The sequence below is a fragment of the Bos taurus genome, chromosome 19 (genome assembly GCF_002263795.3).
Source record: "Bos taurus isolate L1 Dominette 01449 registration number 42190680 breed Hereford chromosome 19, ARS-UCD2.0, whole genome shotgun sequence".
Taxonomy (NCBI): domain Eukaryota; kingdom Metazoa; phylum Chordata; class Mammalia; order Artiodactyla; family Bovidae; genus Bos; species Bos taurus.
In genome coordinates, this window is record NC_037346.1 from 50,376,955 (window position 1) to 50,447,665 (window position 70,711).

Genomic DNA, 70,711 nt, shown 5'->3' on the forward strand with positions numbered 1-70,711 from the left:
GGGATGCCCCAGTCCAGGGAGCCTTTGCTGTGTCCTGTCCCTGCTGCTATGTCCAGAAGGGAGGGTCACTGGTTGCTGCTGCTGCTGCTGCTAAGTTGCTTCAGTCGTGTCCGACTCTGTGCGACCCCATAGACGACAGCCCACCAGGCTCCCCCATCCCTGGGATTTTCCAGGCAAGAACACTGGAGTAGGATGCCTTTTCCGTCTCCAATGCATGAAAGTGAAAATGAAAGTGAGTCGCTCAGTCATCTCAGACTCTGTGTGACCCCATGGACTGCAGCCCACCAGCCTCCTCCATCCATGGGATTTTCCAGGCAATATTAGTGGGCTGGGTTGTCATTGCCTTCTCTGGAGGGATCCCTACTGGGCAGTAATAAGTTCCTCCAGGCCTGGGGGCTGAGTCTGTAAACCATTGCTGCTCTCACGGGCCATCAGTACCTGCCAGCCCATCAGCTGGGCTACTTCTCACTCTCTTTCACAAGGCACTTCTTCTGAGAATCCTCCCCTCCTTGCACCTGCTGGTTGCACCCTCCGGGGATGGGTGGGGGCCTGTACCTCCCCACCACCTTCACTATTTAGTCCCAGGGGATGAGGGCCTCCCAGGGGCTCTGGCTCCCCAGGCACTGGGAGTGGAAATTGGCTTTCAAATTGCAGATCATTCACCAGTAGTGGGAGGTGAATTGAATTTAGATTGCTGCTGCAGCTTAACCAAAAATGAAAGGAGAGCATAGAACGAGTCAGTGGAGTGCCCCTCTCCAGGTTTCCTCTGTTTTAATGAGTGTTTGTGAGTGAATGGGCTGAGTGTGCATGTGTGCCCCTTGTCAGTGCACACAAGTGTGTATGTGCATGAAAGTGAGTGTGTGTGCACAAGTATGACAGTCGCAGTGTTGGCCTGGACCTGAAAGTGTTTCACGCCAGATGTGGTCAGGGACAGCAGGTGTCCCGGTGTTCCCAGGTTTGGTCTGGGACGCAGGTTTTGTGCGGATGGGTGGAGATGCTGGAGCTCAAGACGCCAACTTTCTGCCCCTCCCAACAACGGCAGAGTCAAGCCTAGAGCTGTCCCTCAGAGACGCAGTTCCCCACCAGGTCAGGAAGCCTTTGTCTTTTTCCCTCCTTCAGCGGAGAGGCAGAGCGCAGAGCCTGGGAGCTCAGCGCTCCATCTGCATCAACCCAGCCCCTATTTGAGTGCGATCCTACACCAGGAGCCCCGGCCACCACCCCTCCAGCTCTCACCTGCGACCTGGTAACCGGCTCCTCCACGCCGGCAGCTGCAGCCTGTCTGTGCGCAGGTCTGAGCGGCTGCATTCAAACCGAATGATGATTCCAGGGCGGAGCCAGGAAAGGAGGAGGCAGGAAGGATTCAGAATCAATGCACCTCAGGTCTGATACCCAGGTCCTGTATTCAAAAAGGAAACCTCAAGTTATGGGAAGTCACTCCAGTTTCCCATAAAAGCAGAGACATTACTTTGTCAAGAAAGTTCTGACCAGTCAACGCTATGGTTTTTCCAGTAGTCATGTATGGATGGGAGAGTTGGACTATAAAGAAAGCTGAGTGCAGAAGAATTGATACTTTTGAACTGTGGTGTTGGAGAACACTCTTGAAAGTTCCTTGGACGTCAAGGAGATCCAACCAGTCCATCCTAAAGGAGACCAGTCCTGGGTGTTCATTGGAGGGACTGATGTTGAAGCTGAAACTCCAATACTTTGGCCACCTGATGTGGAGAGCTGACTCATTTGAAAAGACCCTGATACTGGGAAAGATTGAAGGCAGGAGGAAAAGGGGACGACAGAGGATGAGATGCTTGGATGGCATCACCGACACAGTGGACATGGGTTTGGGTGGACTCGGGACTTGGAGATGGACAGGGAGGCCTGGCAAATGCGGTTCATGGGGTCGCAAAGAGTCAGACACGACTGAGTGACTGAACTGAACTGAACTGAACTTGAATTTCAGGAACTGCCCTGAGTTCAGGGGAAAAGATGAGTTTCTTGACAGTGCATTCCTTATTATATTTTTATTAGGCTCAGGGCATTAGATGGTCATTCTAAAGAAAACGGTAGGTGGCAGTTTTCCAGGAGACCAAGTTCCTGAGTTCTCCCCTTTCAAGCTCTGTCTGAACAGATCCTCCTTTGGGGAGCTGGTTGTGTCCACCCCGCTGCGTGGATCTGGGGACCTGCCTGTCCCCTGCTGTGTACATCACCCCCACACACAGACAATGGGCCGAGCCCTGCCCATTGAGAAACCTCAGAGCCTGATTCCAGCTTTCAGAAATGCAAGTTGGGTCCACCTAGATAGAAGTCATGCTGGGGACACAGGCAGGGATAAGGAGCGAGAGTGAGTAGGAGCAAGTGGTAAAGAGTTTAAACTATAAATTGTCCTTCATTAGGCCTTGAGCAGAAGGAGCCCCTCTTCCCGGCTCCCTCCCCACGGAGAGTCCTAGCAGGGGGATATAGAGACACTCTGTGGCCAAAACAGGTGTCCCTGGGGCATACCTGAGTGCCCTCATTCCCAGAGGGTGGAGTCCAATAGGTGCTGACCTCACAGAAGTGCTGGAAGCCAGGAGTTTCCTTGCAGGGATGTGTACGTCTCTCATGTAGAAAAGGTTTCGGTGCTTATAAAAATCACTAAGATAGAAGTCTCTCTTTGAGACTCTGAAAGTGGGGAATAAGGGCAATGTGTGAGAGTCACAAGGGCGGGGAAGGACAGAGGTGTTTCGATTCTTTGTTCTTTGTTTGACTCCAGGCTCCGTTTTTTTCTAATTGCTGTAGGCAAAGAGGTATCTGTGGACACTAGGGGAGAGGTCCCATAGACTGTGGACCCAGGCTGGGCAAATCCTCCGTAGGTGGGCAGAGACAGTGCTGGTGTGGGTGGGATCCTCGTGGACCAGCCCTCACCCATCCTATGCTGACATGTGTAGACTTGTATTCTCTCTTTCTGGTTGAGCAGCTTCCCCGAGGCATGTGGCCACATTCATGAACACATGTCTGCTGGCATCTCAGACACTCGGCACCCCCACTGAAGGGCAGGTCTCGGAGTGCAGACCCTCCAAGGGCTCATGGGCCTAAGGGTGTGTTTAAACAGGGCTTTGTGTTTGTGAGCTTTGAGGCTGGGTTCACAGCCCCAGAATCCTGGCTTCTCGTTTCCTCAATATTTCGAAAGCCCTGGTCCAGTGTCGCCTTATTTCCAGAGCAGCTGAGGAAGAATCCGCTTGTGCTCATTCCTACGTACATCATCCTTGTGGGGAAGATTTAAACTTTTCCTCTTGTCTCTGGTTAGGAGTGCTGTGCTGGGCTCAGTTGCTGAGTCGTGTCTGGTGTTTTGCGACCCCGTGGACTGCAGCCCACCAGGCTCTTCTATCCATGGGATTCTCCAGGCAGGAATACTGGAGTGGGTTGCCATGTCCTCGGCCAGCGGATCGTCCTGACCCAGGCATTGAGCCCATGCCTCCTGCATCTCCTGCTTTGTCAGGCAGCTTCTCTACCACTGAGCCACCTGGGAAGCCCTTGGTTAGGGGAGGGGAGTGTTTTACTTACTTCCTCACCCTAGTGCCTATATCCCCCTTCCAACCAAAATCTTGCATTTCCTTTTCTTCTTTTTTCTAAACTCCAAGAAATGCACATCCTTCCTCTTCCTTTTGAGTGATCTCCCTAGGGCTCCTGCAGTCCAGATGTCAGCGTTCATGTCACAGTCTTTTCAGTCTCAGGTCCAGAATGTTTTCAGCTAAGCTGGCCGTGCCACGTGGCTTGTGGGATCTCAATTCCTCAACTAGGGATTGGACCCAGGCCACGGCAGGGAAAGTGCCAAATCCTTTTCACTAGAGACCAGGGAACTTTCTTGTTTTAGACATTTCTAAGTTTTAAAATGTAAGACTAAAATTCTTGACCCGTTAGTATTTCTCTTTCTGATGGAGTCACCCGGAAGCATGATGTTTGCTTTATGAAATGGCTGCATTCCTCCAACATCGGGTTATTTTGTCCCCAGCTGCCCCAGCCTTCAGTGCTTTTGGAATTATTTGTCTTTACACTTCATTTTTTGAAAGAATCACATTTTCAGTATTCATCCTTCCTCAACCAACAGCCAGATATGCCTTTCCCTTTATCTGAACGTTCTTTTATTTTCTTCAAAATAGTATAACATTTTACTTATGGAAGTGCTTATAACTGGGGTGCCTGTTGCTGCTTCAGGGATCATGAGGTAGGTCTGGCTCTGGCCCCGCCCCTGCTGTGCATTGAGTAACTCGGTCCTGAGGGTCTAACTCCTGCAGTGGCCCCTCAGAGTCAGGGAGGAGGTGGGCTCCGCCAGTCTGGCTGAGCCATGTGGTCCCCACAGCTCCCTCCAGGGTCCCTGATGCCTCCGGGCTGCCCAGACCCTGGCGCGCAGGCCACCGCCGACTGGACGCTCTCCTCTCCCCTCTGGGGACGAGCCCTGTCAGTGTAACTTAGGTCACCTTGCTGATGGGGCAACAGGAATGGAGATTCAGTGGCCACAGTAGCCAGGGGGAGGCAGCTCTGCCTGGAAGGGGAAGGGCTCACTAGGTGATTTAAACATTAGAGCACTGTTTCCCCCTTATCCTGACAACCTGTTCATTGCCCAGCATTTACAAAAGCTGTTGTTGTTGGGTTGCTAAGTTGTGCCTGACTGTGACACCATGGGCAACAGCATGCCAGGCTCCCTTGTCCTTCACTGCCTCCCAGAGTTTGCTCAGATTTGTGTCCATTGAGTCAGTGATGCTGTCCAACCACCCCATCCTCTGCTGCCTCCTCATTTGACTTCAATCTTTCCCAGCATCAGGGTCTTTTCCAGTGAGTCAGCTCTTCTCATCAAGTGGCCGACAGAATAGAGCTTCAGCTCAGCATTAGTCCTTCCAGTGAATATTCAGGGTTGATTTCCTTTAGGATTGGCTGGTGTGATCTCCTTGCTGTCCAAGGGACTCTCAAGAGTCTTCTCCAGCACCACCATTCAAAAGCATCAATTCTTCAGCACTCAGCTTTTTATGGTCCAACTCTCACATCTGTCCATGACTACTGAAAAAACCATAGCTTTGACTATATGGAACTTTGTCAGCAAGTGATGTCTCTGCTTTTGAACATGCTGTGTAGGTTGGGCATAGCTTTCCTTCCTTCTGAAAGAAGCAAGTGTCTTTTAATTTCATGGCTGCAGTCACCATCCACAGTGAATTTGGAGTCCAAGAACAGAAAATCTGTCATTGCTTCCATTTTTTCCCTTTCTTTGCCATGAAATGATGGGATCAGATGCTATGGTCTTAGTTTTATAAATATTGAGTTTTAAGCCAGCTTTTTCACTCTCCTCTTTCACCCTCATCAGGAGGCTCTTTGGTTTCTCTTCACTTTCTGCCATTTAGAGTGGTATCATCTATGAGGTTGTTGGTATTTCTTCCAACAGTCTTGATTCCAGCTTGTGCTTCACCCAGCCTGGCAATTCGCATGATGTACTCTGCATAGAAGTGAAATAAGAGGTAAACAGAAAGTAAGTCTCCGGGGATGGTATCCCGAGAGGGAATCCCCTGGTGTGCTCACAAGCGCTGTGGTTTATGTACAGGATGCACAGTGCCATGAGGGGGTTGGTGACCCCATCCCTTGGTGGCCCTGACTGAGACACCGCCTGCCCGCTTTCCTCAGTTAAGCACCCATCCTGCTGCTGTCCCCCTGCCTCCAAACAGGCTTACCAGCCTGAGCTTCCCCCTGGTCCCCAAAGAGCAAGTTCCCTCTTGTTCTAATGCCTCTGAGCGCAGAGTGGGTGTCCTGCCCCCGGTGGGGCCCAGTCGGGTGTTTACCTTGAAAGGCAAGTCCTGTGCAAAAGTGACGAGCTCCCTGGCATCACCCAGGGTTGTGGCAGGAAAGTCACAGGTGGGGCTGCAGGCACAGGAGCTGGGGATACCAGATGTGAGTCCCTGAGCCAACTCAGACCTTCCTGGGGGACTGGTCTGGCTAATCTGGGCCTTGGGGGAGCATCCTCGAAAACTGCCAGGGTGCTAGATGACTTGGGGTGTTCAAACCTGCTCCCCACACCATCCTCACCTGTAAGGTGAGAGGCATCCCTGGCACAGGAACTTTGTGGGGCAGGATAAGTCCATTTTTGTGTTGATTTGTTGATTTTGTGTTGTTATTTATTGATTTGTTTAAAGTACTCTGCCCTAACAATGTGAATTCTTTGCCAAATCAACTCTTGTTTATTCAACAAACATTTGTGGAGGGCTGAGTGGGAACCAATGCCAAGAAGGGTGAGGCTTATGACCCAATCCCGGGAAGTCCCTGGACCAGCAGGCCAGGGAGGGACATGCAGTTACAAAAACATACATAAAAGTTAGAGCCCTTCAAAGAGGCTTCCCTGCATCCCATTGAGCCTGAGAGTGGCCCACATGCCCCAGCCTCCGGCTCTCTCTTGCCCCAGTCACCCCATGTGATCCCCAGAGAAGGTGGTGGAGGAACCTTCACACACAGAGTCTGCTCTCTCCTTTCAACTTTCTGCCTCCATTCCCAGAATTACCCGAGAATCAGGACGCTTCTCTGGGAAGACTCTAACCCCAGACCAAAGAGAGGGCAGGCCAGGGCCCAGGATGTAGCACCTTCTGTTCCCGGGAGATGCCCTCCCTCCACGGGAGTTTCCGAGAGGCATCTCAGAAAGAGTGCTTGGGACAGAGGGAGACTCCTCAGCTGTTCCTGGGGGAGGCAGGAGCTGGGAAAGACCTTCTTCAGGGGCTGCTTGAAATGGTCGTTGAGGGGGAGGGTCCCTGGGGGTCTGTCGTGTGGCAGAGAGGGGCCCTGGCCCTGGAAGTACCGCTGAGCCTGGAGGAGCCAGTGCTCCTGGGACCACCTGAGGGTCTTCGGGGAAGCAGAGGATCTGGTTGGGGCGCTCCTGTGACCGCAGCTGCATCAGTTACAGGTTCCATACACAGCTCCTGTGTGTGGACATGTCTGGTGTGGACTGAGGGGCTGTGGTGAGGCTGGGCACGTCTGACAGTACTGTCGGGGCATCAGCAGAACCAGGCAGCCCAAACCCCCAACTGTGCAGACAGCATCATCCCAATTTCCCTTTGAATGCACACCTGCCTGCATGCTAACTCGTTTCAATGGCGTCTGACTCTTTGGGACCCACTGGCGTGCAGCCTGCCAGGCTCCTCTGTAATGGGATTTCCCAGGCATGAATTCTGAAGTGGGTTGCCATGCAATCCTCCAGGAGATCTTCCCGATCCGGGGATCGAGCCTGCATGTGCTTATAGCTCCTGAATTGGCAGGCAGGTTCTAGTGCCATCTGGGAAGCCCCTTCCTTTTGAATCCATAGAAATATATACTTCCAGAAAAGCTAGACGAACATAGAATGTCATCAGGAAGTAAGTCTGAGTCTGGGAACTAAAGGTTTTTACAGTTTCTTCAACTTTTTTTCCTGCAGAATTTCTACAACAGTCCTGTGCTCGAGTAATCAGAGAATACTGTGTTCTTTAAGAATAAACAGCAATTTTTATTAGGTTAGAGAGAGCGGGGTTGATGGGATGATAGGGACAGTAGAATGACCCCTCCTTGGCTATCTTAGGCTTCCCCAAGGCCCCGGGGCAGTGGGTGGAAGGGCTGGGGCCAGGCTGAAATGCCCACGGGCTCTAAGTGCAAAGCCCTGGACCTTTGAAGGCCATCATGTCCCCCTTCTGACCCATCCCTGGCCTTTCCCAGGGGAGGGCTGTGGGACCCTGGCACCACCATGCTGCCTTTCCTGGGTGGAAGGTTATCCCAAGACCATCTGGAGAAGAGAGAGAGCTCCCAGGGGCTCCTGGATGGTCACCAAGGCTGAGGGGCCATCCCTGAGTGACTCAGCTGAGGGCTGCAGCCTGCTGGGCTTGACCCTGCACACAAAAGAGGAGCACAGCGTGTCTTGCTCACTGTCCAGTTCTGCAAAGGTTGATCCGCTGCAGCTGGGGACTCACCGTGCACTTCTGTGCTCAGATAGGAATTAGAGACGTTAACGGACTCTGTGTATCCGGACAAGCAGCCTGTCAGATGATTAGATGCGTGACTCAGGAAGAATTTCACTGACCCCAGCTGCTTGCGTTTTCCCACACAAAGAAAAGCACCCTCACCCTTAACTTGTGATATATCTGTTCTCTGTGGCAAGCAGTAGAGTCACCTTCGCCCAGATGTATCCTTGACCATCTGTATGTGCCAAGTCATTTCAGTCGTCTCCGACTCTGTGACCCTATGGCCTGTACCCCACCAGGCTCCTCTGTCCATGGGATTCTCCAGGCAAGAATTCTGGGGTGGGTTGCCATGCCCTCCTCAGGGGATCTTGCTAACCCAGAGATCCAACCCAGGTCTCTTACGGTTCCTGCATTGGTAGGCGGGTTCTTTACCACTAGAGCACCAGGAAAGCCCACCTGTACTCCTGGCCAGAAGCCCCACGAACTGGCCTCCCCCATCTCTTGGGACGGATTCTCTCACTCCATCATAGCTCTCTCACTGTGTGGTTTTTTTTTTTTTGTTAACTGCATCCCCCCAGAACACTCCCCCAATGCCACCCTGTTCAGAGGCTCACTCAGCCTTGAGTGGGGGTGAGAAGGTTCAAGGGTCTTCCCGTCCTCCTGGCCTAAGAAGATTGGCCCTCAGCACCAGGACACTCCAGGAGCACAGATGCCCCTCCTGTCCTCCCCCTCCTCACCCCAACCCTGGGGCAGTGCTTTCTTCCTCTGCATCCTCATTTGAACTCTGACCTCCTCTCTTGATAGAGGCTTCCAGGCCCAGGGCTAGAATATACAGGCCAGAGGCCACCAGGTCTGAGATGACTGAGGGTCAAAGTTTAAAATTGGGTATTTTCCCACAAGGGGCCCCGAGGAGGGCTGTGAGCAGGTAGGGCAGGTGCCCTGGGGACAGGTCCAGAAGCCTGGGCATCAGCTGGTCAGCACACACCTGAGGGTTCAGGTCCCCACCTTCCGGAATGTGCCAGAGTCAGCCTGAGGGGGAGGTCCACAGGCTGAGAGCAGAGCCCAGCCGGCTGTTCAGGCTTCATGGGAACCCCAGGGGACTGTCCACACTGAGGCTGGGACCCTTGGGGTGGGAGGAGGGAGGGAGAGAGCGTGCAGTTCCCTTCTTCGAGGGGTCAGTAAACAGGGGTGTTTTGTTCTGACGAGGTCCCTGCTCTACCACGGGGTCAAGGTCAGCCATTCGCAACACGGTGGGTTCTCTGTGAAGGCTGCTCAACAGCCATGGGTGTCCCTGGGACAGAGGAACAAGTGTTTACAGAGCTGGCCCCCCAGCCCCTCCCCACTTTGGAGGTGGCTGCTTCTGATGTATTTGCTGAGTTGAGTCCAACTGTTTTACGATGTCATGGATGGTAGACCATCAGGCTCCTCCATCCCTGAGATTTCCCAGGCAGAATCCTGGAGTATGTTGCCATTCCCTTCTCCAGGGGTCTTCCCCACCCAGGGACCAAACTTGCCTCTCTTGCTGGGTAGACAGATTCTTCATCTCTGAGTCACCTGGGAAGCTTTTGGAGGCAGACTGCTAAATAAAGGAGGGGAGTAAGGCTTTCAGAGAGCACTGAGTCCCACCTGCTTCATAAAATATTCACACTAGTCACAAAACCCCGGTTTGTTGCCATTTGGCACAAAATCTCGGGACTTGACTGGTGGCATGTGAATGGAGTCCCCACACTCCTTCACTCTGTCGGGGTCTAGCCCCAGCAGGATCCAGGGATACCCTCAGATTGACGGCCTAGGCGATAAGGATAGCAAAGTGGAGAGCAGGGCTTGATCTTCCTTCAGATCAGATCAGATCAGATCAGATCAGTCGCTCAGTCGTGTCTGACTCTTTGCGACCCCATGAATCGACAGAACACCAGGCCTCCCTGTCCATCACCAACTCCCAGAGTTCACTCAGACTCACATCCATCGAGTCAGTGATGCCATCCAGCCATCTCATCCTCTGTCATCCCCTTCTCCTCCTGCCCCCAATCCCTCCCAGCATCAGAGTCTTTTCCAATGAGTCAACTCTTCGCATGAGGTGGCCAAAGTACTGGAGTTTCAGCTTTAGCATCATTCCCTCCAAAGAAATCCCAGGGCTGATCTCCTTCAGAATGCACTGGTTGGATCTCCTTGCAGTCCAAGGGACTCTCAAGAGTCTTCTCCAACACCACAGTTCAAAAGCATCAATTCTTCGGCTCTCAGCCTTCTTCACAGTCCAACTCTCACATCCATACATGACCACAGGAAAAACCACAGCCTTGACTAGATGAACCTTTGTTGGCAAAGTAATGTCTTTGCTTTTGAATATGCTGTCTAGGTTGGTCATAACTTTCCTTCCAAGGAGTAAGCGTCTTTTAATTTCATGGGTGCAGTCACCATCTGTAGTGATTTTGGAGCCCAGAAAAATAAAGTCTGACACTGTTTCCACATCTATTTCCCATGAAGTGGTGGGACCGGATGCCATGATCTTCGTTTTCTAAATGTTGAGCTTTAAGCCAACTTTTTCACTCTCCACTTTCACTTTCATCAAGAGGCTTTTGAGTTCCTCTTCACTTTCTGCCATAAGGGTGGTGTCATTTGCATATCTGAGGTTATTGATAATTCTCCCAGCAATCTGGATTCCAGTTTGTGTTTCTTCCAGTCCAGCGTTTCTCATGATGTACTCTGCATAGAAGTTAAATAAACAGGGTGACAATATACAGCCTTGACGAACTCCTTTTCCTATTTGGAACCAGTCTTTTGTTCCATGTCCAGTTCTAACTGTTGCTTCCTGACCTGCATACAAATTTCTCAAGAGGCAGATCAGGTGGTCTGGTATTCCCATCTCTTTCAGAATTTTCCACAGTTTATTGTGATCCACACAGTCAAAGGCTTTGGCATAGTCAATAAGCAGAAATAGATGTTTTTCTGGAACTCTCCTTGATAAACACAGAAAGCCAATAAAGCTCCTGTGTTCCAAGGAGTCATCCTGAAAGAAGAACAGAGAGAACAGGAGGGAAAAGGAAAAAAAAGAACAACATGGGGAGAGCAAGCTTCCGTGAGTGAGGCCCATAACTTTATTTTCAAAAGGAACTTTTATACCTTCACTTGTACATAAAGGGAAATGAAAGATGCAAAGTCATACAGAGTCAGCCCAAACATTACATCTGTTTTGTCTTTATCAAAACCAGGATTTTTTCTGCATAACTTTCCCATAAACAATGTTGTGTACAATATCTTCTGGCCTTGGAGGCATGTGGACATTTTATGACCCTTTTTTGATAAAGGCTGCTCAGCCAGAAAACTTATTTTCCCTTGAAGTGTTTTTTCTTTATATTTCTCCCAGCCTCAGAAAATACTAAACAGAGTTACATTCTCACGGAGCAAAGGTGCAGTGGGTCGCAACAAAGAAAGAACCAATTAGCTCAAAGGTCTGATGTGGGTAATTCCAAGGCTGCTGCTTGTTTTTCTTACATTCCAACTACGTTAACCAATCACTCCCAGGTTCACAGTGGATAAGGGATATGGGCACTCGGCAGCAAGCATTGGCCCGATAATGAAGCCCTTTACCAGTACTATCTATTCTAATAATTGTTCACCCCTTAAAGGACTCTATGCTCATTAGGACTTTTAGAATGTTTTGGCTTCCCGTGCCTTTCAAGGTTGCGGAGTTGTGAACAATCATGTGTGTTAATTGCAAGAGTATGGTAAACCTGTCAGGCAAGCTAGAACGCCAACAGAGGGGTTAAAATAGAAATATTCCTTTTGTGTCCAAGAGACTTCTTAACTAAAGCCCTAAGTTGACTTTTTCCAGAGAAAAGAGGTCGGGGATGACCTCCTGTTAATGTCAGAAGAGTTGGTGAAAGGCACAAAATAGTAAGGCAGACAGATTCTGGTTTTGGGGTAGATGCTCGAGCAGGTTCAGGGGGTCCCTTGAGGCCCGATCTGCCTTTGCCTGTCAGGTCTCTTCCGCATGACCTTTGTCATGGGTGGGGTCTCCCGTGGAGGCTCCCGGCATCACTCCATCGTTGTTGCGCATGGAGTATCGGCCACCCAGTTGTCATTTCCTTGTTGGATTTTCACTGGCTCAGCTGATAAAGGGTTCAAAAAAGCATTCAGAGGCTGAAAGAATGTGGAGATTGTTTGCTACTAAAGGAGCAGATGGGATTCCCTGGTGGCTCAGATGGTAAAGAATCTGCCTGCAATGTAGGAGACTCAGTTTCCCTCCCTGGGTCGGGAAGAACCCCTGGAAGAGGGAATGGCAACCCACTCCAGTATTCTTGCCTGGAGAAGTCTGTGGGCAGAGAAGCCTGGCAGGCGACAGTCCATGGGGTCACTAAGAGTTGGACAGGACTGAGCGACACACACACAAAGAGGAACACGTGGACCCGGAACCAATGACGTGGCCTTGGGCCTGAAATAGTCATCCCTCCTGCACGTCTCTGGCTTGCACTCTGCTAGGGGGAGGGGAGGTGGGTGGGAAGGCACTTGTTGGGAGCAGGAGGTCATCTTGTCTCAGAAACCAGACTAGGGACAAGACAGGGGCCTTGACAGAATGGCCAGCCGAGGGAGCAGCCCAGCCTCCTGCCTCCTCGTCCCCGTGAGGGCTATCCTGCCAAAAAGCTGAGATGTCTGGGAGGCAGGCAAGATCTTAGTTTTTTGTATGTCGTGTTTTAAGCCAGTTTTTCATTCTCTTTTTCAGTTTCATCAAAAGGCTCTTTAGTTCCCATTCGCTTTCTGCCATAAGGGTGGTGTCATCTGCATATCTGAGATTATTGATATTTCTCCCGGCAATCTTGATTTCGGCTTGTGCTTCAACCAGCTCAGCATTTTGCACTATGTACGCTGCGTATAAGTTAAATAAGCGGGGTGACAATATACAGCCTTGACGTACTCCTTTCCCAATTTGGAACCAGTCTGTTGTTCCATGTCTGACTCTAACTGGACAGGCCTTCTAGGCAGCTGCTCTCGGGGGTGGTCGGGGGAGGCGGAATACCATTCTGAACTGGGCCCCAAGTTGGCAGGTGTGAGTCAGCATGCCTGGGGGGCCTGGTCTGAGGGTCTGCTCAGGGTGAGGGAGACTCATATGTGGGTGATCCCCCAGGCACATATACACCTGACCAGGTCTCCTCTCAGCTGCCCGTGCCCTCTGTTGGAAGAGGGGCCTCCTGGTGATGGTCTGCGGTGGGGGATCCGTGGAAACAGGGGCCTCCAGCCCTACCCTGTGTTCCTGCCTGGAGAATCCCAGGGACAGGGGAGCCTGGAGGGCTGCCGTCTATGGGGTCGCACAGAGTCGGACACAACTTAAGTGACTTAGCAGCAGCAGCAGCAGCAGCAGACCTACCCTGGCAGCCTGTGCAGGGGGCCTGTGCCACACGGTCATTCAGGGGTCCAGGCAGCCAGAGGCCCCTCCAGCTGGTGACACTGTCGTCATCAGAATCACACTTGGGCCTGAAGGAGTCTTTTGGGCCTAGAAAAGAAAACAACAGTCTCAAAGGCCCTTGCTGAATCATTTAACTTCAGAGAAAACAAACAGAACTTTAGGTCCCGCCCTGATGCTCCAGGCCGGTTGCATCTATCTGGGACTTATCACCCCCTGTCCAGAGACCTTCCACCGCCTACACCTGCCCAGAAGACTTATCACCCCCTGCCCAACTACAAATGCCATCTCAACTAAAGAATACCCAAAACATCCCGCCTGATTAACGTTTCCCTTATCGCTTCCACAAACCTCCCTACAAATATGGAGCCTCCCTGGTCCCTCTGGCTCTCAGCCTGGTGCTTAGGCCGACTGTCGCCCCTCCTTGCCTGAATGAAGGTAACCTACTTCTGTTGAGCTCGTCTTTCCTCTCTCTGCCTCGGCCTGAACTATACCTTACGTTCTTGGTGCCGAAACCTGGAAGGGGCGAGGCACTCGGCTCACTCCCTCTCACTCTCCCTCACTCTCATGTTTTCCCTTTTCCGGGAATCCGGGAGCGCGAACATCCTCCGAGCTCACTTTTCTGCCAGGGCTCAAGTTCCCCTCCGGGACACTAGTGCCTTCGTGAGGGGTTCAAGCCTTGGCCTAAGGCTTTATTGGTGCTTTGCGTACCCCCAGGCCTCGGCTCTACCCCCTTTCCCTCTCTCTCTCTCTCTCTCTGATGACCTCTGGAATAGGGAACTCCTTCCATTCGACTGCTCTACATGCAACACTCCACTCAAGCCGGCCCCTAGATTAAGGTAAGATCCGGACGGTGTTCAGGAGGCGCCCTAGAACTCAGTCCTCTCCGGGTCCCGGGGACCCCCAGCCCAGGGGCACTCTGTAGGTGACGGTGGGGGATGCTCCACCTCAACACAGAGCTCTCTTCTCATAACTCCTATTGCGACTACGGGTGAGGACTCAAGCTCTCAATAGGAGCCTCTGCTTGCCTTTCAATTATGGGGTCTGGCCAATCCATCCCAAAAGATTCCCCTCTGACCTGTGTTCTCAAAAATCTCAAACCACTGTCACTCACTGAACTCAAAGCTAACCGTTTAAAACAACTCTGTACACAGATTTGGCCTCAATAATAATTAGACAATCAAGACCGCTGGCCTGAAGTCAGCACATTTGAGTTGAACATTCTTCAAAATCTCATCAACTTCCTTAAACAGAATGGCAAGTGGTTGGAGGTCCCATATGCCCAAGGCTTTTGGGCCCTTTGGAGCAGGCCCTCCCTATGCAAGGCCTGCTCCACCCACGAGGTCCTTCTATGCACCTTGTCTCCCAAGCAAACGGGCTCTTCCTCAACTAACCGCAGACCGCGACTTTCCGCGCCCCTTCTCTACCTGCCACCCGCCAACCCTCTCCTTCCCCTTCATCCAACTCTCCTACTGGCCCAGAAACCTCTCCTGACGCCCCTCGACCCCGCTACTCCATCTCCCCGACTCCCCCTCCCCCCTTCCTTCCCCCACTGCCACACGGTCATGTACCCAACATGATCCCCTGAGAGAGGTGGCAGGACCAGAGGGCCCCACCTGAGTCCACGTACCATTTTCATTGTCAGATATGAGCCAGATAGAAGAAAAGTTAGGATCGTTTTCTGAAAATCCTACCAGACCCAGGAAAGAATTCCTGAGACTCTCCCAGGCCTATAACCTCACATGGAGTGACGTCTATTATATCCTAAATGCCACTCTCACCCCTGATGAAAAAGGCCATATCTGGCAAGCTGCAAAAGTCCATGCTGATCATTTACATAAGCAAGACTGGGAGAACCCAGGTGCTGATGAGGCGGTGCCTCCGTTAGATCCCCACTGGACTTACCAGCCCGGTGACCCAGGTATCAGGAGAATCATATGATTACCTGCATTCTAGAAGGGATGCAGAAAAATACTCATATCCATGTCAATTATGATAAAGTCAGGAAAATCTCCCAAGGGGCAGACGAAAATCCAGCTTTATTCTCGGCCCGCCTCACAGAGGCAGTCCAGAAGTATACCAACCTAGATATCACCACCCCTGCTGGCTTACTCTACCTTCACATTCATCAGCCAGTCCGCCCCTGACAATCAGATGCAAGCTTCGACAACTAGAAAAGGGCCCTGAGACCCCCCAAAGAGACCTTCTAGAAGTAGGCTTCAAGGTGTTCAATAATAGAGAGGAGGAGGCTAAGAGAGAAAAGGAACATGAGAGAAAAGCTAAATATGCCTTTTTGGTGGCAGCAATTAAGGGAAGAGATCAACCTGGCCCAAGTCATGCCCAGAACGAGATTTAAGACCCGCCCCTCAGCCCCGGACCCTGCTTCCGATGCAACCAGTTCAGGACACCGGGCAAAGGCATGCCCACACCCACGGTCCCCCCAAAAGCATGCCCAACCTATGGCCAATGGGGACACTGGAAGATGGACTGTCTGCAGGGACGCCCTGGCAACTCTGGGGAAATCCCCACTTCTCCCCAGAACCCCAGCCCAACCCTACGAGAGTTGTTCCAATGATGGAGCCCAGGTTCCAGCCCCCCGGCCTGTGTCCCAAACATGAGCTCAGAACTTAGGGTAGATGGGGTAGTGGCTGGAAAAAAGACCTTGTTTATAGTAGACACCAGAGCTGCTTTCTCTCTCTTAACTTCCTACTCTGGCCCGACTCAAGACTCAGAACTCACAGTCAAGGGGGTCTCTGGAGTTCCCCTAAGGCCAAAAATCAGCCCTCTATTACTCTGTCAATTTGGAAAACCGACCCTTATACACTCATTCCTCATAATGCCTCAGTGCCCGATGGCACTCCTAGAGAGAGGTTTGTTATCCAAATTGGGAGTATTTATGACCATACCCCTCTCGATACAGTCTCTATATTCTGCATGCAGATGGCACCTGGACGGTCCCTATCCCTCACCCTGACCTTCCCTTGGATCTACCCACCTCAGACCCCCAAGTCTGGGACACTGATCACCCATCCATAGCCAAACATCATCCCCCAGTCCACATTACCCTAAAAGACCCCTTGACTATAATTACCCAACAACAGTACTCTCTCACCCCGGAGGCCCACAAGGGACTTAAGCCTATCGTAGACCATCTTCTTCAAGCCTCTATCCTAATTCCTACCCATTCACCACACAACACCCCTACTCTGGCAGTAAGGAAGTGACCAGGATCTGGTCCAGAATCCTGAACCAGGATCTGTGAAAGTCAATGAGGCTTTTCTTACATCGACATTCCCAGTAGTCCCTAACCCTTACACCCTTCTGTCCGCCATACCCCCGACTGCAACCCACTTCACGGTATTAGATCTCAAAGATCGCCTTTTTCACCATCCCGCTCCACCCCCTCTCACAACCCCCTTTCACCTTCACCTGGCAAGATCCCGAGACTCACGTTTCCCAACAACTAACATGGACAGTTCTCCCCCAGGGGTTCAGAGACAGTCCCCACTTTTTTGGACAGGCTTTACAAAAGGACCTAGAGACACTCGACCTAGCCCTGAGTCATCTCCTGCAATACGTAGATGACCTCCACCTTTGTAGCCCAACCCGAAAACTCTGCCTCCAACATACTGCCAAACTCCTTGGGGCCCTGGGATCCTGGGGTTATCGGGTATCCCAATCTAAGGCCCATATAGCCCAGACCATCATCACCTACATGGGGCTCTCCATATCCCATCAACAAAGAACTATTCCCCCAGATAGAATCCAGGCCTTGATTAACTGTCCACTTCCAAAAACGAAAAGGGAGCTCCTGTCTATCCTCGGCCTCCTCAACTTTTTCCGTATCTGGATCCCTAACTTCCCCCTCATGCAAACTGCTCTATGAGGCAACTAAAGGATGTCCGGATGAGCCCCTTTTTAACCCCTCCTCTCTGGCCAATCCTCTTCGCCAGCTCACCCAGAGCCTCCTCCGAGTGCCAACTCTCCACCTGCCACATCACACTAGACCATTCTTTCTCTTTGCACACTCCAACCAAGCACAGGCCCTGGGACTTCTGTGTCAGCGGGCTGGAGACACCTGGGTTCCCATAGCCTATCTATCAAAACAGCTGACATGGTGACCAAGGGCTGGCCTCCCAGTATACAGGCCATGGCTGCTATCGCAGCCCTCGTACCCGAAGCAAATAAACCCTCTAGGCATGCCCCTTTAACAGTCTGTTCTCCACACACCTTCGGAGACTTACTATCACATCTGGCTTTCCTCTCCCTTCCCCCTTCCAGGGTACAGGTCCTACATACTTTTCTCCTCGACCCTCAGCTCTCATTCTCCCCTTAACCCCGCCAGCTTATTACCCACGTCCTCTACAACAGACTCCCTCCTACATAGCTGCAGCCTAACAGTAGATCTTACCCAAAACCCCTTCCAACATTTAACAGATCAGCCCATCCTAGACCCAGACACCCCACACTGGTTCGTTGATGGCAGCTCTCAAAAATCCCCACCCTTTGCAGCAGAATATGTCATCATCCAAGGGGACCTTTGTCACAATCATGGAACACAGACAATTGAAGCTTCACCTCTGCCACCTCACACCACCTACCAACAGGCAGAACTGATAGCTCTCACCAGAGCTTTGAGTGTGTGAGTGTGAAGTCGCTCAGTCGTGTTAGACTCTTTGCGACCCCGTGGACTGTAGCCTGCCAGGCTCCGCTGTCCATGGGATTCTCCAAGCAGGAATACTGGAGTGGGTTGCCATTTCCTTCTCCAGGGGATCTTCCCAACCCAGGGATCAAACCCGGGGTCCTGCTTTGCAGGCAGACGCTTTATCCTCTGAGCTAAAAGGAAAGCCTTTAACTGGGAAGCCACCAGAGCTTTAACTCTGGCTAAAAATCTAAGGGTTAACATCCACACAGACTCCAAATATGCCTATAACGTACTTCACTCAAACATCCTAATATGGAGGGAAAGAGGTTTCCTAACCCAAAAGGGACCCCCCATTATTAATTCAGACCTGATCCACAAACTCCTAGAGGCAGCACTCTTAGCAAACAAAGCCGCCATCCTCCACTGTAGGGGCATCAAAAGGGAAGTGTCGTATCAGCTACAACAACTCTGCAGACCAGAAGGAAAGGAGACAGCCCTGTCCCATCCTTCCCTCCAGTCCCCTGTCATCCTAGCTCTGACTCCACCCGACCCTCCCTCCACCACAGAAATCCTCTCTTATCTACACTCACTTTTTCCTCCCTCATCCAAGACACTCCGACAGTTCCTCCGTAACCACTTCCCCATATCCAATGCTGACCAACAATATTTAGATAACCTTACCTGCTCCTGTCAAACATGTCAATGTACTAACCCCAATTCCAACCTTAAACCGACATCCTTTCCAACCCATCAGATGCGAGGCAGCCTCCCAACACAGGACTGGCAGATAGACTTTACGCATATGCCCCCGGTCCGGAGAGTCAGATACCTCCTGGTCCTTGTGGACACCTTTTCGGGGTGGATAGAAGCATTTCCCACCACAAACACAAGAGAGGGAGTTTCATGAGTACCTGCCATAAGCCAAATGGAAGAAACATATGTTTCTATCCCATTACCCACTGGGGGTACTCAGATGGGGGCGGGGTACTAGATCAAAATCGGGAAAAGAAACAAGAACAAGTCATCAAGAACATAACTTCCAGGTTACAGGCGACCCCTGAGCCTTATAAACGCCTAGACCTCCTTTCCCAGTTACGGCCTGTCCTAAAACCTCCCTCTGGCAACCAACACCTTACCCGCCTTCTCAACTCTTCCTTCCAATTCTTCCGTACACACAACACACATCCCAGTCTTAGATATGCATGTCACTGTCTCCCTCAGTGTCATAACAATTCCTTTACCTTCAACCTGGCCTTTACAGGGCAACTACATCTCCCCTTCCCAACAAAAAACTGCACAACCCACTGGGCCAGTCTCTGACAATGCCCTACTCTCAGCCTCTTCAAACCTAACCTGTATCAACTACTCTAGTCCCAACTACACTGGTCTTACAAACTCCGCTCCCTCCTTCTGTTCCACTTGAGTTCTCTGGAACAGCACAAACAATTGCACCAATCCGGGAATCCTCACTCTCTGCGGGACCTGCACATATTCGTGTCTCCCTTTGGACCCCCTGGACCTTGCATCTTGGTCTTCCTGACCCCGGGCCTAACATTCCTCAAAGAAGAAGAGGTAGAATAAAGAGTCTCCCCACAAGGGGAACTTTCCCACAAAAAAGACCAGCTGTCATAGCCCCCTCCTGATTGGGACTGGCAGAGCAGCAGCCCTAGGCACCGGGATTGGAGGCAGCTCAACCTCTGCCCAATTCTACTACAAGCTGTCCTAAGAACTTAATGAAGACATGGAGCAGGGAGTGGGGTCCTTCATTTCAATCCAAAGACAAATTAACTCATTAGCTTCTGTGGCTCTTCAAAATAGGCGAGCCCTGGACCTTCTCACCGCAGAAAAGGGAGGGCCCTGCCTTTTCCTAGGAGAAGTGTGCTGCTATTTTGTTAATGAAATGGGCATAGTCCAGGGCAGAGTCAAAGAACTTAGAGACAGAATTGAACGCCGCAGAAAAGAGTTACAAAACCTTTACAGTCCCCGAAAGCAGTTCCCTTGGTTGCTCCCTCCTGGGACCACTGGTACTTATCATTCTATTCCTCTTATTTGGACCCTGTTTCTTCAATCTCTTTCAAAGGTTTCTCCAAGAACGGATTCGGGCCATCTCTCGAGATCAGGTCAACACCATTCTTCTTCTCGAGAGCCTCACCCCAAGCTCAGAAAAAGGAGACCCTGGGCCCTAGGACGATCCTCCATTCCAGACCCAACTCGTTGCCCCTATCCAGCAAGAAGTAGCCAGAGAGATACGGCACCCTTTTTCCCATTTTTTTAAATGATTTCAGGTCTGGAATGAAGGAGTCTTTTGGGCCAAGAAAAGAAAACAAGAGTCTCAAAGGCCCTTGCTGAATCATCTAACTTCAGGGAAAACAAAACAGAACTTTAGGTCCGGCCCTGATGCTCCAGGCCGGTTATATCTATCTGGGACTTATCACCCCCTGTCCAGAAACCTTCCACTCCCTACACCTGCCCAGAAGACTTATCACCCCTGCCCAACTACAAATGCCTTGTCAACTAAAAAGTACCCAAAACATCCTGCCGGATTAACTTTCCATTATCACCTGCACAAACCTCCCTATAAATATGGGGCCTCCTTGATCCCTCTCTGAGCTCAGCCTGGTCGTTGGGCCGACTGTCGCCCGTCCTTGCCTGAAAAAGGTAACCTACTTCTGTTGAGGTCGTCTTTCCTTTTTCTGCCTTGGCCTGAACTATGCCTTACAGGGCCTGCCCTGGCTGCACGTGTCGCTGTCATGTTGCAGGGCAGTTCACGGAGGAAAGGGAGCGCCCGGGTCACTTTTGCCCCGTGTCTCTTCCAACCCAGATCTACACCTTTTTCTCAAAACAGACTTCGACACAACTTGCATGTATCATTTTCTTTTTTGTCTTATGTTCAATCTTTACTTAGACAGCATTGAGACTCTGCAGAGCAACTTGACCTTGGAGCTCAGTGTGGCTGGAGGTTGCCCCAAAGCACCCGGTGCTGTCCTGATGGGCTCACCGTGCACTTCTGTTAGCCCACCTGCCCCATGACGGTGGTCACTGCCCTCGGGCTCAACTTGACCCACAGCCGGGCGCTCTCACAAACACGGGCTCACGTAGGCTCACATGGTGCATGCCATGGAGCCACGGGGCTGGGAGCAATCCCTGCCATCCTGGAGTCAGACAATGAATAAAGCTCCAAGACAGGTTTAGAGTTAAAATTGTCAGGAGAATTGTAGAATTTAATTATAGAATTAAGCACTGCTGAAGAGCAGAGGGCAGTCCACCACTCATAAACACAGGAGACCACATCAGATCTGAGGACAGTGCTGGTGTGATCGACCCTGTCCCCTGCCTGTGCATCCCTGGAGCACCTGGTCACATGTGGCTTTGTTCTTCAGGTCTGGACAGCGGCGATGCTGTGTGCTGCTCACCAGCTGCTGCTGCTCCTGGACCGCACGGGGGGAGGTGTCCAGGAGCCATGCCCCATGCTGGCCCACACCTCACAAACCTGGTGGCCACAGATTTGTTTCAGGTGGGTCCAACCCCACTCCACAGGCAGGCATGGTGGCCAGCCCTCCCTGGGGCAAAACCTTCCTCTGTGGCTTGGCCCAGAGGAGAGGGGCCCCTAGCTTCAAGGGCTGATCAGTGGCCAGAGCTCCCTCTATCATCCTGCAGGACACACAGTCAGGGCAGATCACAGCACAGCACTGGGGATTCAAGGCCAGAGACGCCCAGAAGACTCACGTTTCTCTTTCATTAGAGCTAAAGACTTCTGACTTTCTGATTTGTGTTTCCTTTGAGGGGCTTCAGGTTAACCTGTCCTTATGGTGGGAAAAGTGGGATTTGGGTTTCTATTTCAGGTCTGAGTCCCAGTGGTTGGAGGGATAGAAGACACTAGAGCCTCAGGACACACAAAAGGAAACCAGAGCTGGAGGAATGGGCCCCCACTTGCTGGCCAGGGAAAAGGGGTCGTCAGGGCTGAGGTGCTCCGTGAGGTCTCCTACATTCCTCGGGCTGGCTGCTGCTACCATCCTGCCCTGGCCATCACCCCAAAACCTTTCTTCGTCTCTCTTTCCTCCTCCAACTCACCCACCGGACATCTGATGCGCTTTCCCTGCCAGGTTTTATTTTGACACATTCCTTTGACCAGTTTCCTTAGGGGAGCCTGGAAAGCACATCTCCCGCCCGCCTCACCCCTAGCCCCACCCCCGCCCCCCTCCTGCCATCGCCCAGGGCGAGAGCATGATGAACCTGTAAGTTACTGAGCCACCCTGCAGAGGGCGCCAACGGCACAGGTGTGGAAGGGTTTCCAGAGACAGGGAGGCCTTAGGATGGGGGTCTAAAAAAATCCACCCTGATCCACCAGGATACATTGGGATCACGGTACATTGGAGTGTCAAGATCACAGGGAAGAAATGTGGAGCTTGGCAACCTACTGCAAAAGCAGCAAGTTCCTCCTCCTCCTTCAAACACAAATGACCAGAATCAGGGTAGTAGCTTGCCTGGCCCCTTTTTGCCATTTCCACCCTGTCTCTCCTGTTTCCTCCAGCAGTGGCTTGGAAGCCAAGCCTTGGGGGCAGGGAGCAGCAATGGCTTTAATTAGTGAGTAATTCTATTACCTCCTGCACCACATTCCTGGCCCTCGCGGTTTAACCTGGGCAGTGAGCTTCCTTGTCTCATTTGCCTGCAGCTTAGATTGGAGACCACGTACATGGTTTAATAGCTTATTTCTTAGCGCTTTTCCTAATTATATGCTAAGTCGCTTCAGTCATGTCCAACTCTGTGTGACCACATAGATGGCAGCCCACCAGGCTCCGCCGTCCCTGGGATTCTCCAGGCAAGAATACTGGAGTGGGTTGCCATTTCCTTCTCCAATGCATGAAAGAGAAAAGTGAAAGTGAAGTCACTCAGTCGTGTCCGACTCTTAGCGACCCCATGGACTGCAGCCTACCAGGCTCCTCTGTCTATGGATTTTCCAGGCAAGAGTACTGGAGTGGGGTGCCATTGCCTTCTCCTTCCTAATTATAAGACTGTTGCAAAAGGGGAAACATCTTCTACGACCCACAAATCCAATTTCCCCAAGCCATTGATATAAATGACTTTTAAACTTCGATTCCTGAGAGAATGGCATTTAAATTGACAGAGAATTCCTGCATCGTCTGGGTCTGAGTATGTGAGTACATTTTAGCCCAAATGTCCTGAGAGTCCAACATCCACAGTCTTGCTTTCCAAAAAGGAGCAGAATGTGCAGCTTTAACCAAGGGCCGTGCATGGGGTGGCTGGCACAAGGCACGTTTCCTCACACCCAGGCAGGCCCCATCCCTCCACAGGGAAGCGTGTCACTCTGCCCCATTACTCAGCCTGTTGGAAAGGCCTGGATGTGAAGAGATTGTGTTTTAGGGTGTGACCTCCACTCACCGGGCCAATTACCCAGCCCACTCCTGAGTCACCACTATGGTGACCTCCTTTCTACTGCGGCAAAGACGAGCCAGGGTACTGAAGACTGTGCTTCTAGAAGCTGGAGTGTTCCGAGGACTTGCTCCTACAATTTCTCTTTCTGCAGAATCAGGAAAGAATGAAAAGGAATTGCCACCAAATCCCAAGAAGCAAAGTCCACCAAAACAGCGCACACCAGCCACTGCCTCTGCTGAGGGGTTTGAGAAAGCACCTTTAAGAATCTCCAGCATCAGGATTATGGCACATACACCTTCTTAGCCCCTTCATGGATCCCAGCCCTGTCGTGGTGAAGGGGCTTGTGTAACTCAGTGAAGCTGTGAGTCATGCCACATGGGGTCACCCAAGAGAGATGGGATATAGTGAAGGGTTCTGACAAAATTGATCGAATGCAGTAGGAAATGGAAACTCCTCCCAGTATTTTTGCCATGAGAACCCCATGAACAGTATGCAGAGGCTTAAAGATATGATACCAGATGAGAGCCCCACCCCACCCCACCCCTAGATCAGAAGGTGTCCAAAATGATACTGGGCAAGAGCAGGACAAGCAGAGTGCAATTACTAAAAGCTCCAGAAAGAATGAAGAAACTGGGCCAAAGTGGAAACGATGCTCAATCACTTCGTGAGCCACTCGGGCAGCCACAACCTGGGCACATGCCCCGGGCCTTTCCCTACAACCACACCCAGCCCCCAGGGGGCAGTGGTGACTGACTTGATACTCCAAGTTTCTGGACATAAATCAGGTCCCAGCAGAAAGTGAACCAGAAGACCAGGACATCTGGAAGCTGACCCCCATCCCCACCTGGGGACCCCCTTGTCTTTCTCCTGGTCCTGCCCCTGCCCATTCTTGCCCTCCTTTCTCCTCTCCCTGGTGTGCAAGTGGGGCAGAGGGGCAGGATCACGGGGCTACCAGTGTTATCCTAACTAGACACTCCTGTGAGAAAGTCAGCCCTGAGCTTCTGAGGGGGGCAGGGGCAGCTTGTGAGTTATCCTGGATGATCTGGAGGGGTCTCTGACGGGGACTCGAGCTGAAGGCCATGTGGCTGGCCCCCAGCTCCTCCCCAGGCTCACCCTAGAGTGTGGCAGGAAAGCTCGTTCCAACCTGGAGCTCATGCACACCAAGAGGGGCTCTCTAAGGAAATTAACACAAAATCACCTGTACAAGTCCTGGGATCAGAAGCAAATGCTTATTTGGAATGAGAAAAGAAATCACACATTTTATAAAGCATCCAAAGTATCCAGGAAGTAACAATATTTTAAGATTAACTGACACTACAGACCACTCTTTTTTTTTTTTTTGGCTGCATAATTTCACTGTCTCTTCTTTGGTGGCCTCTTCAGATTACCACACAAGAGCACACAGAAATGTCATTCTTATGAAAGCACAAGCCAGGCTGGAACAAGACGTTTATGAGGGACCAGGACCGGCTTGGCCTGCTGGGGTGTGAAACAAGTGCCTTGGCTCCCTACAAACACAGGAATTTCAGAAAATTCTAGTTTTGAAAAGTCTCACACAGAAAGAAAGATGGGCGGCAGGCGTTGGGGGTGGGGGTGGAGTTGTGCAGTTATAATTGTGTCTGATTGCATCGTGGAGAGCAGTCCCGGAAATGAAATGTGTGTTGACCAGCATGGACAACTACCACGGCCTCTGCCAACAATCTCACATCTTATACACCTCAGCTGACGCTGCCAGGCACCGAAGGACACGGGTCCCTTTCGTCCACCCCTTGAACCACACATCTCACAGCTTCCTGTCATGAAGCCAGAGAGCCCGCCCAGAGCAGGGGGCATGTAGGGAAGAAATCTGTACCTGGAGGCCAGAATGAATTGCAAATGTAGTGGTTTAAAACAACAGCAATTAATTTTTTCACAAATCTGGAGGCCAGAAGTTCAAAACCAGCGTAGGGTTAGTGCTTCCTGGAGGCTCCGAGGGAGAACCTGCCCCAGGCTTCTTCCAGCTCCTGGTGGTGCCGGCGATGCATGCTTCCTGGGCTTGTGGCCACGTCTCCACACTCTCTGCCCCGTCACCACATAGCCTTCTCCCAGTATCCAAAATCGTCTCTCCTTGTAAGGACATCAGTCATATCGGGATTAAGGCCAGACAGGATGGTTTCGTCTTGACTACATCTGCAAAGACCCTGACTCCAAATAAGGTTCCATTCACAGGTCCGGGTGGATATGGATTTGGGGGAGTACCATTTACCCTTGGGCTTCCCCGGTGCCTCAGCAGTAAAGAAACCTCCTGCAATGCAGGAGCTGTAGGAGACGTGAGTTCGATCCCTGGGTCAGGAAAATCCCCTGGAGGAGAGCATGGCAATCCGCTCCAGTATTCTTGCCTGGAGAATCCCATGGACAGAGGAACCTGGTGGGCTACGGTGCATGGGGTCACAAAGAGTCAGACACGACTGAAGGGACCAAGCACATACGTTTTCAACCTCAGCTCACCATTCCTCTCCCAGATAGATAGCAAGACCCTCATTGATCTTAGAGACACTAGCACACCCATCAATAGACCTATCAAATCAACTAAATGTGTCGTCAGGTCAATTTGCTCTTAACCAGGTCTCAGAGATGCTCTGGCCCAGACTGAGGCCTCCTGACACGCAAGCAGACTGGAGAGAGACAGGGGTCAGGATCACTGCGGTTACACATATTCACCAAGTTTTACATCATACGCGATGCCCCAGGCCTTGGGAGCGTCTGAGACCTGATTGTCAGAACCACATAGTATAACCACCTCGGCCCACTGGATAGGATGTTTCCAGGAGATGGTGTCCACCCTGTGTTCCAGCTCAAACCCCCTACACACAACTTCTAGACACCGAGAGTGGATGGTTATTCCTATACAGCAGGTGCGATGGGCCCAGATCCTTGCAGGGCAGCACAGATTCCAGGTCAAAGACCCACCTCAGTCCCACACCCTGAAGCTTCCCCGAGAGTCTGCTGCTGGTCCCTCGACCATCAGAGCTGAGACCATCCCAGGCCTCTACGCTACAGTGGAACTTTCCAGCCCTGCCTCATACCACATTGCTGTGGGGTCAGCTCTGGGCTCTACAAGGAAGGCACACCCAATTTTTGGTCAGTGGGTGCTCAGCCTGAAGAACACGCTTGGCAGTGCCCTACAGATGCCTGACTGATGTAACCACGTTAAGATCCAAAGACCCATGGACACCCCAGACTCAGTCCTGCTTAAGAGGAGATTTACCATCCTCTTTTATTCACCCTGGGCCAAGAGAAAGGCAGAGGAGGGGACTCAGCCTCCAGGCTACAGTCCTCCAAACAAGGAGGGGATGCCAGCCCCAGTGGGCCCAGAACGCCTGGGGAGAAGCTGGCTGCTGTGGGAGCCTCGGCCCTGGGAGAGCTGCCACACTTCCAGCCCCTCAACCCAGGGTCCCACAACTACAGACTGAGGCCCACGTGGTCACCATTGTCCTGGCCTCCCTACAACACCCCAGGCTGGGAAGGACTGACCTCTCCACAACAGCCCCGGTAGCCATTAACAATGAATGAGGTCTTGGGCCTGAAGAGGAAAAATGGTGAGTGGCCGAGAGACTGAGACATGGGACCCACTGCAGCATCGGGAGAAAGGGACACAAATACCTATAAGTGGGAGGGAAGTTCTCTGTCAGATGGATTTTTTCCCATCTGAGCCTCCAGGGAAGCCACAGAGTGGCCCTCGAACATGCCTTTGCATCTGGCTGACCCTCCTCCAGTGTTTGGGGTTCCCAGCCACATCCCATGGCCACACAGACCAACTGGGTTTAACCCATTCATTTCCCTGGAATGTAGCAATTTTTTTTTCTTTCATAAAGTCTATGTGGGCAGCTATCAGCTGAAACCAGATATAGCAAAATGTCCATCTCCCCATCATGGCTGAACGCCACCTATTCTTGCAAAGGGTTCTGGTTTCAGACCACCTGCCCTCCCAGTTCATGCTGAGCGTGCCCATCTCCCCATGTAGGAAGAGAGAGGCTGTGGGGTCACGCCCCTTGTCTCACGGGTGCCTCAGGCAGGCAGGGTCACTGCAGGCTGGGTGGGGGGTGGCAAGTGAGGGGGCAGAAGGGACTGGGCGCCTGTCAGCACTGTCACTGAGAGTTGTTTGCCATCGATGGCTCCCTGCTCCCACCACTGGCAGAAAGCTCAGTCTTGTCACTTCCAGCAAGAGTCAGGCCGTGACCTCTGCCAGCAGCCCAGTGTGCCATGGGCGTGGCCCTGTCGGTGCTCCCCGCCCTGCTGCCTAGAGACATGTGGAAGTCGGGGTGCCTGTGGAGTTGGGGCCACAGGCTCCCCTGCTGGAAGGTTCCCAGGGAGGGAAGGCAGCAGCACGCCTCTGCTCAGATTCCCGCTGACTCCTGCCCGCTGCCTCCCCAGTGCGCAGGCGGGGGAGGCACACCTTCCACCCTGGCTTTCAGGTCTCCGCGGGTCCCCCTGCCACCACCTGCAGAACGGATGCTGCCCTGTGAGCCAGGCTGGGGTTCCCGTGGTTCCCGTGAGGCAGAGAGAGGGCCTGAGCCCTGTGACCTGGGCCCAGCTCCCCGCCCCTGCCTACCAGGCCACCGAGGGAACTTAGGATTCATGCTTCTGGGGTGCATGGATTAAGGAAATCTCTGATCCTAAAGGCCTGAGGGATGCTGATCTGGTGAAACCTCCCACTCTCGCCCCACCTGAGAAACGGAGACGGGGCCCCATGAATTTGGAATCCATTAGCCACAGACCTTCGCTTAAATACTCCAAACACCAAAGACGTAAACCTGGGGTGCTTCTGGTAGACTTTCTTTTTTACTCTCACCACCCTGTAAAAAGAGCATCTCCTTCAAAACACACATTCCAGGAAGCTAATAGAAAAGGCTGAGGATTAAACATTCTGGGCAAACCATAGCAATGTGGCCTCAGTGACTGGCGGCCTGCCCTCATGGAGACCGGGCTCGTCACTGGCTGTCATCTGAGTGAATGGCTGAGGCGCTTGATGAATAACACGTGTTTTCAGTTTAAAACCATTTCTAAGGTTTATTTCAGTTTATTTGTTTTGAAGTCAGAGAAAACCCCAACTCGTATGGAGAATGAGCTGGGAGGTTCAGACATTCGACACAGGCACAGGTCACACTCACTCAGCTTGCGCTCCGTGACGGTCCTGCCCACAGGCTGTAGACGGGCCTGCACTGGAGAAACCGCAGGACGTATGTGGGCAGCTCTCGTCACCGCCACGGACCCCGCTGTGGACACGGTGCGGGATGCCATGAGGGGACATCCTGAAGGGAATCACGAGGGGACCCAAAGAGGAGACACTACGAAGGGATAATCATGAGAGGATGCCACAAGGAGACACCATGAGGGAAACATCATGAGGGGATGTCATGGGAGGACATCATGAGGGCAGCTGTGAAGGGAACATCATGAGGAGCCGCCATGGGGGAAACTGTTGGGTACACTATGAGGGGAACAGGATCAGGGACGCCACGAGGGGATAGTAAGGAGGAGACCCCGCGAGGAAAGAAACATCATCTGGGGAAGCCAGGAGGGAACAACCTGAGGAGATGCCATGAGGAGAATATTAAGGGGAACAGCCATGTGGCGACTTGAGGGGAACCGTGAGAGGATTCTCTGAGGGGATATCAGGGGATTGTGCCATGAGGGGACATTGACAGATACACAAACTGCCCCACTGAGGCATAGCCACGCCTCCTACTTTATGCCCCTGTTCCTGCTGTGCGTTGCACTTTTGTTTAAAGACCCACGACTAGACAAAACCAGCATGTAAACACAAGACTGAATCACACCCATAAATCTTTGGGTGGTGGAAGGATTATGGAAACTGAGGGCTTCCAGGAACCCTTGGCCTGCCCCAATGGCCTGTGGCAGGCCCCTCAAGTTCCTGGGGATCCCAACAACACGGAGGAGCAGCCCTAGGGCAGCAGCATCTGCTCCCAGGCCTGGGACTCTGCTGCTGACTTAGTGTTTGCCAATGGCATCCCCTGGTGGTGACTTCAGGCTGCATGGATGGGTGTGTCCCCACCCCAAACTGCAGCCTCCAGAAAGGAGCCCCAGCCCAATGCCAGCCTGGCTCTCTTCAGAACCAAAACTAAGAGCCTGTCCTTGAAAACGTCTGAGAACTCCTGACTCTGATCTGTCAGGCCTGTATTTTCTGATCTGTGGAATCAGGATGCTTCGTCCTCGGCGTCCATTGTTCTTTCCCGGCAGAGCCCTGTCTGGTGGGTTGGGAACATGTGGAAGCCATCCCCAGGCTAGCTCTGCTGCATCAGTAGCCCCACAGACCTGCTGTGAGTGTGCAGGTGTGTCACATCTGTGAGTGTGGGAGTGCAGTGTCTAACCGTGCATGCATGTGCCCCTGGTGTTAGGTGTGTTCCCAGGGCCCTTGGAGCAGGTACCATGGTTCCTGGATCCCTCGTGCCTCGGCCAGGTCTAGTGACTGCAAATCAATAGAAGGCCTGATTAATAACCACAGGACCTTGAGATGCAGAGGGCTGGACCCCAAAGGCAGAAACCACAAACGTAGAGGACTGAGAACCAGATGTTGGCCAAGGCCACATTTGGGAAGGATTTTCTGCTTATCTGCATTTTCCAAGGCTTCTAAAATGAACATGAACTTCTGTGGAAATAAGAAAACACACAACTGTAACATTCTCAGCCAGTCTGTAGCCTATGTCCACAGTCTGGGTGAAGCAGAGACACGGAAAAGCATCAAGAAGGGCAAAGGGGTGACCCATCCAGCCTTCCCCTGCAGATGGAAACCCCAGGCCATGCAGAAGCCTGTGAGTGGGGTGCGGGTGTGTGGATGCTGTGTCACCGTGCTGGGTTCGACAGCAAAGGGGCGGGGGGCAGTGTTAGGGAAATGACAATGGAGGAAGGCTTGTTCAGGTTTCAGGGGCTGGAGAGAAGGCCTCTGACTGACTTCTGATCTTGCCTGGTCTATGTGCCTGCTGGCAAACACAGAAATTGTTACCAGTAAGTCAAGGGGCACTTTGGATAAGAAAGGGAACGGGGCTTGGATTTTCTTGAGCCCCTGGAGTTCTGGCCAACTCCCTGGGGTCTGGAAAATCTCCTGACTCACAAGGTGAAACAAACAACAATGTAAAAGGTGAAGGAAAACCAGAGCTGCATTGTTGCACACCCACGGATGATGGTGTCAGCTGCACCCTGGGATTCCAAGCGGGAGCCTCCAAAACTGCAATTTGAAGTCTCACCTGCGAGATGCGGACCTTTTCCCAACTGGGACTCCATAAGGCTTTTATCGAGGGACCTTCCAGCTGTGTTTAAGTCTGGATGTTGGTCGGCCCCATGTGGTGATGTATGTGCTGTTACTTTTCTCTATTGTTTCTATTTCTCTTCTTTTAATGCCTGTATATTAAAATTAAGCCAAATGATCTTCTAGTAAATATTGAAATTGTTTATTTTGTGAGAAGTGGTTTCTTTTATTAATGAATCCTTCGAATCAAAAACAAAAGTAAAACTTTCAGCAAAATGGTGAGGGGGAGGGGTGGCTCTGAGATCTGTCACCCAGACAGATGTGATGCGGCACCATCCTTGAGGACTGTTTTACCTCTTTCTGTGACAATTTAGATTCTCTGCAATCTCAACAGACTGAGCTGGCAGCATAGGTGCCCACCAACATTCCCTGCATGCCGGAAAAAGTGATACTGCCGCTGGGGGTGATTTCCAAATTGGATCCTGGAGCTCATCTTTGTACTAAGACTCCAGGAACAGTCATGCTTGTCTGGGGTTCATCCCTTGCCAGGCCACACAGGACATGTGTGGACTTACCACAGGGCATCCAACCCCGAGACACTGTGAGGCCAGTGCCGAGAAACTTCAAAACAGCCGAGTTCATGCCAGACTGCTGGGGCTCAGGGCCCCCAGAGCTGGGTGTGGCCCCTCAGCTGGACTCCAGCCTGGGTCAGGTCCCCTGAGAACTGGAGAAACAGAAGGTGCCGTGTCAGAGTCCAAGGCCCTGAATCCTCAGCCAAAGGTCACTCTCATGTGGAGAAACCTCTGCAGCCTGTTCAGGGTCTGGCGTTGACTGGTTCACACCCTGGGCATCTTGCCCTGAAAATGACACTCTCTGCTCTAGCTTTTCCGGTCGCCACCAGATACATCCACGACTGATCGTCGTTTCTGCTTTGGCCCAGTCTCCTCATTCTTTCTGGAGCTGTTAGTAATTGCCCTCTGCTCGTCCTGCTCTTGCCCAGTATCATATTGGACACCTTCTGATCTGGGGGCGGGGTGGGGTGGGGCGCTCATCGGGTATCATATCTTTTTGCCTTTGCATACTGTTCATGGGGTTCTCATGGCGAAAATAATGGAAGGAGTTTCCATTTCCTCCTCCATGGATCATTTTTGTCAGAACCCTTCACTATGTCCAGTTTCTCTTGGGTGGCCCCATGTGGCATGACTCACAGCTTCACTGAGTTACACAAGCCCCTTCACCACAACAGGGCTGGGATCCATGAAGGGGCTAAGAAGGTGTATGTGCCATAATCCTGATGCTGGAGATTCTTAAAGGTGCTTTCTCAGACCCCTCAGCAGAGGCAGTGGCTGGTGTGTGCTCTTTTGGTGGACTTTGCTTCTTGGGATTTGGTGGCAATTCCTTTTCATTCTTTCCTGATTCTGTAGAAAGAGAAATTGTAGGAGTAAGTCCTCGAAACACTCCAGCTTCTAGAAGCACAGTCTTCAGTACCCCGGCTCGTCTTTGCCACAGTAGAAAGGAGGTTACCATAGTGGTGACTCAGGAGTGGGCTGGGTAATCGGCCTGGTGAGTGGAGGTCACACCCTAAAACACAATCTCCTCCCATCCAAGCCTTCCGAACAGGCTGAGTAATGGGGCAGAGTGACACGCTTCCCTGTGGAGGGATGGGGCCTGCCTGGGTGGGAGGAAACGTGCCTTGTGCCAGCCACCCCACGCACGGCCCTTGCTTAAAGCTGCACATTCTGCTCCTTTTTGGAAAGCAAGACTGTGGATGTTGGACTCTCAGGACATTTGGGCTAAAATGTACTCACATACTCAGACCCAGACGATGCAGGAATTCTCTGTCAATTTAAATACCATTCTCTCAGGAATCGAAGTTTAAAACTCATATATATCAATGGCTTGGGGAAAACAGGATTTGTGGGTCGTAGAAGATGTTTCCCCTTTTGCAACAGTCTTATAATTAGGAAGGAGAAGGCAATGGCACCCCACTCCAGTACTCTTGCCTGGAAAATCCATGGACAGAGGAGCCTGGTAGTCTGCAGTCCATGGGGTCGCTAAGAGTCGGACACGACTGAGCGACTTCACTTTCACTTTTCTCTTTCATGCATTGGAGAAGGAAATGGCAACCCACTCCAGTGTTCTTGCCTGGAGAATCCCAGGGACAGCGGAGCCTGGTGGGCTGCCATCTATGGGGTCACACAGAGTCGGACACGACTGAAGTGACTTAGTATAAAATTAGGAAAAATGCTAAGAAAGAAGCTATTAAACCATGTATGTCGTCTCCAATCTAAGCTGCAGGCAAACGAGACAAGGAAGCTCATTGCCCAGGTGTTAGGAAACCCAAACCGAGAGGGCCAGGAATGTGGTGCAGGAGGTAATAGAATCACTCACTAATTAAAGCCATTGCTGCACTCCCTCCCCCCAGGCTTGGCTTCCAAGCCACTGCTGGAGGAAACAGGAGAGACAGGGTGGAAATGGCAAAAAGGGGCCAGGCTAGCTGCTATCCTGATTCTGGTCACTTGTGTTAGAAGGAGGAGGAGGAACTTGCTGCTTTTGCAGTAGGTTGCCAAGCTCCACATTTCTTCCCTGTGATCTTGACACTCCAATGTACCGTGATCCCAATGTATCCTGGTGGATCAGGGTGCATTTTTTAGACCCTCTTCCTCAAGCCTCCCTGTCTCTGGAAACCCTTCCACATCTGTGCTGTTGGCGCCCTCTGCAGGGTGGCTCAGCAACTTACAGGTTCATCATGCCCTCGCCCCGCGCGGGAAAGGTGTGCTTTCCAGGCTTCCTAAGGAAACTGGTCAAAGGAATGTGTCAAAATAAAACCTGGCAGGGAAAGTGCATCAGATGTCGGGTGGGTGAGTTGGAGGAGGAGAGAGAGATGAAGAAAGGTTGTGAGTTGATGGCCAGGGCAGGACGGTGGCAGCAGCCAGCCCGAGGAATTGCAGGAGACCTCACAGAGAGACCTCAGCCCTGACAACCCCTTTTCTCTGGCCAGCAGGTGGGGGCCTGTTCCTCCAACTCTGGTTCTCTTTTATGTGTCCTGAGGCTCCAGTATCTTCCATCCCTCCAACCACTGGGACTCAGAACTTAAGACAAACCCAAATCCCTCTTTTCCACCATGAGGACGGGTTAACCTGAAGTCCCTCAAAGGAAACACGAATCAGAAAGTCAGAAGGCTTTAGCTCTAATGGAAGAGAAACGTGAGTCCTCTGGGTGTCTCTGGCCTTGATTCCCCAGTGCTGTGCTGTGATCTGCCCTGACTGTGTGTCCTGCAGGGTGATAGAGAGAGCTCTGGCCACTGATCAGCCCTTGAAGCTGGGGGCCCCTCTCCCTCTGGGCTCCAGCCACAGGGGAAGGTTTTGCCCCTGGGAGGGCTGGCCACAGTGCCTGCCTGTGGAGCAGGGTTGGACCCACCTGAAACAAATCTGTGGCCACCAGGTTTGTGAGGTGTGGGCCAGCATGTGGCATGGCTCCTGGACACCTCCCCCCGTGTGGTCCAGGAGCAGCAGCAGCTGGTGAGCAGCACACAGCATCGCCGCTGTCCAGACCTGAAGAACAAAGCCACATGTGACCAGGTGCTCCAGGGATGCACAGGCAGGGGACAGGTTGATCACAGCAGGCACAGTCCTGAGATCTGATGTGGTCTCCTGTGTGTTTATGAGCGGTGGACTGCCCTCTCCTCTTCAGCACTGCTTAATTCTAAAATTATATTCTGTAGTTCTCCTAACAATTTTAACTCTAAACCTGTCTTGGAGCTTTATTCATTGTCTGACTCCAGGACAGCAGGGATTGCTCCCAGCCCCGTGGCTCCATGGCATGCACCATGTGAGCCTACGTGAGCCCGGGTTTGTGAGAGCGCCCGGCTGTGGGTCAAGTCGAGCCCGAGGGCAGTGACCACCGTCATGGGTCAGGTGGGCTAACAGAAGTGCCCGGTGAGCCCAGCAGGACAGCACCGGGTGCTTTGGGGCAACCTCCTATGGCATGAGGGGCTCCAGCCACACTGAGCTCCAAGGTCAAGTTGCTCTGCAGAGTCTCAATTCTATCTAAGTAAAGACTGAACATAAGACAAAAAAGAAAATGATACATGCAAGTTGTGTCGAAGTCTGTTTTGAGAAAAAGCTGTAGATCTGGGTTGGAAGAGACACGGGGCAAAAGTGACCCAGGCGCTCCCTATCCTCCGTGAACTGCCCTGCAACATGACAGCGACACGTGCAGCCAGGGCAGGCCCTGTAAGGTATAGTTCAGGCCAAGGCAGAAAAAGGAAAGACGACCTCAACAGAAGTAGGTTACCTTTATTCAGGCAAGGAGGGGCGAAGTCGGCCTAACGACCAGGCTGAGCTTGGAGAGAGATCAGGGAGGCTCCATATTTATAGGGAGGTTTGTGCAGGTGATAAGGGAAACGTTCATCAGCCGGGATGTTTTGGGTAGTTTTTGGTTGAGATGGCATTGCAGTTGGGCAGGGGTGATAAATCTTCTGGGCAGGTGTAGGGGGTGTAAGGTTTCTGGACAGGGGGTGGTAAGTCCCAGATAGATATAACCGGCCTGGAGCATCAGGGCGGGACCTAAAGTTCTGTTTTGTTTTCCCTGAAGTTAGATGATTCAGCAAGGGCCTTTGAGACTCCTGTTTTCTTTTCTAGGCCCAAAAGACTCCTTCATTCCAGACCTGAAATCATTGTAAAAAAATGGGGAAAAGGGTGCCGTATCTCTCTGGCTACTTCTTGCTGGATTGGGGCAACGAGTTGGGTCTGGAATGGAGGATCATCCTAGGGCCCAGGGTCTCCTTTTTCTGAGCTTGGGGTGAGGCTCTCGAGAAGAAGAATGGTCTTGACCTGATCTCGAGAGATGGCCCGAATGCATTCTTGGAGAAACCTTTGAAAGAGATTGAAGAAACAGGGTCCAAATAAGAGGAATAGAATGATAAATACCAGTGGTCCCAGGAGGGAGCAACCAAGGGAACTGCTTTCGGGGACTGTAAAGGTTTTGTAACTCTTTTCTGCGGCGTTCAATTCTGTCTCTAAGTTCTTTGACTCTGCCCTGGACTACGCCCGTTTCATTAACAAAATAGCACCACTCTTCTCCTAGGAAAAGGCAGGTCCCTCCCTTTTCTGCGGTGAGAAGGTCCAGGGCTCGCCTATTTTGAAGGGCCACAGAAGCTAATGAGTTAATTTGTCTTTGGATTGAAACGAAGGACTCCACTCCCTGCTCCATGTCTTCATTAAGTTCTTGGGACAGCTTGTAGTAGAATTGGGCAGAGGTTGAGCTGCCTCCAATCCCGGTGCCTAGGGCTGCTGCTCTGCCAGTCCCAATCAGGAGGGGGCTATGACGGCTCGTCTTTTTTGTGGGAAAGTTCCCCTTGCGGGGAGACTCTTTGTTCTACCTCTTCTTCTTTGAGGAATGTTAGGCCCGGGGTCAGGAAGACCAAGATTCAGGTCCAGGGGGATCTGACGGGAGACACAAATATGCACAGGTCTGCAGAGAATGAAGATTCCCGGATTGGTGCAATTATTTGTGCTGTTCCAGAGAATCCAAGTGGAACAGAAGGAGGGAGTGGAGTTTGTAAGACCAGTGTAGTTGGGACTAGAGTAGTTGATACAGGTTAGATTTGAAGAGGCTGAGAGAAGGACATTGTCAGAGACTGGCCCAATGAGTTGTGTAGTTTTTTGTTGGAAAGGGGAGGTGTAGTTGCCCTGTAAAAGCCAAGTTGAAGGTAAAGGAATTGTTATGACGGTGAGGGAGACAGTGACATGCATATCTAAGACTGGGATGTGTGTTGTGTGTACTGGAAGAATTGTAAGGAAGAGTTGAGAGGGCGGGTAAGGTGCTGGTTGCCAGAGGGACGTTTTAGGACAGGCCGTAACTGGGAAAGGAGGTCTAGGCGTTTATAAGGCTCAGGGGTCGCCTGTAACTGGGAAATTATGTTCTTTATGACTTGTTCTTGTTTCTTTTCCCGATTTTGATCTAGTATCCCGCCCCCGTCTGAGTACCCCCAGTGGGTAATGGGATAGAAACATATGTTTCTTCCATTTGGCTTATGGCAGGTACTCACGAATTTCCCTCTCTGTTGTACCTGAACAGTGAGTAGGATTTGGACTTCCCGCCCCCAAGGTTCATGGTGCATGGTTTTGGAGCTGTATTATAACATGAGGAATGTACATAGGAATAAATGTCAGAGCAGGGGCAGGGAGTAGCCAGAAGGCTGGGGAGTGCAGCAAGGATGAGGAACAGAGGGGTCATGGGCTGTTAGTTAGGCAGTGCAGAGGAAATAGCACCCTAGGAGTAGAACACAGCTAGCAACGTAGGCGATACCCACGGAAAGACGAAGGCTAGGTGGCCAGTCCTGAGGGAGACAGTTACCTGGCCTATAGCAAGGATTAAGCTTAAGAGTGCTGTTATAGTTAGAGACAGGGAGAGGCCAGTGAGGGCGAGGGGGAAAGGCCCCAAGTTGGTGGTGGTTTGAGTCTGGGGAGGAACACTGTTTTTTAGGATGTGGAATGATGTAGAGAATGAGAGTAAAGAAATCAATTTCGTCTGGAGTCAGGTTGTAGGAGGATCCCTGGAGCCACAGTTGAGACACCAGTGTAGTCAGGTCTTTGGAGGAGGTTCCTGTTGGGGCGCTGGTCCAGAGGTCTTGTAGTAGTTGGGTCAGGAACAGTTGCAGGCTGAGAGTCCAGGTCATTCAGTGTCTTCTTGGATGGTGGACAGAGGTTGTCGCCAGGTGAATTTTAAGGAGGTGGGTCCTGTGAGGGAGACCCGATAGGTGTCATTTAAGGAGGGCAGCGCAGGATCGGAGGTGACCCGTTTTAGGCGAGACGGGTGTACTCAGGAGGTGACCTCGAGTTTATCTGCAGTTGGGGTGAGGAAGATGATTTTGAATGGTCCCTACCACTTTGGGGTTAGGTCACCCTGGGGATTATCAGACAGACAGACCGTGTCCCCAATTTGTAAAGGAGGCAGGGAGGCTTGGGGGTCAGGGGCAGGAAAGTTGTGGTTGACGTATTTCCAGAGGCCATTGCGGAGTTCTGCCAGCAGAGGGGCGTGTAAGAAGCTTGGTATAGGAGGAGGTTCAGGGTGGCGTCCAGGAGGGAACATGGGCCTCCACACATCACCTCAAAGGGGCTCAGCCCCAGGGGCTTTCTGGACAAAGCCTGTATTCAGAGGAAAACAATTGGCACAAGTTTAGTCCAATCCAGATGTACTTCGAGGGTTAGTTTGGTAAGGGTTTCTTTGATTTTTCTATTCATCCTTTCTACCTTTCCTGAGGACTGGGGACTGTATGGAATGTGAAATTTCCAGGGTATCTGTAAGAATTGGACCAGTTGTTGGGTGACCTCGGATGTAAATTCCGGGCCATTATCAGACTGTAGGGATGAAGGTAGGCTACACCTGGGATAATTTTTGTGAGGGGGATTTGGGCCCCGGTGTGGGCTCTTGTGTTTGTGGTGGGAAATGCTTCTACCCACCCCGAAAAGGTGTCCACAAGGTCCAGGAGGTATCTGACTCTCCGGACCGGGGGCATATGAGTACAGTCTATCTGCCAATCCTGTGTTGGGAGGCTGCCTCGCATCTGATGGGTTGGAAAGGATGTCGGTTTAAGGTTGGAATTGGGGTTAGTACGTTGACATGTTTGACAGGAGCAGGTAAGGTTATCTAAATATTGTTGGTCAGCATTGGATATGGGGAAGTGGTTACGGAGGAACTGTCGGAGTGTCTTGGATGAGGGAGGAAAAAGTGAGTGTAGATAAGAGAGGATTTCTGTGGTGGAGGGAGGGTCGGGTGGAGTCAGAGCTAGGATGACAGGGGACTGGAGGGAAGGATGGGACAGGGCTGTCTCCTTTCCTTCTGGTCTGCAGCATTGTTATAGCTGATACGACACTTCCCTTTTGATGCCCCTACAGTGGAGGATGGCGGCTTTGTTTGCTAAGAGTGCTGCCTCTAGGAGTTTGTGGATCAGGTCTGAATTAATAATGGGGGGTCCCTTTTGGGTTAGGAAACCTCTTTCCCTCCATATTAGGATGTTTGAGTGAAGTACGTTATAGGCATATTTGGAATCTGTGTGGATGTTAACCCTTAGATTTTTAGCCAGAGTTAAAGCTCTGGTGGCTTCCCAGTTAAAGGCTTTCCTTTTGGCTCAGAGGATAAAGCGTCTGCCTGCAAAGCAGGACCCCGGGTTTGATCCCTGGGTTGGGAAGATCCCCTGGAGAAGGAAATGGCAACCCACTCCAGTATTCCTGCTTGGAGAATCCCATGGACAGAGGAGCCTGGCGGGCTACAGTCCACGGGGTTGCAAAGAGTCGGACAGGACTGAGGACTTCACACACACACTCAAAGCTCTGGTGAGAGCTATCAGTTCTGCCTGTTGGGAGGTGGTGTGAGGTGGCAGAGGTGAAGCTTCAGTTGTCTGGGTTAAGTGATTGTGACAAAAGTCCCCTGGATGATGGCGTATTCTGCTGCAAAGGGTGGGGATTTTTGAGAGCTGCCATCAACGAACCAGTGTGGGGTGTCTGGGTCTAGGATGGGCTGATCTGTTAAATGTTGGAAGGGGTTTTGGGTAAGATCTACTGTTAGGCTGCAGCTATGTAGGAGGGAGTCTGTTGTAGAGGACGTGGGTAATAAGCTGGCAGGGTTAAGGGGAGAGCAGGGGGAGAATGAGAGCTGAGGGTCGAGGAGAAAAGTATGTAGGACCTGTACCCTGGAAGGGGGAAGGGAGAGGAAAGCCCGATGTGATAGTAAGTCTCCGAAGGTGTGTGGAGAACAGACTGTTAAAGGGGCATGCCTAGAGGGTTTATTTGCTTCCGGTACGAGGGCTGCGATAGCAGCCGTGGCCTGTATACAGGGAGGCCAGCCCTTGGTCACCATGTCAAGCTGTTTTGATAGATAGGCTATGGGAGCCCAGGTGTCTCCGGCCCGCTGACACAGAAATCCCAGGGCCTGTGCTTGGTTGGAGTGTGCAAAGAGAAAGAATGGTCTGGTGTGATCTGGCAGGTGGAGAGTTGGCACTCAGAGGAGGCTGTGGGTGAGCTGGCGAAGAGGATTGGCCAGCGAGGAGGGGTTAAAAAGGGGCTCATCCGGACATCCTTTAGTTGCCTCACAGACAGGCTTTGCAAGGAGGGAGAAGTTAGGGATCCAGATACGGAAAAAGTTGAGGAGGCTGAGGATAGACAGGAGCTCCCTTTTCGTTTTTGGAAGTGGACCGTTAATCAAGGCCTGGATTCTATCTGGGGGAATCGTTCTTTGTTGGTGGGATATGGAGAGCCCCATGTAGGTGATGATTGTCTGGGCTATATGGGCCTTAGATTGGGATACCCGAAAACCCCAGGATCCCAGGGCCCCAAGGAGTTTGGCAGTATGTTGGCGGCAGAGTTTTCGGGTTGGGCTACAAAGGTGGAGGTCATCTACATATTGCAGGAGATGACTCAGGGATAGGTCGAGTATCTCTAGGTCCTTTTGTAAATCCTGTCCAAAAAAGTGGGGACTGTCTCTGAACCCCTGGGGGAGAACTGTCCATGTTAGTTGTTGGGAAACGTGAGTCTCGGGATCTTGCCAGGTGAAGGTTGGGAGGGGGGGGGAGCAGGATGGTGAAAAAGGCGATCTTTGAGATCTAATACCATGAAGTGGGTTGCAGTCAGGGGTATGGCGGAGAGAAGGGTATAAGGGTTAGGGACTACTGGGAATGTCGATGTGATGGCCTCAATAACTTTCACAGATCCTGGTTCAGGATACTGGACCTGATCCTGGTCCCGGATCCTGGACCTGATCCTGGTCCCTTCCTTACTGCCAGAATAGGGGTGTTGTGTGGTGAATGGGTAGGAATTAGGATAGAGGCTTGAAGAAGACGGTCTACGATGGGCTTAAGTCCCTTGTGGGCCTCCGGGGTGAGAGAGTACTGTTGTTGGGTGATTATAGTCAAGGGGTCTTTTAGGGTAATGTGGACTGGGGGATGATGTTTGGCTATGGATGGGTGATCAGTGTCCCAGACTTGGGGGTCTGAGGTGGGTAGATCCAAGGGAAGGTCAGGGTGAGGGATAGGGACCATCCAGGTGCCATCTGCATGCAGAATATAGAGACTGTATCGAGAGGGGTATGGTCATAAAGACCCCCAATTTGGATAACAAACCTCTCCCTAGGAGTGCCATCGGGCACTGAGGCATTATGAGGAATGAGTGTATAAGGGTCGATTTTCCAAACTGACAGAGTAATGGAGGGCTGATTTTTGGCCTTAGGGGAACTCCAGAGACCCCCCTTGATTGTGAGTTCTGAGTAGTGAGTTGGGCCAGAGTAGGAAGTTAAGAGAGAGAAAGTAGCTCCAGTGTCTACTATAAAAGAGGTCGTTTTTCCAGCCCTACCCCATCTACCCTAAGTTCCGAGCTCATGTTTGGGACAGGGGCTGGGTGGCTGGAACCTGGGCCACATCATTGGAACAACTTTCGTAGGGTTGGGCTGGGGTTCTAGGGAAAAGTGGGGATTTCTCCAGAGGCGTCAGGGCATCCCTGGGGACACTCCATCTTCCAGTGTCTCCATTGGCCACAGGTTGGGCATGCTTTTGGGGGGCCGCGGGTTTGGGCATGCCTTTGCCCAGTGTCCTGAACTGGTTGCATCAGAAGCAGGGTCCGGGGGTGGGGGGTCTTAAATCCCGTTCTGGGATGACTTGGGCCAGGTTGAACTCTTTCCTTAATTGCTGCCGCCAAAAAGGCATATTTAGCTTTTCTCTCACGTTCTTTTTCTCTTAGCCTCCTCCTCTCTATTATTGAACACCTTGAAGCCTACTTCTAGAAGGTCTCTTTGAGGGGTCTCAGGGCCCTTTTCTAGTTGTCGAAACTTGCATCTGATGTCAGGGGCGGACTGGCTGATGAATTGAATGTGAAGGTAGAGTAAGCCAGCAGGGGTGGTGATATCTAGGTTGGTATACTTCTGGACTGCCTCTGTGAGGCGGGCCGAGAATAAGGCTGGATTTTCGTCTTCCCCTTGGGTGATTTTCCTGACTTTATCATAATTGACATGGATATGAGTATTTTCCTGCATCTCTTCTAGAATGCAGGTAATCATATGATTCTCCTGATACCTGGGTCACCGGGCTGGTAAGTCCAGTGGGGATCTAACGGAGGCACCGCCCCATCAGCACCTGGGCTCTCCCAGTCTTGCTTATGTAAATGATCAGCATGGACTTTTGCAGCTTGCCAAATATGGGCTTTTTCATCAGGGGTGAGAGTGGCATTTAGGATATAATAGACGTCACTCCATGTGAGGTTATAGGCCTGTGAGAGTTTCAGGAATTCTTTCCTGGATCTGGTAGGATTTTCAGAAAATGATCCTAACGTTTCTTCTATCTGGCTCATATCTGACAGTGAAAATGGCATGTGGACTCGGGTGGGGCCCCCTGGTCCTGCCACCTCTCTCAGGGGATCATGTTGGGTACATGACCGTGTGGCAGTGGGGGAAGGAAGTGGGGAGGGGGAGTCGGGGAGATGGGGTAGTGGGGTTGAGGGGGCGTCAGGAGAGGTTTCTGGGCCAGTAGGAGAGTTGGATGAAGGGGAAGGAGAGGGTTGGCGGGTGGCAGGTAGAGAGGGGGCTCGTCTGCGGGTTGAACTCCTGGGGCAGGTGCGGAAGGTCTCGGGTCTATGGTTAGTTTAGGAAGAGCCCGTTTGCTTGGGAGACAAGGTGCATAGAAGGACCTCGTGGGTGGAGCGGGCCTGGCATAGGGAGGGCCTGCTCCAAAGGGCCCAAAAGGCTTGGGCATATGGGACCTCCGACCACTTGCCATTCTGTTTAAGGAAGTTGATGAGATTTTGAAGAATGTTCAAGTCAAATGTGCTGACTTCAGGCCAGCGGTCTTGATTGTCTAATTGGTATTGAGGCCAAATCTGTGTACAGAGTTGTTTTAAACCGTTAGCTTTGAGTTCAGTGAGTGACAGTGGTTTGAGATTTTTGAGAACACAGGTCAGAGGGGAATCTTTTGGGACGGATTGGCCAGACCCCATAATTGAAAGGCAAGCAGAGGCTCCTATTGAGAGCTTGAGTCCTCACCCGTAGTCGCAATAGGAGTTATGAGAAGAGAGCTCTGTGTCGAGGTGGAGCATCCCCCACCGTCACCTACAGAGTGCCCCTGGGCTGGGGGTCCCCGGGACCCGGAGAGGACTGAGTTCTAGGGCGCCTCTAGAACACCGTCCGGATCTTACCTTAATCTAGGGGCCGGCTTGAGTGGAGTGTTGCATGTAGAGCAGTTGAATGGCAGGAGTTCCCTATTCTGGAGGTCGTCAGAAAGAGAGAGAGAGGGAAAGGGGGTAGAGCCGAGGCCTGGGGGTACGCAAAGCACCAATAAAGCCTTAGGCCAAGGCTTGCACCGCTCACGAAGGCACTAGTGTCCCGGAGGGGAACTTGAGCCCTGGCAGAAAAGTGAGCTCGGAGGATGTTCGCGCGCCCGGATTCCCGGAAAAGGGAAAACATGAGACTGAGGGAGACTGAGAGGGAGTGAGCCGAGTGCCTCGCCCCTTCCAGGTTTCGGCACCAAGAACGTAAGGTATAGTTCAGGCCGAGGCAGAAAGAGGAAAGACGAGCTCAACAGAAGTAGGTTACCTTCATTCAGGCAAGGAGGGGCGACAGTCGGCCTAAGGACCAGGCTGAGAGCCAGAGGGACCAGGGAGGCTCCATATTTATAGGGAGGTTTGTGGAAGCGATAAGGGAAACGTTAATCAGGCGGGATGTTTTGGGTATTCTTTAGTTGAGATGGCATTTGTAGTTGGGCAGGGGGTGATAAGTCTTCTGGGCAGGTGTAGGGGGTGGAAGGTTTCTGGACAGGGGGTGATAAGTCCCAGATAGATGCAAAGGGCCTGGAGCATCAGGGCGGGACCTAAAGTTCTGTTTGTTTTCTCTGAAGTTAGATGATTCAGCAAGGGCCTTTGAGACTGTTGTTTTCTTTTCTAGGCCCAAAAGACTCCTTCAGGCCCAAGTGTGATTCTGATGACGACAGTGTCACCAGCTGGAGGGGCCTCTGGCTGCCTGGACCCCTGAATGACCGTGTGGCACAGGCCCCCTGCACAGGCTCCCAGGGTAGGGCAGCTGCTGCTGCTGCTGCTAAGTCGCTTCAGTTGTGTCCGACTCTGTGCGACCCCATAGACGGCAGCCCTCCAGGCTCCCCCATCCCTGGGATTCTCCAGGCAGGAACACAGGGTAGGGCTGGAGGCCCCTGTTTCCACGGATCCCCCACCGCAGACCATCACCAGGAGGCCCCTCTTCCAGCAGAGGGCACGGGCAGCTGAGAGGAGACCTGGTCAGGTGTATATGTGCCTGGGGGATCACCCGCATATGAGTCTCCCTCACCCTGAGCAGACCCTCAGACCAGGCCCCCCAGGCATGCTGACTCACACCTGCCAACTTGGGGCCCAGTTCAGAATGGTATTCCGCCTCCCCCGACCACCCCCGAGAGCAGCTGCCTAGAAGGCCTGTCCAGTTAGAGCCAGACATGAAACAATGGACTGGTTCCAAATTGGAAAAGGAGTCAGGGCTGTATATTGTCACCCTGCTTATTTAACTTATACGCAGAGTACATAGTGCAAAATGCTGGGCTGGTTGAAGCACAAGCAGAAATCAAGATTGCCAGGAGAAATATCAATAATCTCAGATATGCAGATGACACCAACCTTATGGCATAAAGCGAACGGAAACTAAAGAGCCTCTTGATGAAAGGAAAAATAGAATGAAAAAGCTGGCTTAAAGCATGACATACAAAAAACTAAGATCTTGCCTGCGTCCCAGACGTCTCAGCTTTTTGGCAGGATAGCCCTCACAGGGACAAGGAGGCAGGAGGCTGGGCTGCTCCGCGGGCTGGCCGTTCTGTCAAGGCCTCTGTCAATCCCTAGTCTGGTTTCTGAGATAGGATGACCTCCCGCTCCCAACAAGTGCCTTCCCCACCCACCTCCCCTCCCCCTAGCGGAGTGCAAGGCAGAGACGTGCAGGAGGGATGAGTATTCCAGGCCCAAGGCCACGTCATTGGTTCCAGGTTCACATGCTCCTGTGTGTGTGAGTCGCTCAGTCATGTCCAACTCTTAGTGACCCCATGGACTGTCGCCCGCCAGGCTTCTCTGCCCACGGATTTCTCCAGGCAAGAATACTCGAGTGGGTTGCCATTCCCTCTTCCAGGGGTTCTTCCGGAGTCTCCTAAAGTGCAGGCAGATTCTTTACCGTCTGAGCCACCAGGGAATCCCATCTGCTCCTTTAGTAGCAAACAATCCCCATTCTTTTAGCCTCTGAATCCTTTTTTCGAACCCCTTATCAGCTGAGCCAGTGAAAATCCAACGGCAAAATGGCAACTGGGTGGCCGATACTCCATGCGCGAAAACGATGGAGTGAAGGAGTGTGGGGCCTCCACTCACATGCCACCAGTCAAGTCCCGAGATTTTGTGCCAAATGGCAACAAACCGGGATTTGTGACTAGTGTGCATATTTTATGAAGCAGGTGGGACTCAGTGCTCTCCGAAAACCATACTCACCTCCTGAATTTAGCAGTCTGCCTCCAAAAGCTTCCCAGGTGACTCAGAGATAAAGAATCTGTCTACCCAGCAAGAGAGGCAAGTTTGGTCCCTCGGTGGAGAAGACCCCTGGAGAAGGGAATGGCAACACACTCCAGGATTCTGCCTGGGAAATCTCAGGGACGGAGGAGCCTGATGGTCTACCATCCATGGCGTCTTAAAAGAGTTGGACCCAACTCAGCAAATAAAACAGCAGCAGCCACCTCCAAAGTGGGGAGGGGCTGGGGAGCCGGCTCTGTAAACACTTGTTCCTCTGCCCCAGGGACATCCATGGCTGTTGAGCAGCCTTCACTGAGAACCCACTGTGTTTAGAATGGCTGACCTTCACACCATGGAAGAGCAGGGACTTCGTCAGAACAAAACACCCTTGTTTACTGACCCCTCGAAGAAGGGAACTGCACCCTCTCTCCCTCCCTCACCCCCACCCCAGGGGGCCCAGCCTCAGTATGGACAGTCCCCTGGGGTTCCCATGAAGCCTGAGCAGCTGGCTGGGCTCTGCTCTCAGCCTGTGTACCTCCCCCTCAGGCTGACTCTGGCGCATTCTGGAAGGTGGGGACCTGAACCCTCAGGTGTGTGCTGACCAGCTAAGGCCCAGGCTTCTGGACCTGTCCCCTGGGCACCTGCCCTCAGCCTGCTGCTCACAGCCCTCCTTGGAGCTCCTTGTGGGAAAATACCCAATTTTAAACTTTGACCCTCAGTCACTCTCAGACCTGGTGGCCTCTGGCCTGTATATTCTAGCCCTGGGCCTGGAAGCCTCTACCAGGAGAGGAGGTCAGAGTTCAGATGAGGAAGCAGAGGAAGAAAGCACTGCCCCAGGGTTGGGGTGAGGAGGGGGAGGACAGGAGGGGCATCTGTGCTCCTGGAGTGTCCTGGTGCTGAGGGCCAATCTTCTCAGGCCAGGAGGGTGGGAAGACCCTTGAACCTTCTGACCACTACTCAGGCCTGAGTGAGTCTCTGAACAGGGTGGCATTGGGGGAGTGTTCTGGGGGGATGCAGTTGACTAAAAGAAAACCACACAGTGAGAGAGCTATGATGGAGTCAGAGAATCCGTCCCAAGAGATGGAGGAGGCCAGGTCGTGGGGCTTCTGGCCAGGAGTACAGGTGGGCTTTCCTGGTGCTCTAGTGGTAAAGAACCCGCCTACCAGTGCAGGAACCGTAAGAGACCTGGGTTCGATCTCTGGGTTAGCAAGATCCCCTGAGGAGGGCATGGCAACCCACCCCAAAATTCTTGCCTGGAGAATCCAATAGCTACAGGCCATAGGGTCGCATTTTGGACACAAATGAAATACCTTGGCATGATGCACAGATGATGAAGGATACATCTGGGCGAAGGTGACTCTACTGCTTGCCACAAAGAACAGATATATCACAAGTTAAGGGTGACAGTGCTTTTCTTTTGTGGGAAAATGCAAGCAGCTGGGGTCATTGAAATTCTTCCTGAGTCACGCATCTAACCATCTAAGGGGCTGCTTGTCCAGATACACAGAGTCCGTTAACATCTCTAATTCCTGTCTGAGCACAGAAGTGCACTGTGAGTCCGCGGCTGCAGTGTATCAACCTTTGCAGAACTGGACAGTGAGCAAGACACTCTGTGCTCCTCTTTTGTGTGCAGGGTCAAGCCCAGCAGGCTGCAGCCCCCAACTGAGTCACTCAGGGATGGCCCCTCGGCCTTGGTGACCATCCAGGAGCCCCTGGGAGCTCTCTCTCTTCTCCAGATGGTCTTGGGATAACCTTCCACCCAGGAAAGGCAGCATGGTGGTACCAGGGTCCCACAGCACCTCCCCTGGGAAAGGCCAGGGATGGGTCAGAAGGGGGAGATGATGGCCTTCAAAGGACCCAGGGTTTTGCACTTAGAGCCCGTGGGCATTTCAGCCTGGCCCCAGCCCTTCCACCCACTGCCCCGGGGCCTTGGGGAAGCCTAAGATAGCCAAGGAGGGGTCATTCTACTGTCCCTTCTCCTCTCATCAACCCTGCTCTCTCTAACCTAATAAAAACTGCTGTTTATTCTTAAAGAACATATTATTCTCTGATTCCTTGAGCACAGGATTGTTATAGAAATACTGGAGGAAAAAAAGGTTGAAGAAACTGTAAAAACCTGTAGTTCCCAGACTCAGACTTACTTCCTGATGACATTTTATGTTCATCTAGCTTTTCTGGAAGTATATGTTTCTATGGATTCAAAAGGAAGGGGCTTCCCAGGTGGCACTAGAACCTGCCTGCCAATTCAGGAGCTATAAGCACATGCAGGCTCGATCCCCGGATCGGGAAGATCTCCTGGAGGATCGCATGGCAACTCACTTCAGAATTCATGCCTGGGAAATCCCATTACAGAGGAGCCTGGCAGCTGCACGCCAGTGGGTCCCAAAGAGTCAGACGCCATTGAAACGACTTAGCATGCAGGCAGGTACGCATTCAAAGGGAAATTGGGACGATGCTGTCTGCACAGTTGGGGGTTTAACCTGCCTGGTTCTGCTGATGCCCCGACAGTACTGTCAGATGTGCCCAGGCTTCACCACAGCCCCTCAGTCCACACCAGACACGTCCACACACAGGAGCTGTGTATGGCACCTGTAACTGATGCAGCTGCGGTCACAGGAGCACCCCAACCAGATTCTCTGCTTCCCCGCAGACCCTCAGGTGATCCCAGGAGCACTGGCTCCTCCAGGCTCAGCGGCACTTCCAGGACCAGGGCCCCTCTCTGCCACACGACAGACCCCAGGGACCCCCCCCCTCGACGACCATTCCAGCAGCCCCTGAAGAAGGTTTTCCCAGCTCCTGCCTCCCCCCAGGAACAGCTGAGGAGTCTCCCTCTGTCCTCAGCGCTCTTTCTGAGATGCCTCTCGGAAATTCCCGCGGAGGGAGGGCATCTCCCGGGATCAGAAGGAGCCGCATCCCGGGCCCTGACCTGCCCTCTCTTTGGTCTGGGGTTAGAGTCTTCCCAGAGAAGCATCCTGATTCTCGGGTAATTCTGGGAATGGAGGCAGAAAGTTGAAAGGAGAGAGCAGACTCTGTGTGTGAAGGTTCCTCCACCACCTTCTCTGGGGGTCACGCGGGGTGACTAGGGCAAGAGAGAGCCGGAAGCCAGGGTGTATGGGCCAGTGTCACGCTCAGTGGGATGAAGGGAAGCCTCTTTGAAGGGCTCTAACTTTTATGTATGTTTTTGTAACTGCATGTCCCTCCCAGGCCTGCTGGTCCAGGGACTTCCCGGGATTGGGGCATAAGCCTCACCCCCCTGGCACTGGTTCCCACTCAGCCCTCCACAAATGTTTGTTGAATAAACTAGAGTTGATTTGGGAAAGAATTCACACTGTTAGAACAAAGTACTTTAAACAAATCTATAAATAACAACACAAAATCAACCAACCAACACAAAAATGGACTTCTCCTACACCCCAAATTCCCTTGCTAAGGATGCCTCTCACCTTACAGGTGAGGATGGTGTGGGGAGCAGGTTTGAATACCCCAAGTCATCTGGCACTCTGGCAGTTTCCAAGGGTGCTCCCCCAGGCCCCAGATTAGCCAGGCCAGTCCCCCAGGAAGGTCTGAGTCGGCTCAGGGACTCACGTCCGGTATCCCCAGCTCCTGTGCCTGCACCCCACCAATGACTTTCCTGCCACAACTCTGGGTGATGCCAGGGAGCTCGTCACACTTGCACAGGACTTGCCTTCCAAGGTAAACACCCGACTGGGCCCCACCGGGGGAAGGACACCCACTCTGCGCTCAGAGGCATTAGAACAAGGGGGAACTTACTCTTTGGGGACCAGGGAGAAGCGCAGGCTGGTAAGCCAGTGCCGGAGGCAGGGGGACAGCAGCAGGATGGGTGCTTAACTGAAGGAAGCGAGCAGGCGGTGCCTCAGTCAGGGCCACCAAGGGATGGGGTCACCAACCCCCTCATGGCACTGCGCATCCTGTACATAAACCACAGTGCTTGTGAGCACACCAGAGGACTCCCTCTCGGGATACCATCCCCGGAGACTTACTTTCTGTTTACCTCTTATTTCACTTCTATGCACAGTACATCATGCGAATTGCCCGGCTGGATGAAGCACAAGCTGGAATCAAGACTGTTGGAAGAAATACCAACAACCTCATAGATGCAGACGATACCACTCTAAATGGCAGAAAGTGAAGAGGAACCAAAGAGCCTCCTGATGAAGGTGAAAGAGGAGAGTGAAAAAGCTGGCTTAAAACTCAACATTCATAAAACTAAGACCATAGCATCTGATCCCATCACTTCAGGGCAAAGAAAGGGAAAAAATGGAAGCAATGACAGATTTTCTGTTCTTGGGCTCCAAATTCACTGTGGGTGGTGACTGCTGCCATGAAATTAAAAGACACTTGCTTCTTTCAGAAGGAAGGAAAGCTATGCCCAACCTACACAGCATGTTCAAAAGCAGAGACATCACTTGCTGACAAAGTTCCATATAGTCAAAGCTATGGTTTTTTCAGTAGTCATGGACAGATGTGAGAGTTGGACCATAAAAAGCTGAGTGCTGAAGAATTGATGCTTTTGAATGGTGGTGCTGGAGAAGACTCTTGAGAATCCCTTGGACAGCAAGGAGATCAAACCAGCCAATCCTAAAGGAAATCAACCCTGAATATTCACTGGAAGGACTAATGCTGAGCTGAAGCTCTATTCTGTCCGCCACTTGATGAAGAAGAGCTGACTCACTGGAAAAGACCCTGATGCTGGGAAAGATTGAAGTCAAAAGGAGGAGGCAGCAGAGGATGGGGTGGTTGGACAGCATCACTGACTCAATGGACACAAATCTGAGCGAACTCTGGGAGAGAGTGAAGGACGGGGTGCCTGGCATGCTGCTGCCCATGGGGGTCACAGAGCCAGACACAACTTAGACCCAAACAACAACAGCTTTTGTAAATGCTAGGCAATGAACAGGTTGTCATGATAAGGGGGAAACAGTGCTCTAATGTTTAAATCACCTAGTGAGCCCTTCCCCTTCCAGGCAGAGCTGCCTCCCGCTGACTACTGTGGCCACTGAATCTCCATTCCTGTTGCCCCATCAGCAAGGTGACCTAAGGTACACTGACAGGGCTCGTCCCCAGAGGGGAGAGGAGAGCGTCCAGTTGGCGGTGGCCTGCGCGCCAGGGTCTGGGCAGCCCGGAGGCATCAGGGACCCTGGAGGGAGCTGTGGGGACCACATGGTTCAGCCAGACTGGCGGAGCCCTCCTCCTCCCTGACTCTGAGGGGCCACTGCAGGAGTTAGACCCTCAGGACGAGTTACTCAATGCACGGCGGGGGCCGGGCCAGAGCCAGACCTACCTCATGATCCCTGAAGCAGCAACAAGCACCCCAGTTATAAGCACTTCCATAAGTAAAATGTTATACTATGTTGAAGAAAATAAAAGAACGTTCAGATAAAGGGAAAGGCATATCTGGGTGTTGGTTGAGGAAGGATGAATACTGAAAATGTGATTCTTTCAAAAAATGAAGTGTAAAGACAAATAATTCCCAAGAGCACTGAAGGCTAGGGCAGCTGGGGAGAAAATAACCCGATGTTGGAGGAATGCAGCCATTTCAGAAAGCAAACATCATGCTTCCGGGTGACTCCATCAGAAAGAGAAATACTAATGGGTGAAGAATTTTAGTCTTACATTTTAAAACTTAAAAGTTTCTAAAGCACGGACATTCCCTGGTACTCTAAAGGTATGGATTTTAAACTTTCACTGCCGTGCCCTGGGTCCAATCCCTAGTTGAGGAATTGAGATCCCAACAAGCCACGTGGCACGGCCAGCTTGGCTGAAAACATTCTGGACCTGAGAATGAAAAGACTGTGACGTGAATGCTGACATCTGGACTGCAAGGAGCCCTAGGGAGATCACTGAAAAGAAAGAGGAAGGATGTGCATTTCTTGAAGTTTAGAAAAAAGAAGAAAAGAAAATGCAAGATTTTGGTTGGAAAGGGGATATAGGCACTAGGGTGAGGAAGTAAGTAAAACACTCCCCTCCCCTAACCAAGGGCTTCCCAGGCGGCTCAGTGGTAGAGAAGCTGCCTGACAAAGCAGGAGATGTGGGAGGCACGGTCTCAATGCCTGGGTCAGGACGATCTGCTGGCCGAGGACATGGCAACCCACTCCAGTATTCTTGCCTGGAGAATCCCATGGACAGAAGAGCCTGGTGGGCTGCAGTCCACGGGGTTGCAAAACACCAGACAGGACTCAGCAACTGAGCCCAGCACAGCACTCCTAACCAGAGACAAGAGGAAAAGTTTAAATCTTCCCCACAAGGATGATGTACATAGGAATGAGCACAAGCGGATTCTTCCTCAGCTGCTCTGGAAATAAGGCGACACTGGACCAGGGCTTTCGAAATATCGAGGAAACAAGAAGCCATGATTCTGGGGCTGTGAACCCAGCCTCAAAGCTCACAAACACAAAGCCCTGTTTAAACACACTCTTAGGCCCATGAGCCCTTGGAGGGTCTGCACTCCGAGACCTGCCCTTCAGTGGGGGTGCCGAGTGTCTGAGATGCCAGCAGACATGTGTTCATGAATGTGGCCACATGCCTCGGGGAAGCTGCTCAACCAGAAAGAGAGAATACAAGTCTACACATGTCAGCATAGGATGGGTGAGGGCTGGTCCACAAGGCTCCCACCCACACCAGCACTGTCTCTGCCCACCTGCGGAGGATTTGCCCAGCCTGGGTCCACAGCCTATGGGACCTCTCCCCTAGTGGCCACAGATACCTCTTTGCCCCTTACTCTGCTCTACACCCTGCCAGCAGGTCACTTTAGGTTCTAGTGGAAGGGGACAGTCCACATGGCACTCAGTTGGCACTGCGGACCTCTGGGCTTCCTCACCCCACCTCCAAACTACCGATAACTGTGGGGTCTCCCTTCTCCATACACCTTCGAGGCTTCTGCTCCCCCATGGAAGGACCTTCAGACGCACTGTCCCCACCCCACTCCTGCCTTCCAGGGGGCTTTATTGGAAGTGCAGGTCTGATGAGGGACGTCCTACACTGAACAGAAACAAACTCTTTCTCCTGCCCCCAACCCCTGCCACAGCATCCCTGCTGGGTCTCTCTCTCCCAGGCTCTCTCCTCGGGGGTGCGGGGACAGAGCCAGGCCCAGGCCCTGCATGTGCCCCTTTTTCTCTGGTCACCCTTGGCTCATGACTCCGCTGCCCCAGGTGTGAGCTCCCAGGACACATGCTGCCCACAGCTGAGGCTGCACACCTGGCCCTCTGCCACAAGGAAGTTGGAGCTGGGAGGGTGTATGCAGGCAGGCTAGGCAGCGGGAAGACGACAGCAGCCTTCCTCCTGGTCTGCAGGAAATCTTGGCGCTGCTGCCGAGAACCTGGAAACTAGCGAGGCTGGACATGGACCAAGGACTCAGTTCAAGTCAGCAGCAGCCGCTTGCCTCCAGCAATTTGAATAAAACAGAGCCTGGAGTCGAACAAAGAGTTGAAACACCTCTGTCCTTCCCCGCCCTTGTGACTCTCACACATTGCCCTTATTCCCCACTTTCAGAGTCTCAAAGAGAGACTTCTACCTTAGTGATTTTTATAAGAACCGAAAGCATTTGTACAAGAGAAACATACACACCCCTGCAAGGACACTCCCGGGTTCCAGCACTTCTCTGAGGTCAGCACCTATTGGACTCCACCCTCTGGGAATGAGGGCACTCAGGTATGCCCCAGGGACACCTGTTTTGGCCACAGAGTGTCTCTATACCCAGCCTGCTAGGACCCTCCCTGGGGAGGGAACCAGGAAGAGGGGCTCCTTCTGCTCAAGGGCTAATGAAGGACAATTTATAGTTTAAACTCTTTACCACTTGCTCCTACTCACTCTCATTCCTTATCCCTGCCTGTGTCCCCAGCATGACTTCTATCTAGGTGGACCCAACTTGCATTTCTGAAAGATGGAAACAGGCTCTGAGGATTCTCAGTGGGCAGGGCTTGGCCCAGTGTCTGTGTGGGGGTAATACACAGCAGGGGACAGGCAGGTCCCCAGATAAACGCAGCGGGGTGAACACACCCGGCTCCCCAAAGGAAGATCTGTTCAGACAGAGCTTGAAAGGGGAGAACTCAGGAACTGGCTCTCCTGGAAAACTGCCACCTACCATTTTCTTTAGAATGATTATCTAATGCCCTGCGTCTAATAAAAATATAATAAGGAATTCACTGTCAAGAAAATCATCTTTTCCCTTGAACTCAGGGCAGTTCCTGAAATTCAAGTTCACTTCACTTGCTCAGTCATGTCCGACTCTTTGCGACTCCATGAACCGCAGTACGCTAGGCCTCCCTGTCCATCACCAAGTTCCGGAGTCCACCCAAACCCATGTCCACTGTGTCGGTGATGCCATCCAAGCATCTCATCCTCTGTTGTCCCCTTCTCCTCCTGCCCTCAATCTTTCCCAGCATCAGGGTCTTTCCAAATGAGTCAGCTCTCCACGTCAGGTGGCCAAAGTATTGGAGTTTCAGCTTCAACATCAGTCCCTCCAATGAACACCCAGGACTGGTCTCCTTTAGGATGGACTGGTTGGGTCTCCTTGATGTCCAAGGGACTTTCAAGAGTCTTCTCCAACACCACAGTTCAAAAGTATCAATTCTTCTGCACTCAGCTTTCTTTATAGTCCAACTCTCCCATCCATACATGACTACTGGAAAAACCATAGCCTTGACTAGTCAGACCTATCTTGGCAAAGTAATGTCTCTGCTTTTATGGGAAACTCAAGTGACTTCCCATAACTTGAGGTTTCCTTCCTGAATACAGGACCTGGCTATCAGACCTGAGGTGCATGGATTCTGAATCCTTCCCACCTCCTCTTTTCCTGGCTCCGCCCTGGAATCATCATTCGGGTTGAATGCAGCCACTCAGACCTGCGCACAGACAGCCTGCAGCTTCAGGCGTGGAGGAGCCGGTTACCCGGTCCAGGTGAGAGCTGGAGGGGTGGTGGCCGTGGCTCCTGGTGTAGGATTGCACTCAAATAGGGGCTGGGTTGATGGAGATGGAGCGCTGAGCTCCCAGGCTCTGTGCTCTGCCTTTCCACTGAAGGAGGGAAAAAGACAAAGGCTTCCTGACCTGGTGGGGAACTGAGTCTCTGAGGGGCAGCTCCAGGCTTGACTCTGCCCTTGTCAGGAGGGGCAGAGAGTTGGCGTCTTGAGCTCCCGCCTGTCCACCCATCCGCACAAAACCTGCGTCCCGGACCACACCTGGGAACACCGGGACACCTGCTGTCCCGGACCACATCTGGCGTGAAACACTTTCACGTCCAGGCCAACACTGCGACTCTCATACTTGTGCACACATACTCACTTTCATGCACATACGCACTTGTGTGCACTCACAAGGGGCACACACGCACACTCAGCCCATTAACTCACAAACACTCATTAAAACAGAGGAAACCTGGAGAGGGGCACTCCACTGACTCGTTCTATGCTCTCCTTTCATTTTTGGTTAAGCTGCAGCAGCAATCTAAATTCAATTCACCACGCACTACTGGTGAATGATCTGCAATTTGAAAGCCAGTTTCCACTCCCAGTGCCTGGGGAGCCAGAGCCCCTGGGAGGCCCTCATCCCCTGGAACTAAATAGTGAAGGTGGTGGGGAGGTACAGGCCCCCACCTGCCCGCTGAGGGTGCAACCAGCAGGTGCAAGGACAGGGAGGATTCTCAGAGGAAGAGCATTGTGAAAGAGAGTGAGAAGTAGCCCAGCTGATGGGCTGGCAGGTACTGATGGCCCGTGAGAGCAACAGTGGTTTACAGACTCAGCCCCCAGGCTTGCAGGAACTTATTACTGCCCAGTAGGATCCCTCCTAGCCATAGTAGCAAGGACAGGACACAGCAAAGGCTCCCTGGACTGGGGCATCCCTTCCCTCTGAGCCAGGGTTGGGGCTCCATTTCAGTGTCTCCTGAAGGTGGTTGGTCGCCTCCCTCCACACTGCTGGTGAAAGGCCTGCCTGGACAGCAGGGTGCTCACCCTCCCATGTAAATATCCAGGTACATACACATTACCACTGAGCCTTTGTGTGGGAAACCTGGTCCAGCTTCTCCTGGTGCTGCAGGAATGGAGATCCCTGCTGACCGAGAACCCCTGTGCCCCTGGTCAGCTGATAAGCCTCAAAGCCACATACCTGCTGCCTCAGTTTCCCCAAGGTCCTGTGGCAGGACAAAGTGCTGGCAACGGCATGCACTTTTCAAGGTGTTCCACTGACTCCCAAATGTGATCAGGTCCCCAGTGACAGCACAAATCCCAGCTGTGTGCCCCAGCTTAACACATGGAGATACCAGCAGCTGTGACAGTGATCTGAGAGAATGGTGAATTGTTGCCTCACTTTTCCCAACTCCAGAAACCTCAGGGCCCCTCCAGCTCTTGCCCCATCATGCAGTCTTCCTGTAGCACCCCCCACCCTCTGCCTTCTCACCCCGCTCTTCCCCTGTTGTGCCCTGGCCTCTCTCTCTCCCATTTTCCTGTCCTTTGCAGCATCAGAGACAAGAGGAGAGACTCAGGCCAGAGGAGTGGAAATGCCAGACTTAAAAACCCATCTGAATTTCAGATAACGAATCACTTTGAAATGTAAATATGTGGCAAATATTGCATAAAATATACCTATATTTAAAAATAAGACAGCAGTGGAACCCCAGACTGATAAGGGCGGCAAAGGTGCCTGAGGACATGGGGAGCTCCCCGCATCCCCAGTCCAGCTCCTCCACCCCAGACCAGCTCCCATCCCCATTCCAGCTCATCCATGCTAGACCAGCCCCTCCTTCCCAGTCCAGCTCATCCATCCCCATTCCAGCTCTTTGCAGACACCCCTTCCGAATTCTATAAGGTGGAAAAGTCTGTGTCTCCATTGTACAGATTTGGTTTAGTTGAGACTGCTCTATGGTTTCAAGGATCTACCCCAACCTGGAGTTCTTCCCAGCGCCTAGGCTGTATCATCTGATTATGAGGAGTCAGGCCCACGGTGGTTGGAGTTTGGGGGCAGAGACTGGTGGGAAGGGACCCTGGCATTTCCTTGTCCAGATTCTGGAACCCTCCAGGGGCTTTCCTGGTGAGGAGAACCTCAGGGAGCGCATGAAGTTGGACTGAGAGGCTCGTGTGTGTGAGGGCAGAGCCCCGCCATGGCCTAGGGAAGGCTCAGGGAAGACTGGAGTTTTGGGGGCAGCGGAAGAGCGGCAGGGAGTCCCAGCCAGTGCCCGTCTGGGAACCCACACCTTCAGCAACCTTGGACAACATGACAGAAGATGGCCAGGGCTCACCTGTGCACAGGCCATACTCCCTCAGGAGGACTCCAAGTGGTGGTAGAAAGTCTGTGACACTTCCTGCTTTCATAGTCTTCTGGTCCTTTCATTTTTGTGAGAACATACCTATAAATAGCACATCTAGTGACTACAAATGGGTATTTAAGGTGAAGCTAAAACATATACTAATGTTTAAAAAATGAGTCAGTGTAAAATAATTTTTAGGACATAGGGTTATATGAAAAGTGAAAGTGTTAGTCGCTCTGTCGTGTCTGACTCTTTGTGACCCCATGAACTGTAACCCACCAGGCTCTTGCATCCATGGGATTCTCTAGGCAAGCTGCTGAAGTGGGTTGCCATGCCCTCCTCCAAGGGATCATCCCGACCCAGGGGTCAAACCCACGTCTCCCTCATTGCAGGCAGATTCTTTACTGTCTGAACCACCAGAGGAGCCCACCAATACTGGAATGGGTAGCCTATCCCTTCTCCAGGGGTCTTCCCAACCCAGGAATTGAACCGGGGTCTCCTGCATTGCAGGCGAATTCTTTACCAGCTGAGCTACCAGGGAAGAACTAATTTTTAGGACATAGGTGCCGGGGTCCTGCCCCGGCTGATCCAGGGTATTCGAAGTGGGGACGGCGTCGGCGACCTATTTATTTAAATATTTTATCAAAGATATACAGAGTAATAGGATGAGGATAGCTCACTAGGAAAATTCAGTGGAGAAAAGAGGCTGAGTAGCTTGGTTTACGCCGGAGACCAATAAAACTTCAAGACAAGAAGTTTGCACCACTTACGTAGGCCCCAGGCATCCTTCCGTTCTCCCGAAGGAGAGGAGACACTGAGGCCTCCCCAGTCGGATCTTAGAAGCCCAGGCATAATTAGTAAGCATGGCGGGTTCCGCGCTCCAGATGGAGACTCAACCAGAGTGAGAGAGAGAGCGACATGGGGAGACCAGTATTTCGAGAAACTGATCCCAATTCTTTATTTTCCAGAGTCTGTTTTTATACACTGAGATGTTATACAAAAGTCACGTGGGGACAGCAGTCGTGACTTTTATCAAAGTCAGGTGCTTCACACAAATGCATACAGAGGTCTTAGGGGTGTTACATCATCTTCTGGCCAGGGGGCCTGCTGACAATTTATGACCCTCTCCTTGTGACAATGGTCAGTCAACCAGGACACTTATTTCTCCAGGGGTGATTATTCTTAAAACAGACGCCACCCAAATAAAGTTACATTCCTATAGGGTGAGGGTGTAGTGGGTTTTAGTTAAGGAAAGAATTTACTTAGCCTAAGGTCTAACGTGATTAATATCAAAGGTTAATACTTATTTCTTCTATATATTCATTAATGTGTGTAAGGGCAGGGGATGTGGAGACTTAGCAACAAACATTGGCTCAACAAATGAAAAACCCTTCACCAATACAATTTCTAATCAGCCCATTATACTTATACTAATAGTTTTCTAACTTTTCTAAGGAACCTGTTTTTAGAAGGTTTAAAGCATCTCGTGCCTCTCACGGCTGGGAGGCTGTGAGCAATCACATGTGGCCAGACAAGCCTGTCAGGCAGGCTAGAGAACCTTCAGAGGAGTTTGTAGGTTAAAACACTCTTATCACGCCCAGGAATTATTATTAACTGGAGCTCTAAGTTAACTCCTTCTCTGAAAGAGGTGGTGGGGGACAGCCCCCCATAAAGTCAGAGATGTAGGTGAGAGCACAAAGTAGTAAAGTAGGCAGGCTCTGGTTATGGGGGTAGATGCTTGAGGATTTCCAGGGGGACTCCTGAGGCTCGATCCCGCCTTTGCGTATGTCGAGCCTCCTTCCTCATGACCTTTGTCACGGGCAGAGTACCTCACTCTGGCCCCCAACACATAGGGATATGTAGTGTTGTGAAAAGTACAGAGGTTAGGGTGGGGAGGCTGGTGAGACAGGCTCTCTGGGGTGTTTCCCTGGAAGGTAGACAAAATATGATATATTGAGAGCAGAGGGTGGTTTGGTGAGCCTGACGTAGGCTCAGGAGACCCCACACACCTTTCCCAGGGGGCCACGCCCTCGCCGCTGGAAGACACCATCCGCCCTCCTACCCGACCTCTGGACTTCAGCCTGCTTCGTCCCTTTTGCTTTCCTTTTACTTATCACACACACGCTCCCTCCCAGAGTCCAGTTGGGTAGGTCAGCGTGTGTTGCAAAAACACCGTTTTGCTGAGGTCACCCCCTCTCCATGTCACCTGGTCCAGGTGCAGACCAAGGTTGACCTTCGACTCATTCAGCTCTGCCGGGCCCCTGCCCAGAGCTCACTGGAGGGGACTGACCGCACCCTTCGTGTGGCATCGGCCCTGCAGGGAATTCTGAGCAGGTCTGCAGGGACTGAGCACCTATTGTAGGCAGAGCATGTGAGGGCCCTAGGGGCCCTCCCCCCAGCACTGTGTGTGTGTGTGTGTGTGTGTCTGTGTGTGTCTGTGTGTGTGTCTGGGTGTCTGTGTGTGCGTCTGTGTGTGTGTTTGTGTGTGCATCTGTGTGTGTGTGTCTGTGTGTGTGTGCGTCTGTGTGTGTGTGCGTCTGTGTGTGTGTGTGTCTATGTGTGTGTCTGTCTATGTGTGTGTCTGTGTGTGTCTGTGTGTGTGTATCTCTGTGTGTGTCTGTGTGTGTGTCTGTCGGTGTGTCTGTGTGTGTGTTTCTGTGTGTGTGTGTGTGTGTCTGTGTCTGTGTCTGTGTCTATGTGTCTGTGTGTGCTGTGTAGTGACAGGGTGCTCTCCCAGGGAGTGGGAGTAGGATCCTGGAAGCTTCTGAAGAGGGGGTGGCTTTGCCAGCCTAGCTTGTCCTGGCTCCACATGGAGTGAGACCCTGCGTGGTTCAGGACTGTGAATGAACCCACTCATTCATTTACTTTCAATCAATGTCCTGGTGGCTCAGAGAATCTGCCTCCAAGGCGGGAGACTCAGGTTTGATCTCTGGGTTGGGAAAATCCCCTGGAGAAGGGAAGGGCAACCTACTCCAGTATTCTTACCTGGAAAATCCCATGGACAGAGGACCCTGGCGGACTACAGTCCATGGGGTCACAAACAGTCAAACAGGACTGAGTGATTTTCACTTTCACTCAGCATCCCAGAAAGAGTATTAGGAACTTGAAACACGACTCCTAAATTTATGGGAAGGATGAAAGCTGGACAATGGTCAGGAAAACGTGATGAGGAAAGGTTTTGAGGAGTGAGTTTCCCTCTGGATACTGTAGACCCCTGGCTGTCTCCCTCCCAGAGATACCACAGCTGCCCTTCCCACTAAGTCTCCTGGTCACACTGGGCATTTGGTGATGATGCCAGGTCACCAGCAGGAGGCTCCCCCTCTCACACGTGAGGGATCACTGCTCTCAGAGCACAGGCTTAGGTGGCATTCTTCCTTTGGGTCCCTGGGGGGTTAGCCCTCCATGTGACCCTGAGGACACCTGCCTGCTCCAGCCTTGGGGCCAGTGGGCATGGGGCCTGGGAATGTATTTTCAGCCTGGGGAGACTTGGCCTGCCTCCCCATCGATAGGACACACAGGCCCACGTTCAATGGGGAACAGGGGGGCAAAGGCTGTTCTGAGGTCAGTGGAAGCAGCAGAGTGGCTGGGATCCGAGGGGAGATCTTGAGGAGACTGGAAAGGCTGGGGGTCCTGCCCAAGGCTTCCTCCAGGACGGGTCAGTGGCCAGAGATGAGCACACAAGATCAATCTCCTGCCTGCTCAGGCAGGCTCAGGGGAGGACATCCCTGGGCAAGGGTCTCCCTCAGGCAGCCCCAAGGGCTCTGGCTAGGAGGCCAGGAGTCACTGTCGACCACCAGCAAGGATGCCTTATGGGTCACTGGGCACCATTCTGTGTATGAGAACCTTCCAATTTAAGAGAAGTTATTTTATAAAAAATACTCAGGAAAAGAATTGAACAGATCCAAGTTTCCAGGAAAAGCCCCAGCACAGGAAGTTGCAACACCTCTTTCAAGAACATTCCATCACATGGGGTGCTCAGCAGCAAGTAATAGTGATGAGCTGTCTATGCCCCATCCTGGCAATTGCTGAAAGGCAGCTACTGGGTTGCGTCCACCTGTGAAATCTCAGCCTCCTTTGTATTATGCTGAGCAGGTTGGGGCAGGATCAGGGCAGCTGTCTCTCTTCACTCAATCACCAAACTCTTGTTAAAAAAAAAAAAAAAGTCATTGATTAAAACCGTGTTAATGTTCTTGTGAGAAACAAATGTCCAAGGAAAGATAAACAGCCATAGAGAGAACCTGCCTTCCCGGGGTGAAAACGCATGATGGACAGCATAGTGGCCTGTACCCTGTGGCTGGCAGAGCCTGAATGGCCCCACGTGGTGGGGGTGCCTTGGCCAGGGCGACAGGGTGCTTCACTCTTCAGTGCCTCAGGCACCACTTGTCCTCCTGGAAAGGAGCAACATTAGATCTGTGACATGCCACTTGCAAACAGACCTTGAGGAATATTCAAGATTTGAGCATAAAAATAGACAAAATTTGACCGTGATGGATATTCCACCATCTGGGAAGCCTTTTAAAAAGGATTCTCTACACAAACAAACAAAAACTAATTTAAAACAAAACCCTGGAGCTTTGAAGGAAAAGACAGACAGGACGACATAAACACGTGGAGTCCTTATTCCAAAGACGATCTGGGGAGAAATGATGATGGAAAAGTACCTCTCCTGGAAGGCAGTTTGTTTCTTTAAGGGGTTAAAGTTTTATAAACCTGTAAGGAGAAGACAGAAACTCCCAGGAAGAGGAGCAAAGGGTTTGCAAAGGCAGTGACAATGTGGAAATCTGAAGGGCCAGAAACAGGATGAGCTGGTCAGCCCTCCACAGCACCAGGTGTCACCAGGAAGAGGCGGAGCTAGAAGCCAAGGGGACAGGGCAGCTCACAAGCTAAGACAAAGGGAATCCTTGCAGCCACTGAAGTCAAGCTTTCAGGATCGGGGGAGGCAGACCTCACCAGCAGCACACTACAAAGTGAGAACCAGACACAGAGAAGTGGACAGAACGTGACCCCAGAACACTCCCTCCAGTGTTGGGGTTTGTGCCTGATTATTCTAGTGAGGGGAAAGCTGGGGTCTGGGGAAAGAGGGAGGGGCCAGTGTGAGTGTCCTGGGGCAGCCGTGACCAAGAACCACAAACAAGGAATCAAAAGAAGCAAAGTTTGCCCTCCTCCAGTCTGGAGCCGGAAGTCCAAAATCAAGGTGTCAGCACAGCTGCAGGGAAATATCCTTCCTTGTCTCTTCCAGCTTCTGGCGGCTCTGGCGTCCCTTGGCTTATGGCCACATCCCTCCAGTCTGTGCCTCTGTGAGCTCTGGGCCTCTCCCTTGTCTGTTTCTGACAAATTTCTCTCTTTTTACAAGAAAGCCAGACACATTACATTGGGTCCACGCTGCCCTAAAACGACCTTCTCTTTATTTATGGCTGCAAAGGCTGTATTTCCAAGTAAGGTCACCTTCACAGATTCTGGGTGGACACGTGTTTTGGGGCCACCTTTCACCCTTCCCTGATGGATCAGTGGTAAAGAAAGTGCCTGCCAATGCAGGAAAGGTGAGTTTGATCCCTGAGTCTGGAAGATCCCCTAGAGAAGGAAATGGCAACCCACTCCAATATTCTTGCAAGGGAAATCCCACTGGTCGGCTCCAGAACATGGGGTTGCAAAGAGTCAGACATGGCTTAGCGACTAAAGAGCAACATTCAGCCTAGTACATACAGTACAGAGGGCGAGAAGAGAGAGACAGTAGTGGGCTATCTAACCTGATTCCACATATGTAAAATCACATACCTGTGTGTGCACAGAACTCGTGTCTCTCAGGTAACATCAATCTTTATCAACGACAAATGTTGTACTTAAGTGAGAAAAGAAGACTGTCCTTCTGACGGTAAATTAGGAATAGAAGCAAGTTTATAAAATCAAGGGAAGCCAGACAGCAGGACCGATCACAGGGGTCTGGGGGCTGAGACTGTCCCTCGCCATGTCATTCTCCTTGTTTGACCCAGAATCTCCTGGATTCAGGACTGGGGCTGGTCACCAATGGCCCTCAGCTCCTGGAAGCGATTACATCCACATTTTCCTTTGCTCCTGGCCCTTTTGCCCAGTTCCCTGCAAAGTGGATAAAAGAACTCAGAGACATGGAATTCAAAACCAAAGGGTTCCAACTCCATGGCATTCTGGAAAAGGCAAAACTCTGGACACAGTAAAAAGATCGATGGTTGTAAGGAGTTGGTGGGAAGGATGGATGAATGGATGGAACACAGAGGATTTTTCAGACAGTGAAGCTACTTTTTGTTGTTCAGTCGCTAAGTCACATCCCATTCTTTGTAACTCCATGGATTGTAACCCGCCAGGCTCCTCTGTCCTCCACTATCTCCTGAGTTTGCTCAAATTCATGTCCATTGAGTTGGTGATACTATCTAACCATCTCATCCTCTGTGTAGTACCTAATGGTAGCTACCTGTCATTATGAAAAGTGAAAGTGTTAGTCGCTCAGTCATGTCTGAGTCTGTCCATGGAATTCCCCAGGAAAGGTTACTGGAGTTGGTGCCATTTCCTACTCCAAAGGATCTCCCTGACCCAGGATTGAACCCTCATCTTTTGTGTCTCCTGCATCGGCAGGCAGATTCTTTACCACTGTGCCGCCTGCAAAGCCCAGATGTCAGTTTTACTGGATGCCAAAGCCTGAGATGAGCATTTGTTTCAGAGGAAGTGAAAGTTCAGCTTTCCGGACGGTAGCTCATGAGTTCCACAGGAAGACTCTTTTTGTTGATAAAAGCAAATCTGGAGAGTGGACCAAATGTCCCCAAATGCCAATCCTCAGAATGCAAGAGCCAAAGAGGGGCAAGGAGCATCCAAGGTGGTCTTAGGCTGGTGTCAGGTTCAAGTGGCCACACGAGATTCTGTGTGTCACAACCCGTCTCTACAGGACACGTGCTCAGGGAGTTTTGCATGTTTTATATAAAATTCAAGATAACCCCAGCAATATAAATGGGCTTGTGTCCCAGGGACTTATTTCCTGTCTCATCTGTCTTTCTCATCTGTCTAACAGTGGTCCCACTGCAGACATTATAAAGGTGTCGAGAAGGGTCATGACACAGTTGGGTCAGGGAGGAGCTTGGGGACCCTCGCCCATCCTGGCCAGAGTGCAGCTGCTCTCAGTGGCTTCCCAAGGAGCCTAAGGGAACTCTGACTCATCAGCTTTCCTTCCTCCAGGGAGTGTCCCAAAAACCAGTAAGGAGGACGAGGGACCCCTTAAAACTCATCCATGTCCTGCTGGCCGTGCTGACGTCAGCATCCACTCTCCTCACTCCCAGGATGTTCTGGGTCCTCTTGTTGTTGGCGGCCTTCATGAGTGCTCAGAGTGGAAGTAAGTGGCATGGTCCCAACTCTGCCTGCCCGCGGGGGCGGCGGGGGGACGGGGCGAGGAATGCAGCAGGGGCAAGATGGGTGTGGGAGGAGAGACCTAGATCAGGCCAGGAGGGGCCCAGGCTCCAGGTAGTGCCAGTGACCCCAGGAAGGGCAGTCACTGGATGGCCTGAGGTCCAGCCATGACCCACACGTGTGACTTTCCCCCCACACAGTCTCGGACAACCCCAAGTGCACCAAGGGTGTGGTTTCTGTGTCCAAGGGGCAAGCCAGCCATGATGAGCTGCAGCATCTCCAATGCCTTCTCCCACATCAACATCTCCCTGAGAGCGGACCCCAAGGCACCCTGGAAGCTCATCTGCAGTGCAAAGCCCCCAGGAAACGTCTGCCAGGATGGATGGGAGCTCTGGGTTTGGGAGGGCGAGGCGTATCTAGTAACTGAAGAAGCCCAGGACACCCAGGCAGGACAGTACAAGTGGACTCTGATGGGGCGCCAGAGAAATGTCAGAACCACCACACTGACCATCGTAGGTGAGCAGGGCCAAGTGGGGGGAGGGGATTGACCCCCAAGAGCTTCTCTTTTTGGCGGGCAGGAGTGCGGAGCAACTAGGGAGGAGTGATTCCTGCCCACCTGAGGTGCCCAGAACCACAGGACATAGGCCTGAAGAGGACTTCCACCCTGCCCCACCCACGCCGTGGCTGTGCCCTCTCTGAGCTTCTCAGGGCAGCCCCGGCATGTGTGCCTGCTCACTGTCCCCCTGTGCTCAGGGAGCTGGCACCTCCCTCCCTAAACACCGCCTATCCCCCCACCCCCACCCCTTGCTTTGCTGCAAACTCCCCAAGTCACCGTTGCTTCCTTCCCTTCTTCACCTGTGCATACGCAGTCAGAGTCACCCTGAGCGCTGGGGACAGGAAGCAGGGATCCAGCTTTGCCCCGGACCAGGAACAGGGGGAGAAGCTGAGAAGGCACCCCTCAGCCTAGCGGGCCCTGGGTGGGGAACCCAGTGAGGCCTTCATGATCTCCTGTATCCAGGGCTCGTCTGGCACCTGGGGTGGAGGGGCTGTGTCAGGGTAGGCCCTGGGAAGGCCCCCGCAAACCAGCCCTGTGTCTCTTTGGCAGGGCCGCAATACCTGCTCCTCAAAGCTTCTACGGGCAGGTGTTCCTATCTTCATCCTGGGATACCAGGAGGGGAGCCCCCAGAAAGCCCCCTCGGGTCTTCCCTCCGCAGACACCCTCACCCTCTGTGCCTGGAGCCCTGCCCATCCCATGCACCCATGCCCCTGCCATCTCCCACCCATGAGCTTCTCAACCACAGGTGATGTCCCCCTCGAGGGTGCCCCCAAGGTGGTGGGGGCTCCTGCACAGGTGAACAAAGGAGGGAGGGCCTGGCCCTTCCCATTTATCTCAGGTCTGCAGATGAGCACACCCTGTTCTGATCTTAATCCTGAGCACACTGAGCAAGATGCTGGTAATCTTCCCCATCCTTGCCCTGGGTGTCCTCAGCCTGCTGATCTGCACACTGGCGTGGTGCTGAAGGTGTGTCTCCCTGAACTTCAAGCTCCAGAAGTTAATGGCTGCTGAGCCTGGTCTGTTGGCTGGGGAAGGTTGGGGTCATCTCGGACCAGGCATAGACACTCTACCCCATGGTCTCGTACCCACTGAGACTAGTGAGACAGTGGGGAGCATTTGAGGTCCCAGAGAGCCAGAACCCCTGCCCAAGAGGACCCCAGGCAGCAAATGCAGTCCTAGTCCCAGAATGCAGATGCCCCACCACAGAGAGGCCACGGAGTCCACACCACCCCTAGGACCCTCTAGGGGATGGCATGGGGGCTTCCTGCTTCTTCCAGGAGACCTAGATGTGTGGGTGGGGGATGTTCCCACAGGACGCACTTGTAGGCAAAGCTGTCTGTGCGAGGCTCTCATCCCCCCCATCCTCCCCACTTCCCCAAGTAAGAAGGCTCTGAGCCTGGGGTGGGGAGCTGAGTGCACCGTGCACACTGGACTCTGCAGAGGGGACATGCGGGGAAGAGCAGCTGAGGACTAGGAAGCTTGGCCACTTCCTGGCGTCTTCCTGATGGACGTGCCAGGGAGGGCTCCTTAGCATGTTCTGGGGCCCAAAGAGCAAAAATCTCACGTTCCATAGCACTTGACCTAACGGGACCCTCCCCTCCTCCACCCCACCCAGGCCTGGGCTCCTCCCCAGGGCAGGAGTGCCACGCTTCGGTCACCTGGGAGATGCCCCAGTCTGGGGTCCTCAGCTGATCATGGACACCCTCTTGTCTTTAGAACATGAATAAGAACCAGTTTGAGGGACCTTCTAGGAAGCACTTGAGGAACCAAAATGAGGATATCAGTGGCCTGGGATGATGCATGAAGCCTCCTCCACAAACCCCACAGGGTAGAGCAGCCCCTCTGGACGGGAGGCCGGACAGGTGGCTGCTGGTGGAATCTCTGTCCAACCTCCCTGGTCTTCCCCAGCCCTGGGGCTCCCCACTCTGCCACCTGCCCCACGTGCTGCCCCTTCCTGTTCCCAAACCGCATCCCCAACCATATACGCCAGATGTGTCTACAAGCAAAGCTGTGCAACTCCCTGAGTGTATTCTTTGTTGTTTTTTTGGAGGTGGGCTGGGACGTCTTTTTTTCTTCCTTTTCTCTTTTGTTCCCTTATGATTTGATGACTTTCGTGATGCACTTGAATTGCTTTCTCTTTTGTGTGTGTATACCTATGATAATAGACTTCCGGTTTGTGGTGACCATGAGATTTCGATACAGCAGTCTACATATACGTGCATGAGTGTTTTCAGTTGCTGATCTCTTCTTTCCAGTGCGTTTCGAACGTCCTGCGTGCGTCCTCTCCTCCTCTGCTGATTCCTGGTTTTGACCTCCTGTTTGTGTGCGTGGATGGTGTCCTACTTCTACTGCATGTTTGCCTTTACTGGTGAGCCCTTTTATTTCATCCTTTTCCTGTTTCTCGCTGTGGCCTTTTCTTTTCATTGTAAACAAGTTCCTTTAAAGATAGAGCTGGTTGGTGGTTCATTGAATATGTTCGTAAAAGGAACATATAATGTGAAAAAAAGTTTTTCTAGGAGTGCTACCTTCCGTGCTTTGCAAAACGTCTACATTGCTAATCCTCAAGATGACTACACTAAACCTAGTAGTGAATCATCGAATGAGATGAGAAATACATCCTTAAGTGAAGAAAATAAAAATCTGAAAGAAGCGCTGTGAGTCTTACAAGCTGAAAAGCCCAACGAGGGCTTCTCTGGTGGTCGAGTGGTTAAGAATTCGCCTTGCAATGCAGAGGACACGGGTTCGATCCCTGGTGAGGGAATTAAGATCCCAAGTGCTGTGTGGCAGCTAAGTCTACATGCCACAACTAGAGAGCCCATGAGACCCGACACAGCCAAAAAATAAATACTGAAAAAAAAAAAGTAGTCCAAATACATGCAGAAGGCCAGATATCTGGGAGTCCTCACTCACCATGAAGAATCTCAGATTGGATCAATGCACGGTGCCTGGCGACTGTGTCCTCACAGGAGTGTAACGATCCCAGAACAGCTTCGCTGGCACCCAGACTCCAGGTCTAGAACTGACCATATTTGCATCTTCCAGGTTAAGGAAAGGTTCGTGCCAGAAATGCTGGGTTTGTTCCACCCCCTGGGCCAGGCTCCTCAGACACAGTGGGCACGGCACGCGGGACAGCCATGCTTTGGGGGCCGTGGAAATCTGTTCCATTTTGCCTAAAAGAGACCAAAGGTGTTGATGCTTTGAAAGTCATTCAAAGGTCATTTTAATATTGCTATTATGGTGGGATTGGCTCACATTAAGTCATTCAGCCCCTGCACACCCAAGGCAGGAAACCTAGAAAGAAATAATGTGTCTGGGTCTTTGACTAATTTTAATTTTCAACTTGTTGCTTATCTGTACGTTCAAGGATTTCTCTAAAGGAAGTTTAGCTCTGAGTCCTTGCAGTGCTCTAGAGACACTTCCCCCCAGGCCCTCCTTGCTCCTCCTCAGCCACACTGGCCATCTTGCAGGCCCTCAGAAACCCCAGGCATTCTCTGGCCCTGGGGACCATGCGTGTGCTGATGCCTCTGCTTGGAACCCTGTTCCCAGATATGCCACCTGACCCTCTCTCACCTCCTGTCCTTTACTCCTGTGGCCCCTGAGGTTCGGCACCCCTCTCCCAACAGGTGCTGTGTGTCCTGCCGCAGGTCTGCTCGTCCTTCCCTGGAGTCGTCTCCAGTCCCCGGGCCTCTCATTCGTCTCACCCTCTGCCCTTGGCACTGGCGCTGCACACGCAAGCGCCCAGGGAGTACTGGTGATGAACAAAGGCAGGACGAGGTTGGAATGGGGTGTGTTTGACAAGTCTGATGCGTTTTTTGATTCCTGCCAACAGTTTTGCTAGGATCCTCTGGGCCTTTGGCAAGATTCTGCCCCTGAAATAGATACCCCCTCACGCAAGAAGTGTCTGTAGGTAGGTGGACAGCCCCTGCCAGGGGCAGTCACCCAGAAAACCTAATCTGCCCCCACCCCAAACCCCACCCAGGACCCTGAACTATCAGCACAGGACAATCCAGTCAGACGATAGGGTCTCCAGGGAGGAAATCTCTTAGGGCTGTCTGGCCACACTTGGTCCACGCATGAACCACACGCACACACCCGGCACACACACATGTGGCTTTGGGCCAACACTGGAAGCTTGGCCCTCTAGCCCAAGGCTGCCAGGACAGAGAAACATCTTCCTCTTCCTGGTTGCCCAGAGTCTGTCTCCTCTTCAAGCACCTCTGAGCCCTCAGGGTCAGGATCCAGGCATGGTGTCCCTCTGCCCTGAGGGCTGCTCACCAGGACCCTGGTGCACCAACATACTGGATGGTAGCCCAGCTGAGCAGTTCCAGCCCTTGCACCCACAGGAAAGAGAATCGTGAGCCACTCGGGCAGCCACAACCTGGGCACATGCCCGGGGCCTTTTCCTACGACCACACCCAGCCCCCAGGGGGCAGTGGTGACTGACTTGATACTTCAAGTTTCTGGACATAAATCAGGTCCCAGCAGAAAGTGAACCAGAAGACCGGGTCATCTGAAAGCTGACCCCCATCCCCACCTGGGGACCCCCTTGTCTTTCTCCTGGTCCTGCCCATGCCCATTCTTGCCCTCCTTTCTCCTCTCCCTGGTGTCCAATGGGACAGAGGGGCAGGATCACGGGGCTACCAGTGTTATCCTAACTAGACACTCCTGTGAGAAAATCAGCCTTGAGCTTCTGAGGGGGGCAGGGACAATTTGTGAGTTACCCTGGATGATCTGGAGGGGTCTCTGACGGGGACTCGAGCTGAAGGCCATGTGGCTGGCCCCCAGCTCCTCCCCAGGCTTGCTCTAGAGTGTGGCAGGAAGGCTCACTCCAACCTGGAGCTCATGCACACCAAGAGGGGCTCTCTAAGGAAATTAACACAAAATCACCAGTACAAGTCCTGGGACAGAAGCAAATGCTTATTTGGAACGAGAAAAGAAATCACACATTTTATAAAGCATCCAAAATATCCAGGAAGTAACAATATTTTAAAATTAACTGACACCACAGACCATTCTTTTTTTTTTTTTTTTTTTGACTGCATAATTTCACTGTCTCCTCTTTCGTGGTCTCTTCAGATGACCATAAAAGAGCACAGAGAAATGTCATTCTTATGAAAGCACAGCCTGGCTGGAACAAGACATTTATGATGGACCAGGATGTGCTTGGCCTGCTGGGGTGTGAAACAAGTGCCTTGGCGCCCTACAAACACAGGAATTTCAGAAAATTCTAGTTTTGAAAAGTCTCACACAGAAAGAAAGATGGGCAGCAGGGGGTGGGGGTGAGGGTGGGGTTGGTGCAGGTATAATTGTGTCTGACTGCATCGTGGAGAGCAGTCCCGGAAGTGAAATGTGTGTTGACCAGCATGGACGAGTACCACGGCCTCTGCCAACAATCTCACATCTTATACACCTCAGCTGACGCTGCCAGGCACCGAAGGACACGGGTCCCTTTCGTCCACCCCTTGAACCACACATCTCACAGCTTCCTGTCATGAAGCCAGAGAGCCCGCCCAGAGCAGGGGGCGGGTAGGGAAGAAATCTGTACCTGGAGGCCAGAATGAATTGCAAATGCAGTGGTTTAAAACAACAGCAATTAATTTTTTCACAATTCTGGAGGCCAGAAGTTCAAAACCAGGGTAGGGTCAGTGCTTCCTGGAGGCTCCGAGGGAGAACCTGCCCCAGGCTTCTTCCAGCTCCTGGTGGTGCCGGCGATGCGTGCTTCCTGGGCTTGTGGCCACGTCTCCACACTCTCTGCCCCGTCACCGCATGGCCTTCTCCCAGTATCCAAAATCGTCTCTCCTTGTAAGCACATCAGTCATATCGGGATTAAGGCCAGACAGGATGGTTTCATCTTGACTACATCTGCAAAGACCCTGACTCCAAATAAGGTTCCATTCACAGGTCCGGGTGGATGAGTTTGGGGGAGTACCATTCACACTCCGGCTTACCCGGTGCCTCAGCAGTAAAGAAACCTCCTGCAATGCAGGAGCCGTAGGAGATGTGAGTTCGATCCCTGGGTCAGGAAAATCCCCTGGAGGAGAGTATGGCAACCCGCTCCAGTATTCTTGCCTGGAGAATCCCATGGACAGAGGAACCTGGTGGGCTACGGTCCATGGGGTCACAAAGAGTCAGACATGACTGAAGTGACTAAGCACATACGTTTTCAACCTCAGCTCACCATTCCTCTCCCAGATAGATAGCAAGACCTTCATCGATCTTAGAGACACTGGCACACCTATCAATAGACCTATCAAATCAACTAAATGTATCGTCAGGTCAATTTCCTCTGAGCCAGGCTCAGAGATGCTCTGGGCCAGACTGAGGCCGCCTGACACGCAAGCAGACTGGAGAGAGACAGGGGTCCGGATCACTGCGGTTACACATCTTCACCAAGTTTTACATCATACGCGATGCC

The 70,711-nt window shown here is 52.1% G+C and overlaps 1 protein-coding gene and 2 long non-coding RNA genes across 3 annotated transcripts; 1 reads left to right on the forward strand and 2 right to left on the reverse strand.

Moving 5' to 3' along the window:
• Positions 1-2,846: 2,846 nt before the first annotated feature.
• LOC132343108 (uncharacterized) lies at positions 2,847-18,164 on the reverse strand. Its single transcript, XR_009491792.1, has 3 exons — positions 17,738-18,164; positions 13,291-13,416; positions 2,847-12,791 (listed from the first exon to the last, which is right to left on the reverse strand). It is a non-coding gene; the product is annotated as an uncharacterized lncRNA (long non-coding RNA).
• Positions 18,165-34,889: 16,725 nt separating this feature from the next.
• On the reverse strand, positions 34,890-43,120 carry LOC112442693 (uncharacterized). The gene is made up of 2 exons (XR_003030944.2): positions 42,791-43,120; positions 34,890-37,354 (listed from the first exon to the last, which is right to left on the reverse strand). It is a non-coding gene; the product is annotated as an uncharacterized lncRNA (long non-coding RNA).
• Positions 43,121-48,550: 5,430 nt separating this feature from the next.
• LOC101903434 (uncharacterized) lies at positions 48,551-67,469 on the forward strand. Its single transcript, XM_024981159.2, is given in 9 exon segments — positions 48,551-48,568; positions 48,719-48,811; positions 50,165-50,302; positions 50,358-50,472; positions 51,830-51,880; positions 53,907-54,034; positions 63,573-63,726; positions 63,941-63,984; positions 63,986-67,469. Coding segments are annotated over 9 exon segments (1,044 nt in total). The 3' UTR covers positions 64,289-67,469.
• The last annotated feature ends 3,242 nt before the right edge of the window (positions 67,470-70,711 follow it).